Genomic DNA, 72,089 nt, shown 5'->3' on the forward strand with positions numbered 1-72,089 from the left:
GCCAAGTCTAGCAACTGAAGTTTGTTTTCCTCACACTCACCTGAAATGAGATCCACATAGTAGCACATGTGTTTGGAATTCATTTGCAGAGGATGGGGCACCCGGAGTGCCTAGCCTATCTGTCTGTATCTCTTCTCTACCTCTCTCTGCTTGCAAATAAATAAATTAATTAAAAAATGGGATATGTGTGTGGATGTGTATTTGTATGTTTAGGTGTGTGCGGTGCATGTGTGTATGCAAGTATGCATACACACAGTCAGTAGGGATAAAAAGACAATTTTGTGTGTTATTTCCAGGAATGCCATTTTCAGTCCTTCATAGGGCCTCTCACTGGGCTGAAACTCACTAATTATGCTAGTCTGGCTGGCCACTCAGTCCCAGGGACTCTCCTATCTCACCTTCCCAGTGGTAGGTTTACAAGCTTGCAGCACCACACCTGCTTCTTTTATATGGGTTCTGGGGATCAAACTCAGGTCCTTAGGGTTACAAGGAAAACACTACCCAATGAGCCTAGTCCCCAAGAATAGTTTTTGGGACCAGGTATTGCTATACATATCCTAGGTTGGCTTGGAACTCACGATCCTCCTGTCTGTGCTTCCTGAGTGCTGGGATGACATATGAGAATCACTGTGCCCATCTGCACAGAACCCCAGGCCCCTCCTCCAAAAAATATTTCTGGATCCTAGGCTACTTTCTATCACTGCCATTGCCCATGCCCCACATCAATCCTCCACATGTCTGCCTCCAAATTTAGAGACCTCAACAGCAAGATACATTGTGCCCATTTCTGCTTGGACTTAGCTCTGAGCTGGAATCACCTCCAGTTTGAAAGCAGCTGCTCAGAATCCAGGTTTCACCTACACCACACATGAAGCTATGCCTCCCATGTCTCTAGCCTGACTTCTTGCTTCTAGATGTTTCTTACAAAACATCCTGTGTCCAAGTACCACTTTCCTCCCCACACTGGGCAATCACCAAGTGCATTGTCTCCAGAGCCCACTGAGGGACTTTTCTCTAGAAATCACCATTCCAGCTCAAGCCTTAAACAGCGAGAGAGGAATGTCTGGGATCAGCGCCCTCATCCCATCAATAATACCTTCCCTTGCCAAGCCCTATCTAGTTTCTCCAGTAGGGGCTTCCCCCAATTCCCCACCTCCACCAAGCACCTGTGTGGTCTTCAAAGTCCTTCTTCTCCCCTTCCCTTTACTTCCCTCAGACTCCTGGGCCTGGTAGGAGCAGAAGCACCCAGCTACTTGTAATTAGTCCTTACTGGGTGCTTTGTCTCTACTATTCCTTTAAAAGTGGGCTGTCAGGGTGGCCAAGGCCAGGCCATTAGGATGCTGTAAAACCTTCGTAATATTTATAAATCCCTTCAGACATCATAAAGATAAGAACTCCCCTGTGGGTTTCAGTTTCTTCTCTTGTAATTATACATAATATACTTATACATACAATGAAAATACACATTCCACACTGGTTAGTAAAAATGATCATGTATGTTGGTGAGACATTCTACCCATTCTCAGAGCTGATTTCCATCTCAACACTACACACACACACACACACACACACACACACACACACACACACGTATTAATGTATATTCCAAAGAAAACCTTGCACTGTTGTAAGCATTAAATATTAGAAAATGGTAAGATATTCGTTCATGTGTATAAGTATTTTTTGTTCTCTAATGATGGTTGTCAGCATCCTTGCACAGCCTTCAAGCCAGGTTCCATCCCCCACCCCCCTCATACACACACTGAAATCCAGTTTCACAAACTGGCATATGTTTCTGGCATTTGCAGTAGCTAAAATAATCATTTACTCACACCTATTTCAATTTAATAAATGAAAACTTTCAGAAAAAGCACTGCTAATATACTGTGTATTTTAGTACTATCAATCTTGATCACATGAAATGCATTTTATCCACTATTCAGATTGTTCAATGGCAATCTGCTATACGATATATCTGAATAAAGTACATGTCTTTGACCCTGGCTAAAAGGTTGCAGTTGAGCGCTCAAAAAATATTCAGAGGCAGAGTGAGGATATGATTAAGAGATATAAAAACATTAACCTTTTGAAGAAGCACAGGCCTTACAGTAACCTGTTTTCAGTATACACTAAGGTTATCAAAGTGTCTGGAATCCACTGGAGAACTTGAAGACTGATACATAGCACTAAGGTTGTGCAGACCATGGTAGGATCTTGTCCATCACGTGAAAAGAAATAGCTGACATTGAGAAATTTACATATTTGAAAATAAATTTTTTTATAATTTATTTATTATTATTTTTGTAGTCAGTGAATACATTCAAGTTGACACCATTGTTAACCTCCCTCCTCCACTGGGACCCTCCTTGTTGGGGTATATGGGTTGTGTAGATTGCCTTTTGAAGGTTTGCAATTTTTACAGTGTTTAATTCCACCTATCCAGGAGCATGGGAGGTCTTTCCATTTTCTGAAGTCCTCATCAATTTCTTTTTTGAGTGTTTTTATGTTTTCATTGTATAGACCTTTTACTTCCTTAGTTAATGTTATTCCAAGGTATTTTTATTTTTTGTTGCTATTGAAAACAGGATAATGTCACATTTCTTTCTTTGTGTCTTTGTCATTTGATATAGAAAGGCTACTGATTTTTGTGCATTGATTTTGTATCCTGCTACTTTGCTGAAGAATGTTATCACCTTTAAGAGTTTTGGAATGGAGATTCTTGGGTCTCTTACATCTGCCAATATCACTAACTTGACATCTTCCTTTCCAAATTGCATCCCCTTTATTTCTTTCTCCTGTCTTATTGCTTGAGCTATGACTTCCAGTATTATATTAAAGAGCAAAGGTGAGAGTGGATACCCCTGTCCTGCTCGCAATCTCAATAGGAATTCCTTCAGTCTCTCTCCATTAAGTATTATTTGGGCTTTAGGAGCTTTGTGCATAGCCTTAATTGTGTTAAGATGTAGACCGATCATGCTGATTCTCTCCAATGTTTTGATCATGAAGTGATGTTATATTTTGTCAAAGGCCTTTTCTGCATCTATCAAAATGATCATGCGGTTTTTATGTTTAGCCTTGTTTATGTGGTGTATTACATTGACAGATTTCTGTATGTTGAACCACCCCTGCATTTCTGGGATGAAGCCCACTTGATCAAGGTGGATAATGGATTTGATGTGTTGTTGAATTCGGTTTGTGAGGATTTTGTTTAGGATCTAGGCTTCTAAGTTCAACAGGGAAATAGGCCTGTAGTTTTCTTTTCTTGGCATCTCTGCCTGGCTTTGGTATTTGGGCGATAGTAGCTTCATAGAAGGAGTTGGGGAGTTTTCCTTGATCTCCAACTGTGTGGCATAGTTTGAGAAAGATTGGTTTCAGTTCTTCCATGAAGGTTTGATAGAATTCAGCTGAGAAGCTATCTGGTTCTGGACTCTTCTCTGAGGGGGAGGATTTTTTTCATCCCTGTTTCAATTTCGATGGGTGTGATAGGTTTGTTTAGGAGATTAATCTGCTCTGAGTTTAGCTTTGGTAGATGGTATGTGTCTAGGAATTTATCCATTTCCTCTATATTTTCCAATTTTGTAGAGTACAGGTTTTTGAAGTAGGACCCAATGATTCTCCCAATTTCACTTATGTCTGTTGTGATCTCTCCTTTTTCATTTCTAATTTTGCTAATTTGAAGCACCTCTGTTTTGTTGCTCAAATTGGCAAGAGGGTTGTCAATCTTGTTTATTTTTTCAAAGAACCAACTTTTTGTTTCATCAATTTTCTGAATTGTGTTCTTAGTTTCCAATTCATTAATTTCTGCTTTTATTGTAATTATCTCTATACCTGGACCTTTATGGATTGGATTGTTCTTGCTTTTCCAGTGCCTTTAGGTGGATGGTTAGGTTATTGATTTGGGATTTCTTTCTCTTTCTTATGATTGCATTTAGTACTATCAATTTTCCCCTGAGGACCATCTTCATTGTATCCCATAAGTTTTGGTACAATGTGTTCTCATTGACATTCATTTCTAGAAATTTCTCTTTTTCATGTTTTATTTGTCCCACTACCCATTTATTGTTTAAAAGTGTGCTGTTCAATTTCCAGGAGCCAGTGGGATTTTTGGTGGGTGTTTTGTTTTTAATTTCTAGCAATACAGCATTGTGATCTGCTATCATGCAGGGGATTATGTCAATCTTCCTAAACATATGGAGGTAGGTTTTGTGATCCAGTAGATGATCTATTTTAGAGAAGGTTCTGTGTGCTGCTGAGAAGAATGTGTAGTCCATGGATTTGGGGTGGAATGTTCTATTGATGTTGGTTAGGTCTAAATTTTCTATGGTTTGGTTGAGTTCTCTCACTTTCCTGTTGAGTTTCTGTTTGAATGATCTATCTATTGCTGATAATTATGTATTAAAGTCTCCAACTATGATGGTGTTGGTTATTATTTCTGTTTTATTGTTGAGTAGGTTTTGTTTTATGAATTGTGTGCCCCTGTGTTTGGTGCATAAAGATTGTTGATTGTAATATTCTCTTGCTGAATAGTTCTCATGATCAGTAGGAAGTGGCCTTCTTTGTCTTTTCTGTTTAGTTTTGGCTTGAAGTCTATTTTATCCGATAGTAGTGGGGCTACACCTGCTTGTTTCTTATTCCCATTTTCTTGGAATATTATTTCCCAATCTTTCACCCTGAGGAGGTATCTATCTGTGGTGGTAAGGTGGGTTTCTTGAAGACAACTGATTGAAGGATCCAATTTTCTGATCCACCCTGTTAACTTGTGTCTCTTGATGGGTGAATTAAGGCCATTGATATTTAGGGTAATGACTGTGAAGTTCGATTTGATCCCTGCCATATTATGTTGGCTTATGTGGTTTTGTGTTTTCATGGTCTTTGAAATTTTTTGTGCCTTCTCCAAGTTTGGTTATTGTGATCTGCTTCTTGTAGGCAGTTGAAGTTGGTTATTTGAATCTTCCATATGGAGCATTCCATGAAGTACTCTCTGTAGGTTTGGCTTTGTGTTCGGATAGTTTTAAAGCTGAGTTTTATCATGGTAAGTTTTTCTTTCACTATCTGTTGTGAGAGACACAATTGCTGGGTATAGTAGTTTAGGTTGGAAACCATAAGTTTTTAGACTTTGCACCTTCCATTCCAGGCCATTTCTGGCTTGCACTGAGAAGTCTGAAGTGATTCTGATGGGGTTACCTTTAAATGTGATGTGTTGTTCTTTCCCTAGCTGCTTTTAGGACTTTCTCTTTGATGTCAATGTTTAGAGTCTTAATGACAATATGTTGTGGAGAATTTCTCTTTTGGTCCAATCTCTTTGGAGTTCTGTTAGCTTCTCCTATCTTGATGGGCCTTGCTTTTGAGAGAGTGGGAAAGTTTTCTATGATTATTTTGTTAAATAAGTTCTCCATGCATGTGGTCTGAATTTCTTCCCCTTCTGGTATTCCTATGATCCTAATGTTGAGACATTTGAGGGTATCCCACATTTCCCTCATGTTCTGTTCACAGAAAATTACTGAAACTTTTGCACTCTCGAACTGTTTCCTCTATTTTATCTTCCAGGTCTGAGTTTCTTTTTGTTTTTTTTTTTTTAATTTTTTATTTATTTATTTGAGAGTGACAGACACAGAGAGAAAGACAGTTAGAGGGGGAGAGAGAGAATGGGCGCACCAGGGCTTCCAGCCTCTGCAAATGAACTCCAGACGCATGCGCCCCCTTGTGCATCTGGCTAACGTGGGACCTGGGGAACCGAGCCTTGAACCGGGGTCCTTAGGCTTCACAGGCAAGCGCTTAACTGCTAAGCCATCTCTCCAGCCCCAGGTCTGAGTTTCTATCCTCCACATGGCTGACCCTGTTCTTGAGAGCCTTTAAGGAGTTTTGGGCTTGTTCAATTAGGTTTGCATTTTCTACTAATTTTCTATGTATAGTTTCCATCCCTCTGTCAAGTTCCCTTTTCACATCATTTTGTGATTTTCTTATGCTTCTTGGAATTCTTCCTTGCATTTCTTTATGTCTTAATTTAGTATATCCACCTGGGATTTTAGGTCCTCTTTTATTTTTTTTGCATTCCTTTATATCCTTTAATTGTGTTTGTACCCCTTCTATTTTCTTATTAGGTCTAGTCTAGTGATGGCAGCATCCATAAAATTATCAGTCCTTTGTTGCTTTTGTGCAAGTTCTACCAATAACTTGGTCAGGGTTTCATTGCTCATAACTTCATTTCATGTTACTGATCCTATTATGTCTTCTATGTTTTGATTAGAGACTTCCATGGTAGGACTGTGCTATCTTATTGGATTTACTTGCATTTGATTTTTTATGTTATTTCTTTTGCCTTGTGGTCTTCCCCTCATGGTGTGGGAGCAGGGAGAATGGGACTGTGGTGGAGATGGGTGGGGGCAGTGGTACAATTCATGTGGGCAGGTGTGGATCTCAAGGGCAGGTGGTGCAGGGTCTAAACAGAGAGTCCAGGGTCAAGACTCCCTTGTGGGCAGAGCAGTGTGGGGCTGAGTTGGTCTGAATTCACAGGGGGCTGGTGCTGGGCCCAGCAGAGTAGAGGTCTGAAGTCTAGCAGGTGTGTTGGGAGGTGGACCAAAGCGGAGGGTTCAGAGCTCATGAGAGGGCGGTATCTGATGGTGCACGGGTGGGGAAGGGGCCAAGAGGAGTGGGTGGAAAGAAGATGCCGGTCATGGCAGGTGGGTGGAAGTCTAGGGGGTGATGGGGCAAGGTGGAGAGAGCTACCGTGGTGGGCGGTGGTGGAACGCTGGGTTTGTTGCTTCTGGATAGAGTGGGGAGGGTCAAGACTTGCCTGGGGGCAGGGCAGAGTGGAGCAGACCAGGTCTGAATTCGCAGGGGGCAGGTGCAGGTCTGAGCAGGGCACACAAAAGCAGGTGGAGCAGAGCAGAGGTCAGAAGGCACATGGAGGCCAAGCAAGTCGATCTGAAGTCCCAGGTCAGGGGCAGGCCACCCAGAGTGGCCAGAAGTCCAGTATGGGCGGGGCAGAGTGGAGGGATTTCATTGTTGGCGCGTGCAGGGCTGGTGGAGGAGGACGGGAGTGGGAGGGGTGAGGGAGGTCTGAAGACGCTCAGAGCTTGGGGTGAAATCTGTGCCTCGCAGAGGGCGAGGGGCAGAGAGAGGGCGTGGATCCCAGCAATCGCCTGTGCCCGGGGGCACAGGTGGAACTGCTGGTCTGGGTCTCCTTTCCTGCAGTTACTGTGAGAGTAGCCTGAAGCTGGGACTCCTTTGGCTGGCCACTTTGTGCGATTGGGAGACAGGTGGGTTATGTGAGAGCCTGGGAATCAGCCAGTTCCCTTTTTTGCACTCTGCACCCTCCTACTGGTGAACTATTAGAGATAAATCACCCCTAAAGGTCACAGTGACCCCTCGATTCCCTGCCTCTCCTTCCCCAGTAGTTGTGGCGCAGTTAGGTGGACACCATCTTGACCGCGGTTTTTTTTTTTTTTTTTAAATCAGGGTCTCATTTGTTGTGTTTTCAGTTTGGGAATGAATTTCAGTTGATTTCTCTATAGTTTTATTAGAGATTTTCATTTTAGGACTGGGCATCTTTTTTATTTTTTTCTCAATTTTTATTAACATTTTCCAAGATTATAAAAAATATCCCATGGTAATACCCTCCCTTCCCCCGCCCCCACTTTCCCCTTTGAAATTCCATTCTCCATCATATCCCCTCCCGATCTCAATCAGTCTCTTTTTTTTTTTTTTTTTTGATGTCATGATCTTTTTCTCCTATTATGATGGTCTTGTGTGTGTAGTGTCAGGCACTGTGACGTCATGGGTATCCAGGCCATTTTGTGTCTGAAGGAGCACATTGTAAGGAGTCCTACCCTTCCTTTGGCTCTTACATTCTTTCTGCCACCTCTTCTACATTAGATCCTGAGCCTTGGAAGGTGTAATCAAGATGCTACTCAGTACTCCAGTCACTTCTTTCCAGCACTATGATACCTTCTGAGTCATCCCAAGGTTACTGCCATCTGAAAAGAGAAGATTCTCTACCCAAAGTGAGGGTAGCATTAATATAAGGGTATGAATATTAAGAGAAGTGCTTACTGGGCAGTTTGATAAGCATAGTATATACATTTTTCCAGACATCAGCCGATGTTACACCCCTACAGCTCATGACTACCCCTGTTTTAAGTTTTCCGTATCAGGGATGTATTTCCCCCCATGGAGCAGGCCTCCAGTCCAGTTGGAAGGCAGTTGGTTTCCACCATGACAGACATGCCACTATTGCACCCGTTGGCTCATTTGGCTTGGCTGGCCAATTATAAGGATTGCAGTGTCCACTGTTGAGTATCTTCATTGGTGGTATCTCTTTCTCCCATTGAACTACATGTAGAATGGCTTCTTCCAGCTTTCTGTCAGCTGGTCTACATGGAGGAGGTTATCAGCTCAGTTCCAGCAGGATTTCTCAGTGGCCTTGTAGCCCAAGTATGTGGAGTCTTCAGCAATAGGGTCTTACCTTCTATTCCAGGTGGGAAACCAAGGGCCTTGGCAATGGCCTATAATGTTTTGGTGGCATCAGGGACCTCCCTGGCCAACAACTCACTGGAAGGTATCCCATCCCTGTCACTGAAAATTTTCTCACAACTATATATGGTTCCTGATTGTTCCATTATCTGAAACTGGAGGATTCTATATGATTTATTTGCATTCTCTTAGATTTTTGATTCACCCTCCCTCCACCTTTCCGTTATTCAGTCTCTTCCCCTGACCTCACGTTAGGCCTATTCACCACCCTTAATCTATTCTTCTACTTATATATACAATACCAACCTATTAAGTACCCTCCTCCCATCCTTTCTATTTCCTTTATATCTCCTTTTTAACCTACTGGTCTCTGCTACTGAGTTTGTTCCTTCTCACACAGAAGCCCACTCATCTGTAGCTAGGATCCACATATGAGGGAGAACATGTGGTGCTTGGCTTTCTGGCCCTGTGTTACCTCACTTAGTATAATCCTTTCCAGATCCATCCATTTTCCTGCAAATTTCATAACTTCATTTTTCTTTACCACTGAGTATAACTCCATTTTATAAATGTGCCACAGCTTCATTATCCACTCATCAGTTGAGGGATATCTATGCTGGTTCCATTTCCCAGCTATTAGGAATTGAGCAGCAATAAACATGGTTGCGCATGTACTTCTAAGAAAATGGGATGAGTCCTTAGGATATATGTCTAGGAGTGCTATAGCTGAGTCATATGGTAGATCAATTTTTAGCTGTTTTAGGAACCTCCACACTGATTTTCACAATGGCTGGACCAGATTGCATTCCCACCAGCAGTGTAGAAGGGTTCCTCTTTTTCCACATCTCTGCCAGCATTTATGATCATTTGTTTTCATGATGGTAGCCAATCTGACAGGAGTGAGATGGAATCTCAATGTAATTTTAATCTGTATTTCCCTGATGACTAGGGATGCAGAACATTTTTTAGATGCTTATATTCCATCTGTATTTCTTCTTTTGAGAACTCTCTATTTAGTTCCATAGCCCATTTTTTAACTGGCATGTTTGATTTGTTATTTAACTTTTGAGTTCTTTGTATATCCTATATATTAATCCGCTATCACATATATAGATGGCAAAGATTTTTTTCCCATTCTGTAGGTTGCCTCTTTGCTTTTTTCACTGTGTCCTTTGCAGTACAAATCTTTGTAGTTTCATGAGGTCCCAATGGTTAATCTGTGGTTTTATTGCCTGAGCAATTGGAGTTGTATTCAGAAAGTCTTTTCCAAGACCAATATGTTGAATGGGTTTCCCTACTTTTTCCTCTAGCAATTTCAGAGGTTCAGGTCTGATGTTAAGGTCTTTAGTCCATTTGGATTTAATTCTTGTGCATGGAGAGAGAGAAGAATCTATTTTCATCCTTCTAAAGATACATAGCCAGTTTTCCCAGCACCATTTGCTGAAGAGGCTATCTTTTATCCAGTGAATATTTTTGGCATCTTTATTGAATATCAGGTGGCTATCACTACCTGGTCTTTTATCTGGGTCCTCTATTCTGTTCCATTGATCTACATGTCTGCTTTTTTTGCCAGTACCATGCTGTTTTTGTTACTATGGCTCTGTAGTATAGGTTAAAATCAGGTATGGTGATACCTCCCACATTATTTTTGTTGCTCAGTATTATTTTAGATATTTGAGGGTTTTTTGTGATTCCAAATTAATTTTTGGATTGTTTTTTCTATTTCCATGAAGAATGTCTTTGGAATTTTGCTGGGAATGGCATTAAATGTGTAGATTGCTTTTGGGAAGATTGCCATTTTCACCATATTGATTCTTCCAATGCAGGAACAAGGGATGTTTTTCCACTTCCTAGTGTCTTCTGCAATTTCTCACTTGAGTGTTTTATAGTTTTCATAGTAGAGTTCCTTTACTTCCTTGGTTATTTTTATTCCAAGGTACTTTATTTTCTTTGATGCAATTGTGAATGGGAGTTATTCTCTGATTTCAGACTCTGTGTGTTTGTTGTAAGCATACAGGAATGCTACTGATTTTTGTGTATTTACTTTGTATCCTGCTACATGGATGTAGGTGTTTATCAGCTCTAACAGTTTGCTGGTAGAATCTTTAGAGTCTTTTATATATAGAATCATGTCATCTGCAAATAATGATAACTTGATTTCTTCCTTTCCAATTTGTATCCCTTTTATGTGTGTCTCTTGCTTATTGCTATGGCTAAGACTTCCAGTATGATATTAAATAAAAGTGGGAATACTGGACACCCTTGTTTTGTTCCTGATTTTAGTGAAAAAGCTTCCAGTTTTTCCCCATTTAGTAATATGTTGGCTGTAGGCTTGTCATAAATGGCCTTTATTATCTTGAGATATGTTCCTTCTATTCCCAGTCTCAGATGGACTTTTATCATGAATCGTTGTTGGATTTTGTTGAATGCTTCCTCTGCATCTAATGAGATGAGCATCTGATTTTTGTCCTTCAGTCCATTTATACAATGTATTACATTTATAGATTTGTGTATGTTGAACCATCCCTGCATCTCTGGGATAAAGCCTACTTGGTCAGGGTGAATGATCTTTATGATATATTCTTGTATTCTGTTTTCCAATATTTTGTTGAGAATTTTTGCATCATGAGGGAGATTGGTCTGTAATTTTCTTTTTTTGTTGTTCTATCTTTTCCTGGTTTGGGTATCAGGGTGATGCTGGCTTCATAGAAGGAGTTTGGTAGAATTACTCCTTTTTCTATTTTATGGAAAAGCTTAAGAAGCAATGAAGGTCTGGTAAAATTCAGCAGTGAATCCATCTGGGCCTGGGCTTTTTTTAGTTGGGAGATTTTTTGATAACTGTTCCGATCTCCATGCTTGTTATAGGTCTATTTAAGTGATTAATCTCATTTTGATTTAATTTAGGTAGGTTGTATAAATCCAAGGAATCATCCATTTCTTTCAGATTTTCATACTTTGTGGAGTATATGCTTTTATAGTATGGCCTTATGACTTTTTGAATTTCTCTAGCATCTGTTGTGTTGTTACCTTTTTCATCTCTAATTTTATTAATTTTTATCTCTTCTGTCTTTCTTTTGGTCAGATTTATCAATTCTATTTATCCTTTCAAAGAACCAACTCTTTGTTTCATTGATTCTTTGGATTTGTTTTTTAGTTTCTATTTCATTAATTTCTGCCCTAATCTATATTATTTCTTCCCGTATAGTGATTTTGTGTTTGCCTTGTTCTTTTTCCAAGGCTTTAAGGTGAAGCATTAGGTAATTTACTTGCAACCTTTCTAATTTCTTAATATAAGCACTTAAAGCTATACATTTACCTCTGAGGACTGCCTTTATTGTGTCCCAGACAGTTTGGTATGTTGTGTTCTCATTATTGTTTGACTCTATAAATTTTTTGATTTCCCTCTTGATTTCTTCATTGACCCATTCATCATTTCATAATGTGTTGTTTAATTTCCATGATTTTTTGTATGCTCTATGGCCTTTCTTGCTATTGATTTGTATTGTTGTTAGATAGAATGCAAGGAAGTATTTCAATTTTCCTGTTCAGAGTATTTATCCAAAAGTAGGTATTATGACAACCAGATCCTCTATCTGTCCCTTAGGGTGTGTGGTGCCCCACCCACACCCTTAATCCTGACAACAAGGAGATTAATATTTCTGATCTGTTGAGGTTCCAAGTCAGCTTGTGACCAGGCGAGACCCTTCCCTGGTGTAATCCCAGTATTCTCTGCTCCTGCTTGGTGCCGCTGTCAGTTCACGTTGACGTGGCTGGGTCCCAGGACCGCTGCTCTGTTCACTGAAGCTGGACACTGATGGTGGGGGAGGGGAGGGAGCTGATGCTGCTCTATTTCTCTCCCTGTTCCACATGTTCTTCTACCTTGCGATCTGCTCCTCCTTTGTTCACTGCCACTCTCCCTTCACGTTTCTTGAGTTCGCGGAGAGCTCTGGTGGGAGTGGAAGCTCCCCTCACCTGGCTTTTCCTGTGGCTCAAGCTGAGTCTGGCGGCTTCCTGGTCTGCCACTGCCACCGCCGTGTTCGGCTGAACTGCCGGAGCCTCTTCTGTCAGCCCGTGCAGGCTCTGGATGCTGTGGATCTCTACTACTTCTCCGCTACCATCTCAATTTCCTATACACCTCATTTTTTAGTAAAAGTGTGTATTTTACTGAGATTTTTCTGTCTCTTTACCCCCTAGGCTTCTTTGGTGTGGTACCTATGCCACCATCTTAACCAGAAGTCCAGGACTGGGCATCTTTGATGGAATTCCTGAGTTTTCTGACTTTCTTTAGTTTTCTTGCATTGTTGTCTACCCATTTTAGGGAGACTATGTTATTGAAGAGAATGCAGATTTCTGTACTTTGTCCTGGGCACCTTCTGACTCAGGTGATCAGGGATATTGGTACCCAGTGGCCAGTCAGAATAACAGAGCAAAAGGCCTGATTCCACAGCTCACTCAGGAAGCAGGCCTTGCCAAGCAAGGGACAATGGGACCTACCAGGAATAACGGATTGTGAAGAGCTGGGAGGATCTTGGAGACAGGCATCTGGCCTACTCAGTCCACACTGCCATGCTCGCCTGCACACAGTCCAGGCAGAGAACTCAGACCAGGTCACTGGGAGGATCTGAGAAATAGGGATCTGGTCTACTCACTCTACACTGCTGCATCTGCTTACACACAGCCTGCACAGGGAGCCCAGACCACAGTGCTTGGAGGATCTGGGAGACAGGGGTCTGGCTTACCCACTGCACACCATATCACCAGTCTGCACACTGTCTTAACAGAGAACCCAGATCAGGCTACTGGAAGGAGCCAGAAAACAGGGTTCTAGCCTACTCACTCTACAGTGCCCACCCCCCATCCTCTCCCTCCCCCCTCCCCCGCACACAGTCTGCACAGGGAGCCCAGACCAGGGTCTGAGAGGAGCTAAACTGCATCTTTTCCCCCACGTGTTATGTCATTTTATTAAGACCCAATAGAAATTCCCTTCAGAGGATCAAGAAAAAACATTGTTCAACTAATGGAATTTACATTTTAACTCACATGCATTAGTGTAGATCCCATAGCCACCCTTGCATTATCGTCACCTCTGAATATTTTTAAATGCCCTATTTGTTTAAGTGCACAACTCTTATTTGTTCTCTAATGATATTTTTCACTTCCTTGCACAGCCTTCAAGTCAGATTCCATTCCCCAGAACCCTCTGTAAGCCAGTTTCACAAAGTGGCATATGCCTCTGGAGTTTGCTTTAGCAAAAATAAATATTTCCACACACACCTCTAAAGCTAGCAAATAAAACATTTACAAAAAAACCCACTAATTTATTGTGTGTTTTGCTCCCATAAGTCTTGATGTCATAAAATGTATATGATCCATTCTTCAGATTGTTTTATGAAACCTGCTATAGAATACTGCTGAATAGAGCAAATGTGTTTTGGCCTGACTAAAAAGCTTGCATTTAAGTGCTCAAGCAATATTCAGAGGTACTGTGATGGTGTGATTAAGAGATAGAAGAATAATACCCTTTGAAATTAGGTGAGGCCTCAACTTAACCCGTTTTCAGTATAAATTAAGGTTCAAAGTATCTTTAGTCTCTCGGAGCAATTGAAGAATGACAACTAAAGCTAAGATTGTGCAGACCATGTAAGGTCCTTGTACATTAAGTGAGAAGCCATTGAGGAACTGACAGAGTTGAAAATAAATTTGTTAATACAATGATATTACATAACATGTTTGTATTTCACTGGACTGCAGATCATGTAAACTCTTATATTTATAAAATCTCTCATGAAATAAAGTCTTGGCATTTAATATTTGAAAGTTCATAAACATAAGAAGCACTAAACATATTTGTACATAATTTTAAATAGTGTAATTTCTTCTGAGTATCAGTTGCTGTACAGATGTCATTAATCTCTCAAGGATTCAACTATTGGTGACTGGCTTCTCAATGTTGTAGTATTGAAGAAGCTTGATTAAAAACTGGTCACTAGTAGATCTTAATTGCTTGCCCATTTCAAAATGCTAGATTACTTTCATCCCTTCTTTTCTTTTCTCTTCTTTTTATTTATTTATTTACTGACAAAGAAAGAGGGAGAGAGAGTGAGAGAATGGATAAGCCAGGGCCTCCAGCCAATGCAAACGAACTCCAGATGCATGTTCCGCCTTGTGCATCTGGCTAACATGAGTCGTGGGGAATCAAACCTGGGACCTTTGGCTTTGCAGGCAAATGCCTAAACTGCTAAACCATCTCTCCAGCTCTCATCCCTTATTTTCTGGTCTTTACATCATACTATTTGCCATTGTGATGATATGCATCGAGAGATATCACATCCAAGGTACCATGCCAAAATCTTTGAAATTCCATTTGGACATTTTCATCTAAAACTCTTAGCTTTCTATTCAAAACTATAAAATAGAACTCTCCTCAATAAAATTGTTTTGCAAATCTTATTAGGATTATTGTACTTTCTGATATCTTTTCTGCAGCCATATAAATTTAAGGACTTTTTTTTTTCTCATCTGTGTAGAATATCTTTTGAAATTTCATATGAATCTTTAGGTAGCTGCTGAAAATAATTTATCTAAAATACACATTTTACTATAATTGAAATATGATTAATTCAATAATTAACAATTACCCTCTCTGTGCATCCACTCCACTCACACTATATATTCTACACATACACACTCAAGAGAGTTTGTGGAAGAAATACACAGTCAATAAAACAAGAACTATATCCATGGAGAAAAGTGATTGACAACCATATCCATGGCACCTGTAAGCCTTAAATCCACTTAGCTGATTTGTCAGAGTTAGAATTTAAGAAGAAAGCCACAGTCTTACCAGGTCATGGCTGAGAATCATCTCAAGGGGGAATGTAGACAGACTACAGCATGAGGTAAAGTCTTTGCAGCTATATTTAAGGCAGAGAGGACAGAATCCAGAGTTTATAAAGAACCACACAATTAAACACCAAAAACTAAGACATCAGAAAATGGGCTAACAAAATGAACAGACTGCACAAAAAGAAACAGAAATGGTCACCATGTGTTTTAAAAAAGTGTTCAACATCCCTAGCCATCAGGGAAATGCCAATAAAACACTTTCAGATACAATCTCTTCATAGTGATATGGCTAGTACCTATAAAACTAACAACAAATGTTGCTGAAAGTGTGGGCAAAGAAGAACTCTTACTCCCAGCAAGAGGGAATGCAAACAAGCCCAGCCATCATGGAAGTCAGTACAGAGGTTTCTCAAAACGCTACCATATTAACCAGTGGCACACTCATGGGTATATCCCAAGGACTTTGTTCTCTACCACCAAGATATGCATATTCCATGTTTATTGCTGCTCTGTCCACAGCAGTTTGGCAAAGTAACCAGCCTAGAGGATATTCTGCAGATGATAGTGGATAATGAAAATGTGATACTTACACACAGTGGAATTTTACTCAGCAATATAGAAAAATCAAATTATAAAATTGTAAGAAAATTACTGGATTTGGGAAGCATTATCATAAGGAAGTAGACCCAAACTCAGAAAACCCAATCCTCAAGATCTCTCTCATCTGTAGGTCCTAACTTATCCATAGCTATACATATAAAGATGGATAAAACATAAAAAGCTAGAATGGTGAGCAAAACTGGGTAATGAGAGACATCAAGGAAAGGAAGTGTGAAGACCAAAAGGCAACAAGTGACATGTAAGCTGAAATGGGAAGAGCATATAGAAGGAATGTGGGTGGAAAAGAAATAATTAAATAAGTAAAGTGAATTGCTTTTGAAACAATTGAACAAGCATTTTATTTTAACATCAATAATTACAAACAAAACTGAGCAAGACCAGAATCCTGAGACATGACAAAAATATCAAAACTAATCAGTTGGATATAAGGTAAGGATATGTGACAAAAAAAAATTTTAAAATGAGATAGTTAATGATATTACATAAGATAAATTAATAAATTGAGGATTAAAAGCAGGAACCCAGCCTAAGAGATATTTAAGAACCTAAACACTCACTAGCAAAGAATTTTTTCTTGGCACATTATTGTGACAATTTCATGACAGTAAAACAAAGAAATAATAAAAGATTCAAGATAAAATAGTAACTCACACAGTTTGTGGTGGTTGAATGTAAAATGTCCCCCATCATTCCAAGTGCTTGTTATTCAGCTTTTTACCTAGTTTACAGCTCGTGGAGGCTTTTGGAGGTACAGCCTTGCTGAAGACAGTGTATCACTGACAGATGGCCCGAAGGATTGGTAGTTCAATCTACTAGGTTTAGAGCTAACTTCCTCTTGCTCTCTCTGTCTCTTGACAAGTGATGTGACCTGGCTGACATCCTCCGCTATGATGAAGCTTTTCCCAAAAACTGTAACTCTAAAATAATAAACAATTTCCTACCATAACTTACTTCTGATTAGGTCTTTTCCCCATGAATGAAAATGTCCTTGCTACACAAAATGAATATCAGGAGCTGTTCAAGGCTGCAACAAATCTGAGCATGAAGTACTTTGTTTTTGGAACTGTTTTATTACCCAGGGTGAAAGGAATAGAAAGTTTGAACTACAGATGCTTTTCAGTACCGTAAGCAGAGTATAAAGGACAATTATGGTGAAAATATAAAAGGCCTGGATGAGAGAGAAACATGGACTGTGAAGGCTTGGCTTAGGAGGTTTAGGGGGGTGTAAAAGTACCTTGTTGGGAATATGCTAGAGCTGGTTGCATTCTGCACACATATCAAGATGTTGAGCAAAGCTGAATTTCAAAGTGATGAACTGATGTGTCTGGAAAAAATATAGAGGAAAGAGAATTGTAAAATTTAAAGTAATACAGAAAGAAATATAAACAAATTTAAAGTTTCAGTCACAGATGCTAGTTTTAGGACAACTAACGTGTAATTGTGAAATCAGTTACCACCATTTTAGATTGACCAACTGCTCTGCATTGGGACAATGGAAAAATTTGGCTGAGAGTGAAACATAACACATCAGAGGCTCAAGTTAGTAAGGATGCAAATTCTTCTAAAGGGATTGAAAGATGTTGAAGAAATGTCTTGCTCCTTAATGTCAAGTTTAATCCCCTCTGGTTTTTCAAATTTGGTAGTGAAGTCCACTTGATACTGCTCATGAAAACATGATAAATGAAGGAAATAGGATAAAGATGTTGTACCATACTTCCAGGAGTTGCTGAAATATGACAATGTGAAGCTGAGTATAGTCCCTACCTAAAGGTTCTGTGAGCACACTTTGGGGGCTGTGAAAGGAAACTTTGTGTTTCAGTTGAGATTCCAGTACTTTGGAGCTCCAGGACTGTGGAAGGGCTTCTGAGGAGAGCTGTTTGCTCAGGCTCAGGTGGATCTGCGTATAAAGCAGGGAGCACAGTGAAGGTCAGAACTGGGTGTTCTGTATCTCACAGGACTCTATGTTGCTTTCCAGATATCTGACAGGGAGCTGCAGGGTTTAATATATGCCCCGGTGTTTTCTTATACTGCATTAGTGCACTCCTTCCTTGCTTTTTCTACTAAATAAGGCCTAATCTAACCAAGCTGATATGCATAGCATCTTAGCCCTTCTTCAGCACATCTCAACCTAGTAAACTTAATAAAGTAGCCCATGGAAAGCATAACTTAGCAGTGGATTTTTTTTAAATGGAAAATATCCTATTACAAATAAGTAACTTAACAATTAATCTCAAAGTCTTAGAAGAATAAGACCACACAGAATCTGTTGTCCATGGAATGATAGGAAGGGTCAGCATCAAAGCAGAAATTAAGGAAACATAATTAAAGGCACAGTATAATAAGTTACTAAAAGATAGATGTGTTTTCTTGAAGATGTACCAGAACCACATTCCTTAAAGTAATGAACAGAAAGGGGAAAACTCCAGAATAATAAAATTAGAGTTCACATGCAAAAAATTAAAATAGATGCCACTGAAATCCAGAATGATATTTTGGACTAATGTGAAAGTGATATTCCTAAAATGTGGAAAATTTAGGAGAAATACATTATTTCCTCAACAAATTTGGAATAACACATGATAACATTAAAACAATATGTTACAAATACAACCATATATGTATATGCACTTATTTATAAATATTATAGGCCACTCTGCATAGTTAGATAATGGTGATTCCTTTGTGCCCATGTAAAGCAAGATGTACAAAGTACAGAGTCGCTATAGGACATTGTGCACTCTCTCTTTCTCTCTCTCTATTTATCTCTCTGTCTGCCTCAGTTTCTTTCAAATAAATAAATAAGTAAAATATTTAAAAACTCAATTGTGAAAAATGAAATTATATCTTCAAGTTTGAAATGTAAGAATGTGTATCATCTTCAGTCTTATCTTCAGTCTTATTAAACACAGTGCACAAGACATAGTGATTTTGTCAGCTTGGGTGGATTTGTAAACATATGTGGCATTACGAGGACCGGATAATAGTGTGTCAATAATGTCTCTTTTCTTAAGCCGGGTGTGGTGGCGCACGCCTTTAATCCCAGCACTTGGGAGGCAGAGGTAGGAGGATCACCATGAGTTCGAGGCCACCCTGAGACTCCATAGTGAATTCCACGTCAGCCTGGGCTAGAGTGAGACCCTACCTCGAAAAACCAAAATAATAATAATAATAATAAAATAATAATAATAATGTCTCTTTTCTTGAAAGGAAAAATTAAGAGGTGGGATATTCACCCTGGATATAGGTGTTCCTATGAGTTGTACTCCTGGTCTAAATAAAGAGGGAAATTCAGCTGAATGCCAGAATTCACCTCTCTCTTATTACCCCAGATGTGTGAAAGCAATCTCGCATTTCCTGCCACTATGCCTTTTCAACCATGATGGTCATTACTCTCTCAACTGTAAACTAAAATTAACTTTTGTAACCTTGTTTCATGTCAGGAATTTGATCATAGCAATACCAAAATATCTGATTTACTTATCTGGAGCTATATGTCAGGAGAAAAAAGTAGGGGTTCGTGTAGGTTTCATTAGGAAAGGTTATGAAGCCTTTTAAAGGTGGAGCCACAGTGGAGAAAGTTTGTCACTCAATGGGAGCCCCCAGGTTTATAGTGTAGTGATTCCCCGAGTCCTGCATGCCAATGTGACTCAGCTCCCACTCATGCCTGGCGTAGCTTCCCCACCATGACGTAAGGGAAATGAAGCTCTTTCTACCCATAAATTGCTTCTGGTATGGTATTTGTTAACAGCATTCAAAAACTATTACATGTACCAAAACCATATATTGGAAATAACTATCCTCATAACAAATGATGATGGGAAAAATGGATATTTATAGATAGAGGAAAAATCAACCAAGAACCATATTTCTCACCATATGAAAAAAAATAAATTGAAAATTAATTAAAGAGCTCAATATAAGATATAAAACTTTGAACTTGAGGTATATGTAGGACAGATTCTTCAATATAGAGTAGGACATCCCTGAAAGGGCTTCAATGGCTCAAGTAAAAACTGCAAGAAATGGACAAATAGGAATGTATGACATTGAAAAGCAACTGGGCAGAAAGCAAAGAGTTAGCAGAGCAAACAGGCATTCTCAGAAGGGAGACAATTCACTGGAAAGATAATTATTTTGTGAACCTAGTTAATATTTGAAAGTTGAGCCCCAATCTTGTCACCTATCATTGAATCAATAAATAGATGTATGAGAGGAATATTTAAAATAAGAAAAAATGTCCAAATGTATGGAAAAAATTCAAAAATTTTTGCCTCTAGGAAAATGCAAATCAAAACCAAACTCGCTCAAGTTAGGGAGACTATAATTATGAAAATAAACCACAACTCTGATGAAGAATTGTCATTAAAAACGGTCCATAGAGTTTCCAATGGGACTGGAGCCCGGTGCTGCAACTGTGGGAATGGGCACGAAGTAATTCAGATCTGAAAGTAGACGCAGCAGATGACTTGTTGGTGTCTCTTTTGGGAAAACACCTAAGTTATCGACATCAGCATATCACACAAACATCGGTTTATCACATTTTGACCCAGAATACTCAAGATATGGAATCAGACTGCATACCCATTTTCACGTGAATGAGTAGTGAAAATTACATACCTGCCTACCTACCTATATACATACACATGAACATGTACAGTGGAACTTTATTTAGACTTAAAAGAATCATAGTAAACATTAGGAATGTAGATGACTCAGTGGTTTGTCATGTTAAGGAAAATGAATTAGATTCAGAACATACTGTATTTTCTCTCATAGTTATATTTTAAATTTTATTTTTGTACTAATGGTAATAGAATAATAAAAATTTGGGGAAAAGAACTAGTGTAAAAGGAGCTTGGAGAGGGAAGCTAACATGGAAATGGGTGATAAAGAACAAGAACAGAAATATATTCACTTTCACATTCAAAATATAAATAAGTCTATGTTCCCCTGATTTGTTTGTTTCTTTCTTTTTTTGGTCTTTTTGTGATTTTTTTTTCAGTGCTGAGGACTGAACTCAGGGCCTGTGCTTGCTAGGCAGGTGCTCATCCACTGAGCTAATACCCAGCCACTAAATAAATATATGGGGCATGCCACACAGGGGGGATATTTGTGCTAAAGTAGGGATAAAGTGAGAACAGGGTGAGGAATAAACAGTTGATGGAAGAGCAATATGCTCAAATTACATGTCATATGAATTTATATTTCACATAGAAATATATCATGTTGCATGTTAGAAATGAAAAGAATGAAATAATGACAGTAAATCCTAATGAAAACAGGCTCAACACTCTGCACAGAAATTTCATTTTCCATCTTCACGGATGAATTTTCTTCCCCTTCTATGGCTGATTCTCCCTATTTTCTCTGTGTCTTCCTCTTAGAATCCTCCAGGAGCATTCTTCACAGAACCAGTAAGTAAAGATTTGAAAATATTAATCGGATTTGAAATAAGTAAGTCAGGACCAGCGAGCCTTATTTCAAGCCCCAAGATATTTCAGCTTACATAAAATGAATTATCCTAAATTTGGGCAACTTTCTATGCATGCCATGTTAATAAAAGCAGGCTTTTCATCCTAGACTCATTTATTGATTATCCAACTGGCAACACATAATGTGAAAGCAACAACAAAAATAATTCCTGGGCTGGAGAGATGGCTTAGCAGTTAAGCGCTTGCCTGTGAAGCCTAAGGACCCCGGTTCGAGGCTCGGTTCCCCAGGTCCCACGTTAGCCAGATGCACAAGGGGGCGCACGCGTCTGGAGTTCGTTTGCAGTGGCTGGAAGCCCTGGCGCGCCCATTCTCTCTCTCTCCCTCTATCTGTCTTTCTCCCTGTGTCTGTCACTCTCAAATAAATAAATAAATAATGAACAACAAAAAAAATTTAAAAAAATACTTCCTTACTTAGATGGTGTGAGTGCAGTTTATCCATAAAACATAAGATTAAATTTCACCTGAAATCCTATATTAAGATAAGAGTATAACATGGAGGAAAGCAAGGTAAAAGATGAGAAGCGGGGTCTTCACAGGGTATTGGTCTGTGAGAGCTGAGGAACAGGGATGAAGGTCATGTGTTAGAGCAAAAGTATGAAGCTAAGTGTCTGCATTGATATTGAGCGACTGACTGGGAGGTGCTGAGCTTGTCATGATTATTTTCTTTCTTGCTTACTCAGACAATGGAGTTGTGAAATATCACAAGCATAAAACTGCTGTGGAGAAGTACATGGACCATACAGTAAATGCTCTGATGCTGATGGCAGTGAGGTATGTGAGGATTCTCTCTGCTTGAACAATGGACTAAACGTGTCTTCATGAGCTATGATGGGGAGGAAGCCTTTCTGACCTTTCCATCTCACATCTTGGTTTGGAAACTCTGATGGAATCCATTTACATGATTTCAGATACTATTCATCCAAATGGCTTGTTGGCATTAGTCTGGGACCGAATATGTTCAGGAGATTATTCCAGTGCCACTCCTGCCTGGAAATGCATGACCTCATAGCATCTGAAACAACAGATGATCCTCACATTTTTTTTTTAACTTATGTTTTTGACCTTGAGGTAGACCCCGGATACAGAGCCCCAGGGCTGTGTTCTGTACATCTCAAGGGAGGGTGACACAAACTGGAAAGAAATAACTTAAGGATTTAAATATTCTCTCTAGTCATCAACAGCTGTAAGGGTAGATCCACAGATAAGCAGGCATATGTGATGTGTGTGTCTACTACATTCTGCACATTACGTCTGAGCTCAGACTGAGAGTTCCCAGAAATGGGGAAGATGAACAGTTTTATTTTGTCTTATTTCTTGTGTTGCTTTCTGTTCTTCTCTGCCATTTGACAGAAACAAAGCTGCTTTTGGAGAATAAAGTAAACCACAGAACATGATGGAGATATGTGGAAGGATTGTAGTTTTGAAATTGTGACATCATGGAAGCCTAGGAGAGAAAAATATTTAAGGAGAAATCTTTACCAGTAAGTGTCAGATTGATTTCTTAATTTTCTATTTGAATGTCATGAATCATATATAAGATATCTGTAGATGGGTACACTAACACTTGGTGGATCCCTTGCTCTTTTCTTCCCAAGCATACAACTTGTGAATGAACCAAAATTTATTTTGTCTTTTACTGAGCAGTATTTTCCCACAGCCAAATGTATCTGATTTTTTTTAAACTCCAATGTACAAATCTAGAATCTGTCAGACACCATGCTTTCTACTTTGCTCCATATTTGATCCTCCTTCTCTTGATCATAAACACCACTGATATTTGTTCAGTATTAACTGGTAGACACAAAGTGTTCCTTTAGGAATTTGCTCATCTTTCATCCATGAGCACATAATTCCTAAAGTATGTAAAGTGAAAACAATTTATTTATTTATTTTTATTTTTGTTTATTTGAGAGCACCAGACAGAGACAGAAAGAAGGGAGGGGGGGGAGGAGGGAGAGAATGGGCACGCCAGGGCCTCCAGCCAGTGCAAAAGAACTCCAGATGTGTGTGCCCTCTTGTGCATCTGGCTAACTTTGGGGTCCTGGGGAATTGAGCCTCGATCCGGGGTCCTTAGGCTTCACACTAAGCTATGTCTCCAGCCTGAGAACAATGTTCTTTCTCTGCCTCACCCTGGACAAACATTTCAAAGAGATGCTAATTCTCAAATAATGTGTATACAAGATTCCATGATATTTCCTTACTTTTGAAATTGGGTAAAGGAAGAAAGCTGCCAACTATAGATTTTTTTTTATACTGCATTTTATTTGGACATAAGAATTGCAAGGATTTGAAATATAATCAGTCAGGTATTTGTACAATTTTCCAACTAATACATCAATGAAGCACACAGTTAAGAAAAAAGTGTAGAATATTTGTATTCCTGGTAGAATAGAATGTGTCACTCATTGTTATGATTACTTACATCCTGTTGCAGTTATGTTTGCATTGCTTCTAGAAATCACCCTACCAAAGGCAACTTGTGAGAACAAAAGGTTTATTTTGGCTTACAGACTCAAAGGGAAGCTTCATGATGATAAGGATAAGGATGGCATCACCTCCTGGCCAACATCAGGTGGACAATAGCAACAGGAGAGTGTGCCAAACACTGGCAAGGGGAAACTGGCTATAACACCCATAAGCCTGCCCCCCACAATACACTGCCTCCAGGAGGCATTAATTCCCAAATCTTCATCAGCTAGGAACCTAGCATTCAAACCACCAATAATTATGGGGAACACCTGAATCAAACCATCACCCTTGCCTTCTGAGATCCTAAACTGGCAAGTGTTACAAATGGTAGCTGCTTTCTTTTAATAGCAGCAATGACATGTACAAACGCGTTTTCTTTATTCCTCTTCTCATTTTTTTTAGATTACATGGAAAGTTTGTACGGATACATCATGTGTTGGTAACGTCATTCCCCTCTCCCCATGCCTACGCCAGGGGGCCCTGCTTAGTGGGATTGCTGGCGTTCACGATGGAGTTGTGAGGAATAAGCTGTGACTGCAGCAGTGTCATTGTGGAGGAGGCAGTGATGTTGGATATTCGCTTGGACCCTGTGGCTCTTACATTTTTTCTGCCCCCTCTTCCACAAAATTCCCTGAGCCTTGGTGAGTGTGCTGTAAGTCTACTTTAGTGTTGAGCTCTCAGGAGCTTCTGGATTTCTGCCTAAGTGAATTCTGAGTATCCTTGGTGTCTCTCTCCATCACCCTGGCTCAGGTTGTCAGGCTCGCCATAGAAATGGTATTGTTGGTCATCATGCCAGTTTCTCTGTTTTCACATGTGCTTGGGGTTGTTCACCTGCTGACATGGAGTCAGTGATGCTTGCCCTGTTGATAGATTTTATTGACCTTTCTTCTTGCTGCTTTCTGGAAAAGAAAAACAGATCCTCCAATGGAGAGTAAGATCAGGATAGGTTAAAGTGTACAGGAATTGTTAATTTAGAGATAGTCTGTTGGCTATAGAATCACTTTTGGCCATAGCCTAGTGGGTGGTTCTCAGTGGAGTTCATAACCTTGGTCTCCATTCTGACTTGGTTTCTAGTTGAAGTTGTGGTTTTCTAGCCACTGAGTTGATTGCCTAGCTGATCAGAAAGCCAATGGTTACTTTCCTAGGGTGTGTGTCACTACTGCATAGGTGTGTACATATTGACATGATGGTTGCTCGCATATAGCAGGGTTTCCTGTTTACTCATACCATTGTTGGCTGCTTTTGCCCAACATCTCGTGTGGTATTTTCAGCACTATTTTGGTGATCCATCTAGTATTTCCTTCCAGATTCAGCTAGATCCCTTCATATATTGCACAGATGGCAGGCGGTTTCTTTTCCCCTTTGGTGAGCAATCAAGTGCTTTAACAGAAGCTTTTCTTGGTTTGGGGACCTCATAGGTGTCTTAGGTCAACAGCTTAACATAGGTTTTAACCAGTTTCTGCTTATATCCTGAAAGTTCTTCCACTTATGGTACACCTGCGATCTGTATATCTGGTCATTTTAGAGTATCCCACAGTTCCTCATATTCTGTTCAGATGATTATTTTTTGAAATTATCAAGTTTTTTTGTATTCCTGAACTGTGTCTTCTATCTTGTCTTCCTGTCTGAGGTTCTGTCCTCCACAAGAATACCTCTATTAGTGAATGATTCTAGCAGGCTTTTATAAGCTCTACTTGGTTTTTATCTTCTGTTGCCCTTTTGTTTGTTGCGTCCTTCCCTTGGTGGAGTTCCAATTTCAGGACATCGTTTGATTTTCTTGATGCTTCCTGAAATTCATTCTTGCATTTAATCACTTCTTCATCAAGCTTAATCAGCTGGCTATTGGGATCTTAAAGTTTTGGATTTACCTTCCGTTCATTTATCTCCCTTTTCAGGTCTTTCTGACTTTCCTCAAGTAAGTTAAACATAGTGATGAGAGCTGTGTGCTGTAAGAGATGATTCTGCTCAATTTCATTTATGTGATTATTGTTCTTTTGATGATTTGCTTTCAGTTCAGCGATTTCCTTGGTCAGGACAAATAAACTTATTGAGCTTTCATTTTTGAATTAAATTCCTATTGTCTCCTCTATGTTTTTATTGGAGAGTACCATTGTGGGACTAGGCAGCTTTGGTGGAAATCTTTCAGTGTGCTGTCTCATTTCTTTTTTGCTTTGTGTCTACATCATAGGTATTTTTTTATTAAAGAAGAAGAAAGTATTTGCTCTTGAATGATCTTCAGTGAGTGTTCTGTTTTGGGTTCGACCTAAATTAGAGCATTACGCATTGTATCCACAAATATACAGGTTGTGGAAGTGTCAAGTGTGCCTGTTTCTCTGGGCTGTGGCTGATAGGAGAGCTGTGGTTAGTTTGGCATCTCTTCATCAAATGATCACAGCCATGACTTGCCTATGGGGCTTTGGGGCCTTAGCACTTTCTCCTGTTCCCCTACTATGCCCAGCTTAGGATGTTGTAGAGAACTCACTAGTACCCTCTGGCCAGTGGTTACCAGATATTCCTGTTCTCCCTATCTGGGGAAGGAGCACTGTGTCAAGGGGATGCTGGTAGGCAGATGCTAACAGTGTGGGGAAGATTAGGGGCAGACGGGGTGGGGGGGGTCACTGGGCTCCAGGTACCAGGCTGGAGTTTGAGCCTGCAGAGTTGGCATCAATTGGATGCACAGGCCCCAGGTACACAGAGCAACTCAACATCCAAAAGTGCATAGACCACAGTCACACCAAGCCCCTCACTAGCCTAAAGTGAAAAGACCCTAGACATGCAAGTGCCTTGAATGCATAGGCCCCAGAGTCACTGGTCGCCTATCCAGCCCCAAATGCACAGGCTGCAGATATGTTGAGTTCCTCACCAGCCCAGAGCTCATAGGCCCAAAATATTCTCACTAATTAGGATTTTCTTGAATATTACTCAATGTCCCAAGTTTTAAATTTTTAGGCCCAGACACGTGGTGCCACCCACAAGCCCAGAGCTCACAGGAACCAAACACACCAGTGCATGAGGATTTTCTTTATACAACACAACATCTCTATGTTAGATTTTTCAGGTAGAGAATTCTACTGAGCTTCATTTTCTCTTACAGTAGTAGCATATTTGTTTCTATCTTCTTATTTCAATAATTTATGAAATGTATTTGCAAAATTTTACCAGTATGTGATCTACACACATTTAATCTTAATGGTTGATGTCAGTTATTCTTCATATCAAGTGTGCACGATTCAGGCTTTGAGTTGTACAACTTTTAGCTTTCATCTCCAAGCGGATGTCACAGAATTTCTCATTAATAACGCTATAGGTAGCCATAAAGTCTAATCGTAAGTAATATAGGAGCCTCTGTAGTACAGTTTTCCTATGTAAGAGAAAGATGCTCAACTCTGAAACACTATGTGCAAATGAAAATTTAGAGAAAAAATTAGGTCATATGTTTCTGGATCCACTGGTAGATAACAATCATGAGGAAACAGAAACAGACACAGAGGAGTCGTAGGAAACTTGGCGAGACTGTATAGCAGGTTTTCTGTGAAAGGACGCCTGCTTGATCAGATATTGTTTAAACAATGGGGAGAATTGAGACTGACAAGATACCTCTATTGGCTTTATGAACATAGTATCCTGAACACAGGGACTGCCATAAAAGCAGAACCACTTCCAGTCATTCTAACTCATTAGGGATAAGGAAGAGCCAGAAGATGCACAATGTACCTGAAGATTTCAACAGTGTTGTGACTCTTCCTGACTCAAGTTCATCACTGGTTTCCAAACTCACTCCTTTCTTCCCTAGAGGTATATTGGAATCTGTATTCCAGTATATACTTTATTACATTAGGTAAGTTTACATATCAACTATTTGCCACTGTCCATGAAGTAATTATGAAAAACACAGCATTTCTCCCGTGTTCAATCATATTTCATGTCAGTATGGAAGAGTGACGTTGGGCAGGACAGGAGGCTTAGCACTTAAAGGGTTTGCCTGCAAAGCCAAAGAACTTAGGTATGGTTCCCAAGGTCCTATGTAAGCCAGATGTACAAGGTGGTGCAAGCATCTATACTTCATTTTCAGTGGCTGGAGGCCCTAACACTCCCATTGTCTCTTTCTCTTCCTCTCTCTCAAATACACAAATAAAAATTACATAAAACAAACGAGTGATGCTGTGGGAAACGAATAAAAATCACATCACTGAACTAATAGCATTTAAGTGAAGACACTTTGATTTCCTGAAGATAAAAACCTGGATGGGCACAGTGATTGTGCCCAAGTTGACAGGGAAAATGGCAGACACCACTGGGAAAGATGCTAAGAACCTCTTAACTTAGTATCTCTGTGCGTATATAATTATTTTCATATTGTATAGGGCATAATAACACATCATTTATTTTGATGGATAGAAACAAAGGCAGATTGGGCATTAAAACATCTTATCTGTAGCAAGAAGCAAATTGCTACAGACTAATCTTGGAGCTTAGGAACAAGGTTCTCAATTTTGAAAAAAAAATATTATGGGGGATAAGCAGGAAATCCTTTAATATTTAATTAATTTCTTTTGTATTTTCATCATGATACATGTAAATAATGTATTTTGAGATTATTCTCACCAATCACCCACTAACACACTTCTTTTGCCCATTCTTTCACACCTTAGGTTCATGAATTTTTTATACATATTTAATTAAGTTGGGGTCACTTGCATGTTTGTAGGTGGAAGCTATTCATCATGAAATGGGAAACTTGTCAGTGGTTACATTACTGATGAATATGATTTCTCTTCTCCAGAATAGTAGCGGCCATTTTCATAGTACTCCACTCTCCCAGCTACCAGGAGTTGTTATTATTGCCCATACTAAGTGACTACTCTATGCTTAGACTCAAAAAGGACATCAAAGATAGACCTTTGAAGGTCGAAGGAACCTCCCAGAAAATAGGAGAAAGTCTTCTTACAAAGCAAAGTGAATCCTCAATTAAGACTAAACATATTGTATAAGGTAAAATGTCAAAAGGCACAGCTTGTTACAAGTTTACTAAAAACGTAAACAAACCTTGTTTTGTTGGTGATACGAAAAGCAAGATAATTGTGAATAGGAAAATAATTGATTTAGGCCTATTTGCATATAATTCATCAAATGTTTGAAAGGCTGATTGCAAAATACAAATTATTGAGTTCTTCATAGAAATTATAATAGTCCCAGTTAAATGTGGAATTGTAAACTCCAAAATGACTTTTTTGAACATAACCCGTTATAATTCTAGATATTAAATGTTCATAAAAGAACAACTTAGAATAAGTGATTATATAAGTCATTTCAATAAGTGAAATGTTTTAATCATGAAGTCAAAATACATCTACAGAAGTACTCTAATGAGCTGCAATATATACATGGAAGACTTAAAATAAGAGAATAATATAGGAAATCAAAATGATACTTTTTCAGGGTACCCAACAGTTTAAGGGACCATAAAGTTTTCAACACTTGAAATACCATCAAATCCCCAGTTTTCTCTGCTTACTTGGTAATGTAGAAGTCCACTTGTGATACAAATATAAAGAGAAATGCAAAGCAAATGCAGAGAACAATGTCAGAAGAGTTACATTCATAACCACTAACAACACAGTAGTTTTGCATTGATAAACAATGATTGCCGGTAACATACGTCATCCTATCCTGCTTCTATTACCTGTTTGGATCTCACACATGATTATACACACAGTTTCCACATGACTTTTTCCTGCCTATGTCCCCTGTGGCCAGAATTTCACAAGGGGGTCTGCAGAGTCAGACATGCTAGTTTGGGCACAAGTAATAAGTTTTCATGTCTCCTCCCACCCACACTGCCTGACGACTGATTCCAATGAGAGTCAGATTTTCCCATCTCCATGTCATTCTTCCTACCTGCATCGTCACTTCTAGAATTCCACATGTGAGTCTGGGTGCAGAGACCGTCTCTGTGCCCTCCCTATTGCTTGTGCCACCTGCTGCTAGGAAGCTACATGCTATAGGATGCTCTACCACTGCATCCTGAAAACATTACTAAGGATGGTATTGTGGCACCAAATGAGAAATACTCATAAGAATTCCAGACAGTGAATTCAAGTTTATAAATATACACAGTGAATATAAAAAGGCATAAATAAATGCCCAAATGAAATCAAAGAGAAATCAACCAACAATAGAATGAATTCTAAGAGGACATAAATGAGTGCTGAGTGAATTCCAAGACAAAAGAAGCAAACAATAATTAAATAGAAATTTCAAAACAGGATATTATAATGGAATTCTATAAATGGATAACGTGCTGATGAAAAACCAAACTGAATTTTTTGGGAAACTAAAAGCCCAATAAGTCAAATACAAAGCTCTGTGGGAATCCTCTCCAATAAATCGTCTCCAATTTGTCTTTTGAAGGACAGATTATCAAGAGTTAAAGACAGGGTAAAAAAATTAATGCTTCTGTCAAAATTAATAAGTTTGAAATGTATGAAGGAAACAAGTGATAGTTGTAACACTACAGAAGGAAAAAATACAAATTACAGGGCTTGAAAAAAATAAACCCTTTACTAAGGTTATCAAATTTATTGGAAAAAATGTAGAAGAAAATTTCCCATATGTAGTAAAAAAAAATTGCTGTTCAGATACAAGGGGCCTAGAAAACAACAAGCAGTCAGAACCCAAAAAAGAAACTACTAAGGTCATGCTGTAGTAAAAACTGTAAATATACAGAACTAGGACAGGTTACTGAGAGCTCATGGCAGAAGCATTCAGGAACATACAAAAGCAAGCACATCAGGATAGATGATGTTTCAACAGACCCTAAAATCAAGAAAGGCATGCAAGATGAGCTTCAAATATTCAATAATCACAATATGCACAACCAAAAGGTTATATCCCCAAACGATATGCCATAGTGGAGAAAAACTCGCTACAATAAAAGAAGGCTCAAGGAAACGTTGCACACTGAGGTGGCCCTGCTGAGGATACAAGGAGTACTTCAGATTGTGCAGAACAGAAAGCACGTTCTAAACACTACAGGCAAATAACCAACAGTAATACAATAATTAAGCAAATTAAAAATAAGAAAACATCACTTCAGCCATGAGAAGTGAACAGAAGGGGATGAGAACAGAGGAGAGGACAAAGGAGACATGTGGTTTGAAAGTAGAAAAGCTAAGTTTGTGGTATGAGGCTTAGCTGGGGGAGGTTAAAAGAGAAGGGGAGGAAGGGAACCAGAGTTTGTTTTAAAACACCATAATGAAGCAAATCTTTGCAAATCAATAAGAAATAAATTTACATGTCAACAATAACTCAGGACATGTGTGGTCTTCATTCTCCAATTAAAGTCTCAGTACAAAATTGGGTCAGAAAAGAGAAATCTTTCTTGGCCTCCAAACAACAACAACAACAAAAAGCCTTACCATTAAAGACATGCTATATTTGAGGGAAGAGATGGAACTTCCTTTCTAACTATGGCATTTCAGGTTGGTTATCAAGTCAAGCCTTAGAATCATCTGTCAGTGGTTATCTGGATTAGTTTATCCCTGGGCAGCTTTTCTTGACTAGGTAATTCAGGTGGGAATATCCCATTTAACCGTGGGCTGGACCATCCCAGAGCAGAGACTCTGAGGTGTGTAACAGGGAGAGCTGGCTGCACAACCCAGTCTTCGCTAGGCTCTGCTGCCTGTCAGACGACTCTACGGCTTGACTCGATAACCAACATGAAACACCGATGTCAGCTGCTTTACCAGGCCCAGTTGTCATGCCTGCCCTGCCAAAAGCTTGCTCAATGATTTTGACTACTAGGTAAGATTATCCGGAAGTGTAATCTGAAATGAATCCTTCCTCCTTTAGCTTTATTTTTTTTATTTTTATTTTATTTTTATTTTATTTTTTGCCAGGCTCCTCCCCGGCAGGCAGGTAGTGCTGAGGAGGGACCAGGCCAGCTGGTTCCCCCCAAGGGGTTGAGGAGAAGGGCGGACCTCGGACGACTCAAAAACCTCTCCTAGTCACCGGAGAAAAACCACACTGAGTCGGGAGTCTTGTGGAAGCAGGAACTCACAGGAACTCTCTTTATTGTTGTGAGCAGTTGCCTATATCATGTTGGGGATTAAGGCGGGGATTTTAGGATGGGGGAAGAGGTAAGGGCCAATAGTAAACTGTGACTATTGAAATGATAATTCCAACTCCTGTGTGGAAGTAGCAGGCCAGAAGCCATTAGGCGTCTTGCTGAGTCTGAGGCAGATCACCACACTTTAGCTAGGCTCAGGAAGTTCCACTAGGCCTCACGCCCGGGCCTCTCAAGGCCCAACAATTTTTGTTGGCCATTTTGTCCCAGCAAGGATAAGTTACCGAATACAAGAAACAAACAGAATGGCAAAACCAATGGGCCACTCTTCTAACTCCTGATCAAATATAATTCACACTACAGCTAGAAGAGATACCCATGGCTTCACAGGCATTATAAGGTCCTAATTTTGCCAGAGAAAAAAAGGTAGGATTGGCTGCATATTCAACATTAATCAGGGCATGGCCTTAGTCACAGTATGGTATTACTAAATTATTACAAAATAGAAGTCTGAAAAGGGATTTCTGCATAAACATGAGGTCCTGAGTTGAAATCCACAGCCTGCATATAAACTTTTGGCATGGTGATGTGCATCTATAATCCGAAGACTAGGTGAGTTTGAAACAGTACAATCCGTAAAGATTGCTTGCTTGCTACTCTCACCAAATTAGTGAGATCTAAGCCATGAAAAGATGATGTGTAACTTATTTGAGTAAAACAACTGACATTGATTTATGGCGTATACACTCAAACAAGCATGTGTCTTTTTACACACACACACACACACACACAATGTGGTCTCCCAAAAACATGAAGATGAATATTACCCCTATATACACACCAAAATACCATAAAGTAGATTACTGTTTCATTTCTTTTTCATTGCTTGCAATTGGGAATACCAAGTTCTAGATATTTATAGACATTTATTGTGCAGTACAGGTCTATTTTCAAGTTCATGAAAGACATAGTCTCTCCCCATTTTTTTTTTTTTTTACCAGATCTTCATGTGCTGAAGATGAAACCAGCTCTTTAGGTTTACTTACTGCAGCATAAATACATTTATGTATGATCTGATATTACAAAATTTAAAAATACTTACTTGATCACTTTGTCATGTGGTTTCATAACCTCACATAACGGTGAATGATTACATGAGAACTTCAGGAGAAAGCATCATTTATCACGTGTATTACATGTCTACTCTATTCAGGTTATCCTGTTTGAAGCCTCATCCATAATGATCACTGTGTTTCTTTTCAGTTTGCCAGTCAAAAAAATATCAATATATTAGAACACTGATTTTTGCCACTGACAAGATCAGCAGGAATCCCAGTGTTTTCCCCAGCATCTCAGTGGGATGTTATTTCCATGATTCCAAGTGTGATGATTCACTTAAAGTTATCCCTTATCTAACTTGGATATATATATTTATAGCTGTAGATGACATTCATGTTATGTAAAACTTACAGGACCAACATGGGCAGCAAGTAGCAAAGTTGGGACATTTCTGAAGCTCGTTGAATTAGCACGGGTGAGACTTTGTGATGTGAAGCATATAAATCCTGCCCCTTTATTACCATTCTCATGTGCTTAGGGATATTTAAGGATGGGACTTGTTTTATGCACGTATTGTCACTTATAGTTCAAAGAGATAATAATCAGTGCTTTGGTGGGACATCAAGACTGTTTTTAAAATTTGATAGGAGAAACTGTGGGGACATAGAAAGGGATTCCCTACAACCCTTTAACTGCTTATTAATTTTCCAGAAGCTTATTGGTAGTGAAATATGACTATTAATGGGGTGAAAATCAGCATTCTCACCATTCTTCCAAAGTGGTGTTTAACACAATTCAGATCATATACTGAGTTTTTGTTGTTGTCCTTGTTTATTATTTCCAATTCCCTTCCTTGGGTTGATTTCTATGTTCTGCATCCTTTAGATCCACTATGGCCCATTTCATTCTATTCTAAGTGACCATTATCAGTATCCTGATCTATATCAGATCGCCCCCAAGGACACAAGGCTGCCTTTTGCCATGGTCTCCTTAATGTTTCATTTCAATTGGACCTGGGTGGGGCTGGTCATCTCTGATGATGATCATGGTATTCAATTTCTCTCACACTTGAGAGAAAACATGCGAGGAAGTGAAGTCTGTTTAGCTTTTTTGAATGTAACTCCATTAAACACGGGGTTATACATGAAAAAGTCTGAAATATATCATAACCAAATTGTGACATCATTGGCAAATGTTGTAATCATTTATGGTGAAATGAATTCTACACTGGAAGTGAGCTTTAGACGATGGGCTTATTTAGACATCCGGAGGATCTGGGTTACCACCTCACCGTGGGATGTCATCACAAATAGAAGAAACTTCGTTCTTGACTCATTCTGTGGGACTTTCACTTTTTCTAACCATCATCATGAGATTCCAAATTTAAAAAAAATTATTCAGACAATGAACACTTCCACATATCCAATAGACATTTCTCTGATGAGATCAGAATGGATGAACTTTCATTGTTCAGACATTGATTCTAAATGTAGAATGCAGAGTGTTTACAGAACACCTCATTAGAATGGTATGCAGATCAAGGATTTGGCATGGCCATGAATGATGAGCATTACAATTTATACAATGCTGTATATGCTTGGGCATATGCCCTCCATGGAATATTAATTCAGCAGGTAAGTGTTAAGCCAGTGATACTTCAATGCCTAGTTGACTGCTCAAAGGTATGTAGTGTCATCAATATTACCTTCTAAGTGGTTCCACACATGTTCAAACACTGGTGCTGAGGCATACATTTCCAAATTATGAATACTTATATATTGTTTCATTTCATAGGGAATAAATCTCAATATGAGGTTATTAGTTACTTTTGCGGGGGACAATATCTGACAAAAGCAACTTAGTGGAGAATGGTTTCACTCTGGCTCACAGTTAAAGAGTACAGTCCATCATGTTGGTAGTGGTATGGACACATGGGTATGAAAATAACTATGTCCATGGTATACACAGTCTGTAAGCAGAGAGTGATGAATATATGTTTTCTGCTAAATTTTGCTGATTATAGACCCTTGTCCCACTTGGCACAATTTTTCCTAGTTTAGCTACCTAAGATAGAAATTCATTAAAGACACGTGCATAGATTTGTGTCCATGTTACTTTTAACTCCAGTCAAGTAGATGACCATGACAAACCATCACTGTGTGTATACATGAAAAGAAGACAGTGAAATTAATGACCCAGTTTTGAGTAACCTATGTTTCATGTGACAGATGTTCTTGATACCATGCTCAACTGATTTAAGTATTTGAAACGTAATTGCAGGTTTTTTTTCAATCATGAAATGCTTGAGTACCAAGATGCGATCTTGGTTTTCCCATGCCAGAGTATCCTGGATTAGTGTAATTGACAGGTTATATGATTTGATAAAGTATTCTGTATCATGAATATAATGTTGTTTTGGTTTTCATAAATGTAATGTGTTTAAAGGATTATTTCATTAACCTGACCTAATGCTTGGTGATCGTTTTAGCAGTTTCCCCAAAAAGAAGCTTATAAAAACTTATAAAAATATAGTAATATTTAATTTATCTGTAGAATTTCATTTATTCCACACTATTGGGTACATGCAATGAAGTCTCCTTATGAGGTATGAGTTGCAAAAAAAGTGGAGTATTACCCACATCACACATTATGTATATATGTGCATACATACTTAATTACAAAATGATATATCTCTTATTTTTACTACACTCTGAAGAACATTCAATTCATAAGCCCTCTTGGAGACCTAGTGACAATTAATGAGAAAACAAAAATTGATGCAGACTATGTTATTCTCCACATGGGGCAATTTGGACAAGGTTGTAGAATAAAGGACAGTTTTCCCCATATGTAACTCTTGGTCAGCAATTGTATTTGTTTGATGAAACAATACAGTGGGTCCAGGGAGTAAGCAGGTATGTTTTATCTAACTGTAATGTTTTATTCTCAATGTATTTTTATTTACTTTATTTACTACGTAAATAGCAAAAATCATGTGGGGCAATGTGGTCATTTGGTCAAGGACAACATGTTGTTTAAGATTTGTTTTTCAAGGTCCTTGGTTTTCTTTCTATCTTTTGAAAGATATTTGGAAATAACAAAATATTTTATCAACAACTCCATATGTATGAAAACATACAGAGTATTAAATGGAGCATCACACTGCATTTATATTGCAGGTTGAGAAAATAAGTTTATTAATGCCACATTGTTTTGATATATACTTATAAATGATGTAGATGAAATTCCGACCTGTTACAAGCACATTCTGGTTTTCCTCAGTTTCCCTCATCTGTGTTCAGTGAGACTTGCAGGCCTGGTTTCAGGAAGTTCCCACAGGAAGGAAAGGCAGCCTGCTGTTTTGATTGTTTCCCCTGCCCAGTAAATGAGATTTCTAACAAAACAAGTAAGCTGATGGTTTAGGAAATAATTCTCCAGTTTGAAATTTTTCCACACATACTGGGAATTAGTATCTACTGACGATATACAAAATAATTCAGAAATAAAAGTTAATTTTAAGAATTTAGGTTATAGCATATCACAAACATTAATAAACTGTCTTAAGAAACATATGTATTCTGATTAAAATATCACAAGTGTTGTTTCAAATATTAAAATATTTAAGGAGCTAATGGGAAATGGTCAGAGATCAAAAATAAGAAAACAAACCGAGTGTGGTGGTGCTCGCCTTTAATCCCAGAACTTGGGAGGCAGAGGTAGGAGGATCACGATGAGTTCAAGGCTACCCTGAGACTACAGAATGAATTCCAGGTCAGCCTGAGCTAGAGTGAGACCCTACCTAAAAAAAAAAAAAAAGAAAAAAAAGAAAAGAAAGAAAAGAAAAGAAAAGAAAAGAAAAGAAAAGAAAAGAAAAGAAAAGAAAAGAAAAGAAAAGAAAAGAAAAGAAAAGAAAAAAGTATGTATTTCTGGGCTGTCAAGCCTACAAGGTTCATCATGGAATAGATGAATAGGTATTATTTTATGTGGCCCTCTATTTTCAGGTGAAAAGAGAAGACAGAATATGAAGGTGGAAAGTTAGAGTAGAAGCTAAAGGCTGCAATAAATATGATCAGAGGGATTGAAATAATGACATAAATAATAATGCATCAATATTTTTATCTATTGGAGCCTGAAACTTACTCTGATACCCAGAGCCCTTTTCCAGAGTACCAGAAATCAAAGGAGGCATGTTAGTAAATGAAGTAAAAGAAAAGAAATAAGCCTGACATTAATCTGATCTTTGATGTGTACCCACTGGATAATGTCATAAAAGAGGATTAAAGTGATATTGTAGGAAAATAAAAACTGGGGCTGGAGAAGATAGCTTAGCGGTTAAGGCATTTGCCTGCAAAGCCAAAGGACCCACGTTTTATTCCCCAGGACCCACGTAAACCAGATGCACAAGGAGGTGCATGCATTTGGAGTTTTCTTTTTTTGCAGTGGCTGGAGGCCCTGGTGTGCCCTCTCTCTCTCTCTCTCTCTCTCTCAAACACATAGATAAATAAAATAGTAAGAAAACTATATAAAAGAAGAAAATAAAAGGTGTTTTATCCAGGTAATACCATAATATAATTACAGTATTCAAATTTATTAAATACAAACTTTATTAGTAATGAATAAGTTCAATATTAACTAAGAAGTTTTTATTTCCATTTTTATATGTAGCCACGTTTTATGTAGAAAATATAGTGGAATTTATGGCCTTATAATATAGAATAATTATGCCATGCCTAGACAATATATAAAATTTATGTGCATAAATTTAGACAACATGATTAAGAGATTAGAGTTATAAACTCAAAAAAACCTTCATTTATGGAAATACTGAATATGAGATACCACATAATTTTTTGTATCCTATTTTATGATTCAATATAATCACAACCAAAATTGTAAAACACCATTATGCTCGATATAAATTATAAGTGGGATGAGTTATTCCCCACTTCACACATTATGTGTCATCTTCATTCTTTTCAAAAATGGCAAATTATCTTGTTCATAATTCTTTACCAATAACTTCTTGACCAAATTCTGCTAGAATAGATTCTTGAGGTAGAATTTGGAGAGATAGAGAAATGGTATGCCCTCTCCAATGAAATGGAGTTAAGCAGTAGTGATATTAGTTTTAATTATATTTGGGGGTTTCCAATTTTACTACTGCTTCTTAAAAATGAATTTTGGGGCTGGAGAGATGGCTTAGCGGTTAAGCGCTTGCCTGTGAAGCCTAAGGACCCTGGTTCGAGGCTCAGTTCCCCAGGTCCCACGTTAGCCAGATGCACAAGGGGGTGCACGCGTCTGGAGTTCGTTTGCAGAGGCTGGAAGCCCTGGCGTGCCCATTCTCTCTCTCTCTCCCTCTATCTGTCTTTCTCTCTGTGTCTGTCACTTTCATATAAATAAAAAAAAAATTTTTTTTAAATGAATTTTGAAACAAGTATATGTACCTACAGCCATCTAGGGAAAAATTCACAGGGCATCACCCTCGATATAGATAGATAGACTTCATAAGAAACAGAACCATAGTGTGAGGGAACAATCAGAGCTTATTGTTTTAAGTTATGAATGTCACAAAAAGTTTTTTTTTAAGACCAAATTGGTCTGGTGGGGTGGCTGAACAGTTAAGGTGCTAGTCTGCAAAGGTAAAGTACCCAGGTGTGATTCATTAGGGCCCACATAAGCCAGGTGTGCAAGGTGGCACATGCTTCTGGAGTTCATTTTCAGTGGCTCAAAGCCCTAGCAACCCATTCTCTCTCTCCCTCCCTCTCTCTCTCTTCCTATATATATGGACAGACTCATGTACCTCTGTCATGTTGGACTGCATTGTTTACAGAAATTTGATGTATAAATTTTCTTGAGGCAAGTCCAACAGACTGAATTTATTTTTTTTATGAGAGATAGTGAGAGTGAACACTCAAGAGAATTGGGGGACCAAGGCTTCCAGCCACTGCAAATTCCAGAACTTTGTGAAACCTTATGTGCATGTGCGACAAAATTATTTTATGGTTAAAAAAATCAGGCTAAAATATAAGGCCAACTGTATGAATATAATACAGATATTTTTAGGCTAAGTACATGACTCGGTGTTTAAGGTGCATGCTTCTCCAACCTAATTACTCCAGGTAAATTCCCCATTACCCATGTGAAGCCAGATGCACAAAGTGGCACATGTATCTGATGTTTTTTTGCAGTGGCTAGAGATACAAGCACACCCGTTCTTGCACTTTCTCTGTCTCCCTATGCTTGCAAGAAATGAATATAAATATTTGTGTAAATACCTGTAATTATGTCACCATATTATGATGGTCTCTATTAATTGGGAATCATGGCTATAGAGCAATCTCCCTTAATTGTCAGTAGGAACAAGGAATACAAATATGGTTCACCTCTAAAATACGTGTTTGTCGTGTGCTGTGACTAAGTAGGAAAGACTGCCACTATCCTGGTGATACTTTGCTCTGTCAGTCACATATGGATCCATGTGTAAAGCACCCAACCGATCAGTACGCCAACATAGAGCAACTCACTGTCTCCAAAAGACTGTGACATTTGTATCTTATGAAGACCCCTTGGGGATGGCTCTGGCTTGCTTGGCCCTGTGCTTCTCTGCACTCACTGCTCTTGTTTTGGGGGTTTTTGTGAAGCATCAAGACACACCGATTGTGAAGGCCAATAATCGAGCAAACAGCTACATCCTGCTCATCTCCCTCGAGTTTTGTTTTCTCTGTTCATTGCTCTTCATTGGACATCCCAACACAGCCAAGTGCATCCTGCAGCAGATCACATTTTCAGTTCTGTTCACTGTGGCTGTGTCCACTATCTTGGCCAAAACACTTACTGTCGTTCTGGCCTTCAAGGTCACTGCTCCAGGAAGAAAGATGAGGCAGTTGCTGGTATCAGGAGCACCTAACTGCATCATTCCCATCTGTACCTTGATCCAACTTGTTCTCTGTGGAATCTGGCTGGGAACATCCCCTCCCTTTGTGGACACTGATGCACACTCGGAACATGGCCACATCATCATTGTGTGTGATAAAGGCTCAGTCACTGCTTTTTACTGTGTCCTGGGAAACCTCAGATCTCTGGCTGTAGGGAGCGTCACTGTGGCTTTCCTGGCCAGAAACCTGCCTGACACATTCAATGAAGCCAAGTTCCTGACCTTCAGCATGCTGGTGTTCTGCAGTGTGTGGCTCACCTTCCTCCCTGTCTACCATAGCACCGAGGGGAAGGCCATGGTGGTAGTGGAGGTCTTCTCTATCTTGTTCTCCAGTGTGGGATTGCTAGGTTGCATTTTTTTTCCAAAGTGCTACATCATTTTATTAAGACTCAGTAGAAATTGTCTTCAGATCATCAAGAAAAAACATATTATTCAACCAATGGATTTTTACATTTTAACTCATATGTATTTATTATTTAATGTACATTCCTGAAGAAACCCTTGCCCTATTGTTACCGCTAAATATCAGGAAGTGGCAAGGTATCCTTCATGTTACAAGTCTTTTCTTGCTCTCTAACAATGTTTATCACCTTCCTTTCACAGCTTCAAGCCTGGCTGCATTCCTTTGTAGTGCCAAGAATAATCATTTTCTCACAACTCTCTCAAATTAGTAAATACAAACATTGGCTAATAATATACTTGTAATATACTGTGTATTTTGTTCCTATCAGTTTTGATACCCAAAAAATGCATCTCATACATTCTTCAGATTGCATTATACAAACCTACTATAGATTGCTGGCTAGAGAAAATGTCTTTGAGACTGTCTAAAAAGGTTGAATTTTAGTGCTAAAGACATATTCAGAGATACAGTGAGGGTATGTTTATGAGCTTGAAGGATATTACCCTTTGAAGGAAGCAGAGGGCTTACATTAACCTGTTTTCAGTATATGTTGGTATTATCAAAGTGTGTGGGATCTACTGGCAAACTTGAAGAATGATGATAACAGGAGGTAAGACTGTGCAGAAGGGGGAAGGTCTTTGTCCATTATGTGAGAAGAAATGGATGCTTTTGAGAAAGTGACACAGTTGAAAATAAACTTGTTGCTACAATGATAATACATTTGTAATTTACTGGATTATATGTCATGAAAACTTGGGTGTTTATAAAACCTCTTGTGAAATAAACTCGAGTTGGTTCTTATTTAAAAGTTTATGAAAATATGAATTACTAAAGTTATTTATCCACTATTATAAGTACTGTAACTTCTGCTGCATATCAGCTGCTGTACAGATGTCATTTGACTCTCAAGGATTCAACTTTGGGGACTGGCTTCTTAATGTTGTAGTATGGAAGAAGTGTGATTAAGAATTAATTCATTGGCTGGAAGGATGGCTTGGCAGCTAAGGCATTTGCCTGCAAAGCCAAAAGGACTAGGTTCAATTCCCCAGGACTCACATAAACCAGATGCACAAGGTAGCACATGTGTCTGGAGTTCATTTGCAGTGGCTGGAGGCCCTGGTGTGCTCGCTCTCTCTCTCTCTCTCTCTCTCTCTCTCTCTCTCTCTCTCTCTCTGACTGTCTGCCTCTTTCCCTCTCTTGCTCTCTCAAATAAATAAATAAATAAATAAATTTTTTTTAAAAAAATTGATTCATTGGTTTTCCTTTTCTATATATATATATATTTATTTATTTATTTATTTATTTATTTATATGAAATTTGACAGAGAGAAAGAAGAGAGAGAGAGAAAATTGGCATGCCACGACCTCCAGCCACTTCAAACAAACTCCAGATGCATGCACCCCCTTGTGCATCTGACACATTGTGGGTCCTGGGGAATCAAACCAGTATCCTTATGCTTTGCGTGCAAACGCCTTAATGCAAAGCCATCTCTCCAGGCCTGCTTATGCTTTACTTGATGCTAGATTACTTTTTTTTTTTTTTTGGTTTTTCAAGGTAGGGTCTCACTCTGGCTCAGGCTGACTTGGAATTAACTATGTAGTCTCAAGGTGGCCTCAAACTCACAGAAATCCTCCTACCTCTGCTTCCCAATAGCTTGGATTAAAGGTGTGAACCACCATGCCCAGCTAGATTACTGTCATCCCTTGTGTTCTGTCTTTACACATACTACTCCCGATTATAATGACATTCATTGTGAGAAATCACATCCAAGGAACCATGCCAAAATCTTTGAAATTCCATTTGGTTATTTTGATCTAAAGCGCTTAGCTTCCTACCTAAAGTAACATAATAAAACTCAAATATGAGGGAACAGATTTCCATGCACAGGAGCAAAGCGTTCAGCACCTGAGACCTTGAAAGAGAATTGTTTAAATCACCCGTCATTTGATTTGCTGCTGAAGGGAATAGCCATAGAGTGCCTGTAGAAGTTTTGTAATAGTGACAGTGTTCTTCATGGTCCATATGAAAGAGAGCCAGCTGTGAGGAATAATCCAAGAGGAACAGGGGATTCTTGGTATTAATGTCAGTTTCCTGGTAAAAGTAAGATAATGATTAATCTTATCACCTTGTTTTTGGTTTTTTTCCCCCTCAATGTTCATATGTTCATTGTCTTTTCTGAAAGAATGTATTAGCATCTTGTTCCCATGAAACATGAACTGATATCAAGCCTGAATGATTTTTGGGACAGTAAAATTTTGAATGTAATATTTAGAGAAGTATAAATCATAGTGACCACAGGAATATATTGTCAGCAGTTTTAATTTTGATTGTTTTCAGCTTGTGTGACATCAAGGATTCTATCCCACTCTTGCAAAAATAATTAAAAATGATTCAAAAATGTATCCATTCCTTGTTTAGAAAACTGTGCCTATATTTATGGTAGGCTGCTTCTCCTTTATGAGTAAGATTTGGGACTACATCCACCAAACTATGATGGAATAGTAAAAAGGAGACATTAATAGATAATATGTGAAAGTAAATAGTGCACACATGCTTCCATTTAACAGGTAGGCAATATTATTTGTATTCTTTCAAAATAGCTAAACTTCACACAATTCAATTCTATCTTGTCAGTGACTGAGTGCACACTTCAGAGACCTTAACTACATTCATCCCTCTCAAGAAGTGTTTCTTCTTCCCCAAGTGACTCTCTGCTCACTTAAAGCAATTAAACTACATTATCATTCCACCAAAACATGGATATCATTATTCTAGTCCACCAAATCAAGACCATAATTTTAGGGTGTCAATATTCAGTTTATATGATTTGAATTTATTGGACCGTGGTTCTTATTTGATTAGGCAAATATGAAAATGACTGTGATTTTATTTAAGGCAGCTACTTACAACTTGTAGTATAAATTTAGTATAGTATATTTATTTGTAATGGACCAGGAAGTAGATCATTTCAGCTTAATGATCATATGATCTCTGAAGCTGCAATAACAGTCCACTTCTATAGTTTGAAAATTGCCATAATTGATACATAGTGGATAGATGTGACACTTTTTGGACAAATCTCTACTGGGCATATGAACATTTAGATTTAAATAGCATTCTCATGTTATGAATTATATGAATTTTAGATTGTTTTCACATATGAAAATGTTTAGAGTCTTACAATACTTATTGGAGGCTTTAGTTCAGTGACCTGTTATTTATTGTATGAATAACTAAAATTAGAAGCTATAGCATTAAAAATGCCTTTAAAAAAGAAAGAGGGCATGAGACAATGGGTGCACAAGAGGCTCTAGTCACTGTAAAGGAATTCCAGATGATTGTGCCTCTTTATCCATCTGGCTTTACATTCATACTGGGGAATTGAACCTGAGTCATCAGGCTTTTCAAGAAAGTGCCTTGGATTGGACCATAGAACAATTTTTCCAGCCTATAATGAAACATTTTAGAGATGCCAGGAAAGATATATTAAAGTTCATTGCAATCCATCTGAAGTGAATTCCAACTGGTCATAGATTTCAGCCAAACAGAGAACAAAACATTTTAAAAAAGTAATCAAAAATGTTACTTCACTTTTTTTCAGTTTTTCAATGCATAGTAGTGTGGATGGAGAACACTAACTCATTTTTCTTTTTATAATTTCATCATTGTAGGTGAGCCCAGTGTCTTCTGCACTGACAGTAACTGGTTGCTGAAAGGAAAAGTGAAATATATCTATTAAGAATTAGTTCTTGGGCTGGAGAGATGGCTTAGCGGTTAAGTGCTTGCCTGTGAAGCCTAAGGATCCCGGTTCAAGGCTCGGTTCCCCAGGTCCCATGTTAGCCAGATGCACAAGGGGGTGCACGCGTCTGGAGTTCATTTTCAGTGGCTGGAAGCCCTGGCGTGCCCATTCTCTCTCTCTCCCTCCATCTGTCTTTCTCTCTATGTCTGTCACTCTCAAATAAATAAATAAAAAATGAACAAAAAAAATTTAAAAAAAAAAAAAAAAAAGAATTAGTTCTTGCTTGGAAAAAAGTGCATAACATGCTTTGTGTGAAGGATGTTTGCTAATGCACAGATCAAGTTTAATCTGCTTCACCTGGAACATTACATATCCATATCAATCCACTGCTGACCCTTGATTCCAGTGCTCCTGAGATCTGACATGAACCAAACTCATTTGTGCCTAGAACCTATTAAACCCCATGTATTCTCCACATTGCTAGTAGGTATACAGAAAAATTTACAATTAAACATGACATTACAATTTCATCTAAATATTACTCACCTGTGGGCAACTTTGGCTGCCACATTAGATGTGTGGTTGGGTTGTCCCGTTATAGAATGCCTTTAAGTATATATAGTTCTATAGCACATTCAAAATTTTTTAAAATATTTTTTTGTTCATTTTTTTATTTATTTATCTGACAGTGACAGACACAGAGAGAAAGACAGGTAGAGGGAGAGAGAGAGAATGGGCGTGCCAGGGCTTCCAGCCTCTGCTAACGAACTCCAGACGCGTGCGCCCCCTTGTGCATCTGGCTAACGTGGGACCTGGGGAACCGAGCCTCGAACCGGGGTCCTTAGGCTTCACAGGCAAGCGCTTAACCGCTAAGCCATCTCTCCAGCCCAGCACATTAAAATTTTGATTTCCATGCAAGCCTAAGCCACTCAGATCTTTTAGAGCTTCTACTACCTCATGAAAGTCAAATCTCACATAGCACTTAGGAAAGACACTCTCATACCATATCAGTTGTGAGGTTCCTGATAAATTCATTTCTATCTTAAATTTCCTACTGTTGCAGTTACCTTCTCATTGCTGAGATGAATATCCAAGCAGTAGCAGCTTAAATGAGCAAAGGGTTTATTTTAGGCTTGCAGACTCCATGGGAAGCTTCATCATAGCAGAGAAGGCTGGATAACTTCATCATGCATCTGAGAGAGAGAGAGAGAGAGAGAGAGAGATCACCAGAGTTCAAGCTGGCTCAGAGCACACCTTAGGGCTGGAGACTTCAAGCTCTGATCCCATTGACACACATCCTTCAGCAGGACTCTGCCTGCCATAAACTTAATATGAAGCTTAAACTTATTCAAAAATACCTGAGGCTATGGAAACAATATAATTAAAGCACCACACCTATGAACCCAATTCTAAACAGACTAGAAAAGCGAGGCTCACATCTGTCTCTTAGCCACTTTCTTCAGTGATGTCTGCCCTTCCTCTGTTATCTTCTGGTACCCAGTGTTCATGTGGAGCTCAGTTAACAATAACCAAATGTGTCAAATGGCTTGTATGAGCTCATCCATTAGGAACATCAGTAACCCATATTGCACATGGTTGTGAAAGCCTTTGTCTCATGAGGGAAGCACAGGTATAGTGCTTGGTTTCTCCATTTCCATCATACTAAGCTTAATCCAATTGGGCACAAGGCCTCAAGATCTGGGTGATGAAAAGCTTCTACATTTCTTTCTTTTCTTTTCTTTTTCTTTTTTGTAGAGTTTCACTGTAGTCCAAGCTGACCTGGAATTCACTGTGTAGTCTCATTGTGATCTTGAACTCATAATGATCCTCCTAATCCTCCTTCCTCTGCCTCCCTAGTGCTGGGATCAATGGCATGCACCACCACACCCAGGGGCTTCTTCATTTGCTGTTTAACAGGATTTCAATTCCAGAATTCAGTGGTGCAATAACCCTGAACAACATAGTTTTATATATTTGCCATTTAAGCCTTCTATGTTCATACTGAATTATATTTTTGCCTTCTCTTGCAATAAAAGTCAAAATTATTAAGTTCTTTTCATTCCTCCTACTTTTCTCTGTGACTTCTCATGGTTTCCTTCTTCCAATGTGTTCTACTTTGTATCCAACATTGGCCTCTTTAACATTAAGCTAACTTACACTCTTTCCATTATGCCCCATCAGCTGTAGAAACTGGCAATATCATCTTACTTTTTTCTACTTTCCTGCCAACCCAGGAGACAATGCAGAGGATAATGCACACATGAAGCTGTTAGCTTTGACTCTTCGCTTATGTGGAGCCAATGACAGAATGCACTCTACCCTCAGACCCATCACCCTTACTCATGAGCTGCTTCCCTCAGACTTGTCCACACAAATGTAAACACAGAAAGAGAGTATGTCATTCAATACCATATGGGTATGACATTGAAAACCATATGAAGATATATTGCCATTAATACTTCATTACCAAATTATTCAACCTCAGTTTCTTTCTTAGCTCTTGAAACAGATTCCTTATAAAAGATTGTTTTTTAAATAGTTTATAATTTTTATTGTTTCTGCAAGTAATAGGACAAATTTACTGTTTAATTATTGAACTTGAAATGAAAGCTTTATCTTTGGAGAAAGAAAGAAAGACTGTATGCACAAATATGTGTGTAAGTGTGTGTGTGTGTCTGTGTGTAAGAGATAGAGGGAGAGAGATAGGGAATGAGACAGAGTCGTAATAGTATGGGTGCATTAAATACCTTGGAATAACACTAACCAAGGATGTGAAAGTCCTGTAGAATGAAGAGAAAAAAACTCAAGAAAGAAATCAAAAAGGACTTGAGAACATGAAAAGACCTCCCATGCTCCTAGATAGGTAGAATTAATATTGTGAAAATTACAATTCTACCAAAAACAATATACAGATTTAATGCAATCCCAATAAAAATATCAGCATCATTCTTCACAGAGATTGAAAAAATGATCTCAGCCGGGCATGGTGGTGCACGCCTTTAGTCCCATTACTTGGGAGGCAGAGGTAGGAGGATCGCCATGAGTTTGAGGCCACCTTGGGACTACGTAGTTAATTCCAGTGCAGCCTGGACTAGAGACTACCTCAAAAAACCAATACAAAAAAATGATCTCAAAATTCATATGGAATGGCAGCAGGTCTCGGATGTCCAAGCATATCTTCAAGGAAAAAAAGGACACCTGTGTAGGTTTCACCATACCTGATCTAAAGCTATATAACAAACCCACAGCAACAAAAACAGCATGTTACTGGCATAAGAACAGAAACATAAACCAATGGAAAAGAATTGAAGACTCAGACCCTAGGTCAAGTAACTACAGCTACTTGATATTTGGCAAAGGTGCCAATAATTTAGACTGGAGAAAAGACAGCATCTTCAACAAATGATATTAGACAAATTGGATGGCCATTTGTAGAAAAATGAAACTAGACCAACTCATCTCTCTGTACACAAAAATCAAGTTCAACTGGTTAAAAGACCTCAATATAAGACCCAAAATACTGTTCTTACTTGAATGAAAAATAGGAAGTACTCTTCACAATATAGGATTGGGGAAAGACTTCCTGAACAAAACCCCAGTAGCCCAGGAAATTAAACAATCACTCAAGCATTGGCATGTCCTGATGCTAAAAAGCTTTTGCACAGACAGAGCCAATACGTTACCCACTTAATGGGTATACCACTGTCAGCTATACCACTGAATCCTAACAGCTAGAATCTACAAAGAACTCAAAATCCTAAACATTAAGACAAGTCAAACAACCCACTCCAATGTGGGATAGAGAACTGAATAGGGAATTCTCAGAGGATGAATTACAAATGGCTAGCACACTATTAATAAATTGTTCAACATTCCTATTCATTAGGGAAATGCAAATTAAACCAACCATGATATTTCACCTTACTTCAGTAATTGCATTCATTAAAAATTCTCACAACAACAAATGTTGGAGAAGATGTATGTAAAAAATGTACATGTACAACCACTATGGAAACCAATTTGGAGATTCTTGAAAAGGATGAACATAGAGGTACTAACAGATCCAGTGTTCCCTTACTTGTCATTCATCCTAATTATACTGGTGGCCCACTCCACAGGAGGGAATAAATGCCTGGTACTTAAAACTAAGATGGGGAGGTCATGAGCCCTTGATGTATAACACTTATTGGTGTCTGGCAAAAAAGAAGCATATATTATACTCACCAAACTGCCAATAAGCACTTCTCTTAATGGTCATAGCCATATATCAATGCTACTCTCACTTCTTGTTAGAGAAGTTTCTCTTCTTAGATGGTGGTGACCTCTAGGATGACTCAAAAGTCACCACAGTGCTGAGAATTAGTTACAGAGTAATGTATCACACCTGCCAAGACTCAGTGTACAGTTTTGAAAAGGTGGCAGAAAGAAAGTAAGAGCCAAAGAAAGACTAGGCTTGCTTGCAACCAATTTTTTAGACACAAAATTGCCTAGTTGTCCATGACCTCACAATGCCTGGCACTCCCTACACAAGACCCTCATAATAGCAGGAAATATGATGACATCAAAATAAAAGAGGCTAATTGAGAGGGGGAGGAAATATGGTAAAGAGTGGATTTGTGAAGGAAAAAGTGGAGAAGAGAGAATAATCATGGTGTATTGTCTATAATTATGGAAATAATAAAAATGGAATTAAAAATGAAAAAAGAAACCAAATGAACAAGATTAATTGAAGGAGGGGTCACATCCCATATGCAGGTAAAAACAGCAAATAAATATACGTTACATTACAAAAAAATGTTTTCACACAGTGCTGACAGGTCATTCTCAACTCAAGCTTAGCAATGTTCCATCTACTTGAGGGAAATTTTCACTGTGCACCATGTAAAGGTAAGGCACAAGATAACTCCGCCATAGGTTTCATGGGTATATTGAAATCCTGTAGAGTTCTCGAGTTGCCGCACTGTCTGTAATTTGACATTACCTTATTCAATGGCAAATTTTCCACAAGGTCTTGTAATAAAGGTGAAAATAGGGCAGTTTTCTCCATATCCTCCCCTTGGTCAGCAGTTGAATTTCTCTGATGAGACAATGGAGTGGGCCAAAGGGCAGAGTTGTACCTAGCTGTAATGATTCACTCTAGACCTAAATATCAAAGATCATGTGGAGTCATGTAGGCCCCTTGTGATTTGGTCAAGAGCAACATGTTGTTTAAGATTCTCCTTCTAGTGTCCTAGATTTTCTTTCTATCTTTTGAAAAATGTTAGGAAACAACAAAATGTCTCATCAAATTCTCCATATGTATCCCATAGGTTACTGACAGAGAAGAAATGCTCAGAGATGTCATTGTGTTTTTTGGCTTTACTAATATGTAAATTTGCAAATACTTGCAATATAAGAATAATATTTAGTGAATATATATGAAATAATTCAGAAAGCAAAGTTAATTTTAAGAGTTTATACATTAGCATATAAAGAACATTAAAAACCTGTTTGAAGAAACCAAAATAATCTGATGAAAATGTCACAAGTGTGGTTTCAAATATATGTTTAAGCCTTTAAGGAGATAATGGGAAATGTTCAGAGGTCAGAAATAGGAATTAAAAGAAATATGTATTTCTGTGTTGTCAAGTGACTAGGTTGAGTACTGGATGGATAAATAGGTACAACTGTATGTGGTCCTGTCTTCTATAGGTGAGAAGGGAAGACAACTTATGGATGTGAGATGTTAGAGTAGAACTTAAAGGGCTGCAATAAATACAATCAAATGGATTTAAATAATGATATAAATGTTAATACCTCAATATTTTTATCTATTAGAGACTGCTGCATACTCTCATACTCAGAGCACTTTTTGAATGTACTAGAAATCAAAGTGGCTAGGGAGGGGTGTTGATACATGAAGTAAAAAAAGTAATAAGAATGGCATTAATATTTTTAGATGTGATTAGATAATGTCAGAAAAGAGAATTAAAGATTATTAGAAAGGAATTAAAAACTGTTTTATTGAGATAATAACAGAAAAATACAGTTTAAATTATTTAGTTACATACAAACTTTACTGGTGATAGATATGTTCAATATTAACATGGAAGATTTTTTTTTTCACTTATATATGTTGGTCATGTTATATGTAGCAAAGAAAATGGAACTCGTACCCATATAATATAGATTATGTCATGCCTACACTATTCATAAAATTGTATGCACATAAATTTAGTAAACATGATTAATAAAAGTAAGATTAGAGTTAAAAATGGAAAAAAATCTTCTTCCTTGGTGGAAATACTGAATATGAGAAACCATATAATTCTTTTTAATCCTATTTTATGATTCAATTGAATCACAATCAAAACTGTAGAACACCATGATATAAAATACAATTTATGAGTGGGATAAATTTCACACAAATTCACTATTATGTGTTATGTTCATTCTTCTCAAAGTTGACAAATTATCTTGTTCATAATCCTTTCTCAGTAACTTCTTGACCAAATTCTGCTAAAGTATAGGTCAAGGATTATTAAGGTAGAATTTGAAGCTGGGCATAGTGGCACACGCCTCTAATCCCAGCATTTGGGAGGCAGAGATAGGAGGATCACCGTGAGTTCGAGGCCACCCTGAGACTACATAGTGAATTCCAGGTCAGCCTAGGCTAGAGTGAGACCCTACCTCAAAAAAAAGGGGGGGCGGTAGAATTTGGGGAAATATCTAAATGGCATATCCTCTCTAAATCAGCACATTAATATCTACTCTAAAAAATGGAATTAAGCAATAGTGATATTAGTGTGAATTATATCTAGGGGTCTCCTATTTCATTTGTGGGTCTTAAAAAATAAGTTTTGAGACCATTACAAGTACATATTGCCATCTAGGGGAAGTCATAGGGTATCACCTTTACACAGACAGACTTCATAAGACCTAGAACTATAGTGGGAGGGAACAATCATATTTTACTTTCTAAATTTATTGATGTCTTCTTCATCAGGGAGAAAATGGCAACCTAGAGATGGACTCCAAGTCAGTGTATCTGCAACAGGAGAGTTACATCAGAGAAAAATCAGTTCTCCAGGCTTCCCAAGCCAAAGAGGACCATTTGGTCTGCATGACCTGTATTTCTCCTAGCAGATGATATAACAGTGAGTGTCATAGAACTCCTACAGAGCCATAACTGATATCTAAAAATATAATTCATAGTTAATTTTGGCTGCCTACCTGATCTGAAGCACCTAGTAAGAGAATATAACCACAAAATATTATAATATAAACAAAGATTTGAACTAATAGGGTCCCCTGTCTGATGCTGGAATACACCACTAAGCTCTTGCATTAACTCATGACTCTCCTGTCTCTGCCAGATCCTAATTAGTCAGCCAATATTTGCCTTTAAATTTAAAAATCCCAAAAATTTCCTCACACTTTATATTTACCTGATGTTTATTTGTATTAGTTCATTATCTCCTTGATGTGCCTATTAAAATATAATTGTTTATTCTGTGCCTTTATAAGTAAATATTATAGAGAACTTTAAAGTTAATGTAACATGGCTGAAGAGATATCTCAGTGGTTAAAGCACTTGCTGCAAAGTCTAAAGTCCCAAGTTAAATTCCCTAGTACCCACTTGAAGCCAGGTGTACAAGGTGGCACATGCAGCTGGGGTTTGTTTGGAGTGACTAGATGCCCTAGCATGACCATTATCTCTCTTTTTCTCTTCTTCTTTCTCTCTCTTTCTCTGAAACAAATAACTAAATAATAATAAATAAATATATTTTAAAGTTAATGTAATTTAAATATGTGAACCTGCACAAGCAGACTTAAGTCTTAAATATCCATTGGATAAAGCTATTTTTTAAAAAAGAAGTATATCTCTAGGGACAGATCTCAGAGCGTATCCCTAATGTGCATTTAGGACAAATCTGGAGCCCAGCCCTAAGATATTAAAACAATTTAGAGCTCTAGCTGTTTGTGCTTGCTGATGTTAGTGGTGCTGGTTGTTTGATGGTGTCTCTTTGCTTAGATTAATAGAGAAAAAACAGACTTCCCTGCCATTGATAGTATTCCATTCAAATTTGTAACACAAGGCGACCCACATAATCTTAGGGAATTGGGCCCATACCCACCAGCCAAAAGATATAAATTCACAACAGAATGTAAAAGACTATGCCCTTGGCTGGTTATGCAGATGCAGGCATCTCTTTGTTAATTAATTTTAAAAAGGTTTTCTGTGGAATTTGTCTATATCATACACAAGGTCTCTGACACAAGTACAGGGAGTTCTTTATTTATTTATTAGAGAAAAACAGACACACAGAGAGATAATGGGCATGCCACAGTCTCCAGCCACTTCAGATGAACGCCAGATGCATGTGTCATCTTGTGCATCTGGTTTGCACAGGACCTGGGGAATCAAACCTGTGTTCTTTGGCTTCACAGTCAAGGCCCTTAACTTCTAGTGCATCTCTCCAGTCCATTTTTGTTTGTTTGTTTGTTTGTTTGTTTGTTTATTTGACAAACTAGAAAAAGATCGAGTTCAGGGCTTTGAGCTTGAAGACTTAACAACAATAAAATTAATCCAAGATAAAGTACATAAGCTCTAAACCACCAAGAAGCAGGTCCAGGCTTTGGGAGAGACTCCCCTGGACCCCATGCTGGTGGAAAATAAACTGATTCTCCATTAAGTCTCTGGTGCTTGTTCTGTGAGCCTTACTTTCCCATATTAATATCAAGGTTAAAATTCAGGAATATATAGTGTTAAGCTTTGACTACTGTAAAACTGAGTTTTTAACAAAATATAAAAAGTTAAGTTTTGGGCTGGAGAGATGGCTTAGCGGTTAAGCGCTTGCCTGTGAAGCCTAATGACCCTGGTTCGAGGCTCGGTTCCCCAGGTCCCACGTTAGCCAGATGCACAAGGGGGCGCACGCGTCTGGAGTTCGTTTGCAGAGGCTGGAAGCCCTGGCGCACCCATTCTCTCTCTCTCCCTCTATCTGTCTTTCTCTCTGTGTCTGTCGCTCTCAAATAAATAAACAAAAAAAAAAAAAAATTAAAAAAAAAAGTTAAGTTTTCACTTGTGCTATCTATTTATGTATACTCTAAGTGTGACATAAGAATCAAAACCTATAAAGTGGATATAAATAACCTTCTGGACCTGTTCAATTTTGCCAGTTTACCTCATAGGGTTCTATAACAAACTCCATCTACTGGGGTCCCCTTTTGATTGTTCTCAAAGGCCTAAAAATCAAGAGATGAAGAGAACCTCCCCAGTTTTTCCTCTGTTCCTCTTCAGCTTAAGGAAGACAAACACAAACTCAGTACCTATCTTCCAAATAACTTGGGATCCCTCTCTTTCTCTCTCTCTCTTTTTCTCTCTCTCTCTCCACTTTTAAAACACAGAAGTCATTGGAAGTCATTGTAATACAAGCCCAATTAATTTCCTTTGTCCCTGATAACTTTTAAAGGAAAAAATATTGCCTCCTGGCTACATGTCTGGCCCTAAATAAGAACACAAAATATATAATATGTATGGATATACTAAAATGGCTGTAAAGAGGTTCTGATTGGGATATATTTAAAAGTTAAACAAGGGATAATATATGCATATTATTATAGGTTGTTAAAATCCGAAGGTCAGGGCTGGAGAGGTGGCTTAGTGGTTAAGTGCTTGCTTATATATTAAGTATATCTGTGTACTTCTACAACTTGTTTCAAGGGCTTCTACTCCAAACAATTTCAGAAATGCCCATGGAACTCTGCAACTGCCTCCCAGTCCATGCACATCCCCATGCTCTCCTTCAGGGACAATGTGACTCCTTCCAGAGGTCCTGAACCAAACTCTTCTTCCCACATTCCTTACACATAAATGACTCTGGAATGCAGCAACTTGCACAAATTCAACATCCTATCACTGAATACCAAGAAGTCTGCCCCCACTGCCTGCTAGGCTATCTCATAAAAAAGGAGTTCAAACTAATTGTCTGATAGGACCAGGAGGGACCCTATTTTAGACCTCACCCACTGCAAGTACCTGTCCCTTTCCTCCAAGTACCTGACTATTCATTCATTCTACCTCCTCTACCCTGTCCCTTTGGAAACCCACTATAGCTGGAAGAAGTTGTATAATAACTTCTAATTATGTCCTCTTCCAATTCCCTTCCCTGACAGCCTATAATACCACCTTGACTACAACTCTGAATTCAAGGCCTTATTTACACCCAAGGAGACCTACCTGGACTTCACCTCTGGACTCACCATATCTATCACCCTCAGGGTGTTATTTCCTTAGGTCTATACCTATGGTGGACCTGAGGCTGAACATATTATGTAAGCCTTCAAATCCTTTCATTTATTTTAATACTTCCCCCAGCCAACTGCATACTAAGTATCAGGTCTTTTAAGTCACTTGCTTTTAAAGTATTGTCCCTTTTAATGTATCCCACTCCCAACTCCGGACTGGCTAACAGAAAAGCCACACCAAGAACACCAGGCTGCTTAATATCTATCAGCTTAACTGGGACTTCTGCTCACTCATGACTTTGAGAACAGACCCTGCCTTTTTTATCTTCAATGTCTGTAAGGAAGGGTTAATGTGCCATTGATCTAAGACCACTGACCTCAGTGGACCATAAAACTTTCCCAGACCATATCATGATAAGGAATATCTGTTACAAAGTAAGCTCATAACTCCAAGATTCAGCCTCAAAAGTATAACATTTAAAAGTAGCATCAATGTCATCTAGGTGAGATGCTCTCCCTCCAATAAAAATACTCTGTGCTTTTTCTTTCCCTCTTATATTTCTCACAGTGCTCTAGTCAATCCCAAATTCTAACAAAAGCAATATCAAAAAGGAGTGAATAAAATAGAAAAAAATAGTTAAATATGTTAAAGCATCCCTATTTGTAAATGATGTGGTCCTATCCATAAGAGATATTGAGGACTCCATTATGTCACTTGAAGAATTGATAAACATTTTTAGCAAAGTGGTAAGATAAAAAATCACCATATAAAAATAAATAGCACTTCTACACATAAATGGCAAATATGCCAAGACTGTCATAGAAAATCTCATACACAATACCCTTCAGAAACAACAAAACACCTTGGAATCAACCTGACTTATGAAGTGAAAAACCTGTACAATAAAAGCTTAAGTACTTTGGACAAAGAAATCAATAACAGGACTCAAGAGATGGCTTAGTTGTTAAGGCATTTGCCTGTGAATCCTAATGACCTATGGTCGTCTCTTCAGATTCCATGTAAGCCAGACACACAAAGGTAAGGCAAGCACAAGGTCACATATGACCACTACGTGGCACAAGCATCTACAGTTCTATTTCAGTGGCTGAGGCCCTGGCACACCAATTCTTTCTCTAGTGCCCTCTCTCTTGCTCTCTAAAAAAAAAAAAAAAAAAAAATCGAAATACATTTTAACAAAGACATTTATCCTACCCATAACTGTGGTCTAACTCCAGAATGCATGTCCCATATACCTCAACAAGAAAGGTCCAGGGGGAAAGGAAGGACATGGTTGAGCCTAACAATGGCACCAAATTGACTGTATTAACTGAATACAAATCTAATTAATAACAAAAAAGAAAAAGAGGAATACATTTTAATAAAGAAAGATAACCAAGCTCATGGATTGGGAGAATTAATATTGTAAAAATGGTTATGCTACCAAAAGTAATCTATCAATCCATACAATCTCAAAATCCATACCAACAAACACCAGACTACTCAATATCTGTCAACCTAACTTGGACTTCTGTTCATTGAGAACTTTGAGTACAGATGCCACTCTACTTTTTCTTGCCTTCAGGGTCTTGAATGAAAGGGTAATGAACCACTGATCTCAGACCACTGACCTGAATGGACCATAAAACTTTCCTGGCCTATAGCATGATAAGGGACATCTGTTACAAAGAAATCTCATGACTTAAAGATCCAGCCTCAAAAGTTATCCAGGCCACCTGGACAAGAAAGGCCATATCTCTCCCCCATTCCTCTCTCCCAAAGATTCTGGCACTTTAAAAATCTCTAGTCTCCCATATTTAAAGGCAGGACCAGTTTCATCCCCAAAGAGATTCTTTCCCTCCAATAAAAATAGAAAGGTGAGCAAAACAAAACCTTTAAACACTGTTGGTAAGTGTATAAACTGGTGCTTATTACTTACATAATGTAAATTATGTAAATCAGTGTGAAGTTTTCTCAAAAGGTTAAGTACTGAACTGGCATATGACCCCACTATACCACTCTTGGGTACACACTCAAAGGACTCTGTGCCTGGAACAGCTCTCTTCTGCTCTACTCAAAATACCTGAAAAAAGGAATCAGCCTAGATGTCCAACACCTAATGAATGCGTAATAAAAATATGGTACATTTACACGATGAAATAAAATTAAACAGAAAAGAAAAATTAAATTGGCAGGAACATAAATGGAACTGGAAAATATAATACCAAGTGAAACAACCCACACGCAAGAAGATAAACACTTAACTTCTGTCCCACATGCAAATATTAGACTAGAATTTTAAGTTAGACTGAGTCTTTGTAGAGGACAGAGACCAGGAAGTATGAAAGCAAGAAAGATGTCATGAAAGGTGATGTGGAGAAAGAGAGAAGTCTAAAGTGGGGCAAGGTATAATAAAATACATATAGTGTGAAAATAGAGTGGGGAATACCAAAGGAAGAAAGATTTAAATGGGAGTTGGGTGGGGCTAACCAATACTAAGGATGTATGAAAAAGTTATACGGAATCCTACAAGTTTTCCAACTAAAATGTTATCTGTAAAATAAGGAAGTGGGGACAACTTAAACAATGATATTCTGTATGGATGGATAACACTACTCTCCAAAAAGTCATATGCTTTTATATTAAAATTCCAGTGCAAGATATGAGATACCTCCTAACTATTTGTTGATGAAGGAACCTCTATAAGTTTCCAAAATAATACAGGTTACTTCCACGTAAGATGGATGCATAAAAGTTACACCAAACCAGCCTAGGGAGGGATTTAAGCAAAACCACAGCAAAATACACTTTCTTCCATAAAGTGAAGGTGTATGGGCTTTTATTGGCCACAGCAGAGAAGCAGGAGAGACCAAGATCTACCAAAAAGGAGGAAACAGGCCACAATCCAGCCAAGGGGTTTGCTGCCCCAGTCTGCTTGCCTACCAGGTCCTGCACTGAGCTGCAGAAACAAAGACCAAACCAGGGGGTGGATTTTCCAACCTCATCAGCCTCCTTGCAAAGTCATGAAACTTGAAGAACAGACAGCAGAGACCAGCTGAAGGTGATACAGGTGGGACCAGCTGAGAAGTTCCAGAACAACTCCAGGCTTCCTGCACTCTCCCATCCCTCAATCATCAGAACCACAAAAGTTCAGAACATGTATTCAGCCCCTGCTGACAGGTATCCAGCACAGCTGAGCAGAGCAGCAGATCCACAGCACAACACAGAGGGATAGAGGTGGGCACTCAGCATTGGTGAGATATGATGTCACTTAACTAAGTGTTCTACTGTGGATGGTTCTAATGTGGATGTCACTTAACTAAGGGTTCCACTTTGGAGGTTACTTACATAATAGTCCCAGTATCGGTGTCACTTAAATAAGGGATCTATAGTGGATGTCCCTTAACAAATGGTTCTACTGTGGTTGTTACATAATTAAAGGTTCTATAGTTTTGCCATTTACAAAGGGTTCTACTGTGGAGGTCTATTTTTTTTATTTATTTATTTGAGAGCGACAGACACAGAGAGAAAGACAGATAGAGGGAGGGAGAGAGAATGGGCAAGCCAGAGCTTCCAGCCTCTGCAAACGAACTCCAGACGCGTGCGACCCCTTGGGCATCTGGCTAACATGGGACCTGGGGAACCGAGCCTCGAACTAGGGTCCTTAGGCTTCACACACAAGCGCTTAACCGCTAAGCCATCTCTCCAGCCCCCGTGGAGGTCTGTTAACTAAGGGTTCTACAGTGTATGCCACTTAAACATGAGTTCTAATGTGGATGTCACTTAAATAAGGGTTCTACTGTAGAGGTGACTTAACTAATTGTTCTAATGCAGATGTCACTTAAATAAGGGTCCTACAGTGAATGTCCCTTAACTAATGGTTCTACAGTGGTTGTTACATAATTTAGGGTTCTACTGTGGATATTTCACTTTGATAAGGGTTCTTCAGAGGATCTCAGTTAACTAAGGGTTCTATGTTGGATGTCAACATGGTTGTCACTTAACTAAGAGTTCTACTGTATATGTCACTTAACTAAGGGATTTACACTGGTTGTCACATAATTAAGTGTTCTACTGTGAATGTCACTTAACTAAGGCTTCTACAGTGGAAATCACTTAACTAAGTGCTCTACTGTGGACGTCACTTAATTAAGGGTTCTACTGTGGATATATCGTTTACCTAAGACTTCCACCATGAATATGTCACTTAACTAAGTATTCTAATGTAGATATGTCACTTAGCTAAGGGCTCTACTGGGGATGTCATCCACTGTGAGGAGACATGGCCTCAGTCCTCTCTAGAACCACTGTCATGTCATTCGCTGTGAGGAGACATGGACTGGGCTATCTCTAGTATGACTGGGATACAAAGCACTGTGAGAAGATAGGGTCAGGCCTGTCAATAGAACCACTGTGATGCCATCCATTGTGAATAGACAAGGCCTAGGCTAACAGAAGATCTACTGTGATGCTATGCACTGTTAGAAGACACATCCTGGGCTGTCATTAGAATCACTGTGATGCCTTACACTTTGAGTAGACAGGGACAGGCCTGTCAATAGATCCACTGTGATACCATCCCCTGTGAGGAGACAAGGCCTAGACTCACAGTAGAACCACTGCGATGCCATCCACTGGAAGGAGACATGGCCTTGGCCCTCACTAGAGCCACTGTTATGCCACCACTGTGAGGAGATACAGTCTGTTCTCTCAAAGAACCTCTGTGATGTCATGCACTGTGAGGATACAGAGTGGGACTTGTCACTAGAGCCACTGTGATGCCAATTTTGGTACGGAGACACAACCTGGGTTCTCATTAGAAACACTGTAATGCATTTCTCTGTGAGGAGACAGGGCTGGGCCTGTCACTAGAACCTCTGTGATGCCATGCACAGTATGGATACAGGGCCAGAACTGTCAATAGAATCATTGTGCTGCCATCCACTGTGAAGACACATGTCCTGGGCTCTCAATACAGCCACTGTAATATCACACTCTGAGGAGACATTGCCTGGGTTCTCACTAGATCAACTGGCATGCTATCAATGTGAGGAGACACTGACTGGGCTCCCACTGATACCACAGTAAAGCAGTGCTCTGTGAGGAGACAGGGTCTGGCCTCTAACTAGAACTGCTGTGTTGTCATCCACTGTGAGGAGACATGGCTAGTCTCTCACTAGAACTACTGTGATACCATTCACTGTGAGGAGACAGGGTTTGGGCTCACACTAGAGCCACTGTGAGGCCATCCACTGTGAGGAAACATGGCCTGGGCTCTCACTAGAACCAATGTGATGTCACGCAGTCTGAGGAGACATTGCCTGGGTTCTAACTATATCCACTGGCATGCCATCACTGTGAGAAGACACACTTACTGGGCTTTTACTGATACCACTGTAAACAGTGCTCTGTGAGGAGACGGGGTCTGGCTTCTCACTAGAACTACCATGATGGCATGCACTGTGAGGAGACAATGCCAGGCCTGTCATTGTAAGCACTGTGATGCCATCCACTGTAAGGAGAAAGGGCTGGAACTGTTACTATAAGCACTGTGATGCCATCCATTGAAAGGAGATATGGCCGGGCCTGTCACTAGAACCATTGTGATACCATCCACTGTGAAGATACATGTACTGGGCTCACAATAGGGCCATTGTGATATCATGCACTCTGAAGTGACATCACCTGAGTTCTCAATAGATCCATTTTCATGCCATCACTGTGAGGGAACACTGACTGGGCTCTCACTGATATCACTGTAAAGCAGTGTACTCTGAAGAGGCAGGGCCCAGCCTCTCCTAGAACTACTGTGATGTCATCCATTCTGTGGAGACATGAACTAGACTCTCACTAGAACTACTATGATGCCATTCACAGTGAGGAAACAGGGCCTGGGTTCTCCCTAAAACCACTGTGATGTGATCCACTTTGAGGAGATACTGTCTGGGCTCTTTTTGCTGCCACTGTGATGTCACCCACTCTGAGGAGACTTGGCCTTGGTCCTCACTAGAACCACTGTCATGGCATTAACTGTGAATATACATGTACTTGGTTATCTCTAGTAGCACTATGATGCAATGCAGTGTGAGGAGACAGGGTCAGGCCTGTCAATACAACCACTGTGATGCCATCCACTGTGAGGAGATAAGGCACAGGCTCATAGTAGAACTACTGTGAAGCTATCCACTGTTAGGAGACACAGCCTGGGCTCTCACTGTAACAACTGTGATGCTATCCTCTTTGAGGAGACATGGCATGGGCTCTCTCAAGACCCACAGTGATGAAATGCACTGTGAGGTGACAGGGCCAGGACTGTTCCTAGAAACATTGTGATGCCATTCACTGTGAGGAGACATACCTGGTCTCTCAATAGAGCCAGTGTGATGACATGTGCTGTGAGGAGACATGGCCTGGGCTCTCAAAAGAACAACTTTTATCCCATGCATTGTGAAGAGACAGGGCCAAGTCTGTCACTAGAACTACTGTGATGTGAGGAGACACAGACTTGGCTCTCAGTAGAAACACTACTATGCCATGCACTGTGAGGAGACATGGCCAGGCCTGTCAGTGGAACCACTGTGATGCCATGCACTGTAAGGAAAAATCGCTGGATCTGCCACTAGAACCATTGTGATGCTGTTCACTGTGAGGAGACATGGCCTGGTATCTCACTAGAGCCACTGTGATGCCATCCAGTGTGACAAGACTTGGACTGGGCTCTCAAGAGAGGCACTGTGGGGCTGGAGAGATGGTTTAGTGGTTAAGCACTTGCCTGTGAAGCCTAAGGACCCTGGTTCGAGGCTCGATTCCCCAGGACCCACGTTAGCCAGATGCACAAGGGGGCACACGCATCTGGAGTTCGTTTGCAGTGGCTGGAAGCCCTGGCGCACCCATTCCCTTTCTATCTGTCTCTTTCTCTCCCTCTCTCTCTGTCACTCTCAAATAAAGAAATAAAAATGACAAAAAAAATATTTTAAAAAATTAAAAAAAGAGAGGCACTGTGAAGTCATCTACTGTGAGGAAACATGGTCTTGATACTCACTAGACCTACTGTCATGCCATTCACTGCAAGAAGTCATGGAGTGGGTTATCTGTACTACCACTGTGATGCAATGCAGTGTGAGGAGATAGGGTCGGGCCTGTCAATAGCACCACTGTGATGCCACCCACTGTGAGGAGACATGGACTGGGCTATCTCTAGTGTCACTGGGATACAATGCACTGTGAGGAGATAGGGTCAGACCTGTCAATAGAACCACTGTGATACCATCCATTGTGAATAGACAAGGCCTAGGCTCACAGTAGATCCACTGTGATGCCATGCACTTTGGGGAGACATGGCCTGGGCTCTCACTAAACCCACTGCTATGCCATGCACTGTGAGGAGACAGGGTTGGCCTCTCATTAGAGCCAATGTGATCTCATTAACTATGAGGAGACATGGCCTCTGTCCTCAATAGAACCACTGTCATGCCGTTCACTGTGAGGAGACATGGACTGGGTTATCTCTAGTAGCACTGTGATGCGATGTAGTGTGAGGAGAAAGAGTTGGGCATGTCATAAAACTTGTGATGCCATCTTCTGTGTAGAGACAAGGCCTAGGCTCACAGTAGATCCACTGTGATTCTATCCACTGTTAGGAGACATGGACTTGTGTCTCACTACAACCATTATGATGTCACCCAATTTGAGGAGACATGGTCTGAGCTCTCAGTAGAGGCATGGTGATGTCATGGCCTGGGCCTTACACTTTTAGTACACAGGGCCAGGCTTGTCAATAGATCACTGTGATACAACCCCCTGTGAGGAGACAAGACCTAGGCTCACAGTAGAACCACTGTGATGCTATCCAGTGTGAGAAGACACTGTCTGGGCTCTCACTAGAGGAGATATGGCCTGTGCTCACAAAAGAACTACTGGGATGCCATGCACTGTGAGGATACAGAGCCAGGCCTGTCACTAGAACCACTGTGATGCCATTTTCTGTGAGGAGACACAACCTGGGCTCTCACTAGAAACACTGGGATGCCATACTCTGTGAGGAGACAGGGCTGGGCCTGTGTCTAAAACCTCTGTGATGCCGTGTGCAATAAGGAGACAGGGCCAGAACTGTCAATAGTACCATTGTGATGCCATCCACTGTGACGACTCATGTCCTGGGCTCTCAATACAACCATTGTGATGTCATGCACTCTGATTCTCTGCATAGATTCTCACTAGATCCACTGGCATGTCATCACTTTGAGGAGACACTGACTGGAATCTCACTAATACCACTGTAAAGCTGTGCACTGTGAGGAGACAGGGCTGAGCCTCTCACTAGAACTACTGTGATGTCATCCACTGTGATGAAACATGGCCTAGTTTCTCACTAGCAATACTGTGATGCCATTCACTGTGAGTAGATACAACATGTGTTCTCACTAAATCCACTGTGATGCAATTCACGTTGAGGAGATACAGCCCAAGCTCTTACTACAACCACTGTGATTTCATCCACTGTAAGGATACATGGCCTGGGCTCTAACTAGAACCACTGTGATGCATTGCACTGTGAGGAGATATTGCAAGGCCTGTTACTTGAAGCAGTGTGAAATCCACCATGAGAAGACATGGCCTGGACTCTCAATTGAGCCATTGTCATGTCATGCACTCTTCATAGACATCGCCTGGGTTCTTAGTAGATCCACTGTCAAGCCATCACTGTGAGGAGACACTGACTGGGATCTCATTAATACCACTGTGAAGCAAGGCACTGTCAGGAGACAGTACCTGGACTCTCACTAAAACTTCTGCGATGTCATCCACCGTGAGGAGACATGGCTTAGGCTCACAGTAGAACTACAGTGATGCTATCCACTATTACGAGTCATGGCCTGCTCTCTCACTACAGCCACTGCGATGCCACCCACTTTGAGGAGAAACAGTCTGGGCTCTCAGTAGAGGCATTGTGATGCCATACACTGTGAGAGAGACATGGCCTAGGCTCTCAAAATAACCACTTTGATGACTTACAGTGTGAGTAGAGAGGGCCGAGCCTGTCAATAGAACAATTATGATACCAAACCCTGTGAGGAGACAAAGCCTAGGCTCACAGTTGAACAACTGTGATGCTATCCATTGTTAGGAGACACAGTGTGGGCTCTCACTAGAACCACTGTGATGCCATGCACTGTGTGAAGATAGGGCCAGCCCTGTCACTAGAACCTTGTGATGCCATTTACTGTGAGGAGACACAGCCTGGGATTTCACTAGAAACACTGTGATGTCATGCACTGTGAGGAGACAGGTCTGGGCTTGTCACTCGATCCTCTATGATACCATGCACTGTAAGGAGACAGGGCTAGTCCTGTCACTAGAACCACTGTGATGCCATTCACTGTGTAGAGACACTAGCAATGCTCTCACTAGAAACACTGTGATGCCATCCACTGTGAGGAGACATGGCCTGGGGTCTGAAAAGAGCCATTGTGATGTCCTGCACTGTGAGGAGACATTGCATGCATCCTCACTACATCCACTGTCATGCTATCACTGTAAGGAGACACTGATTGCTCTCCCACTAATACCACTGTGAAGCAATGCACTGTCAGGAGACAGGACCTGGACTCTCACTAGAACTTCTGTGATACATTCCACTGTGAGGAGACACTGCCTGGGCTCTCAAAAGAACCACTGTGAGGCCATACATTGTGAGAAGACAGCGCTGAGCCTGTCACTATAAGCACTGTAATGCCATCCACTGTGAGGAGACATTGGCTTTATTCTCACTAGAACCACAGTGATATCATGTACCATGTGGAAACACATCCTGGGTTCTCACTAGAACCACTGTGATATGTTCCACTTTGAGGAGGCACAGCCTCGGCTCTTACTGCAACCACTATGATATCATTCATTGTAAGGAGACATGGCCTTAGCTCTCACTAGAACCAGAATGGTGCCATGCTGTGTGAGGAGAAAGGGCTGGCCCTGTCCCAATAACCATAGTGATGGTATCCACTGTGAAGATACACAGCCTTGGCTCTCAAGAGAGCTATTGTTATGTCATGCACTCTGAGGAGATATCGTCTGTGTCCTCATTAGATGCACTCTCATGCTATCACTGTGAGGAAACTGAGTAGGCCCTCACTAACCACAGTGAAGCAATGCCCTGTGGGGAGACAGGGCCTGTTCTTTCATTATAACTAGTGTTATGTCATCCACTGTGAGGAGATACAGCCCATACTCTCACCATGATCATTTCAATTTAAGGACACACAGCCTAGACTCTCAAGAGAACCACTGTGATGCTATCCATTGTGTGGAGACAGGGGTTGGTTCTCACTAGATCAATTGTCATAGCATTCACTGTGAGAAGACATGGAGTGGTCTCTCACTAGATCCACTGTGATGCCATCAACTGTGAAGAGACACGGCCTACTCTCTCACAAAAACAACTGTGATGCCCTCTAATTTGAGGAGATATAGTCTGGGTTCTTACTACAACTCCTGTGATGCTATCCACTGTGAGGAGCCATGGTCTAGACGCCCACTAGTTCCACTGTGATGCCATTCACTGTGAGGAGACACAGCCTGGGGTCTAGCAATAACTACTGTGCTGCCATTCACTGAATGGAGACACAGCCTGGGTCCTCCCTAGAACCACTGTGATGCTATTCATTGTAAGGAGACATGGCCGGAGTTATCACTAGAACCACTGTGATGCCATGTGCAGTGGGGATACAGGGCAGTGCCTGTCACTAGAATCACTTTGATGTAATCCACTGTGAGGACAAATATCCTGGGTTCTCATGTGCCTGGGAACACAGGGCCTGGGGTCTCTCTAGAACTACTATGATGTCATCTATTGTGAGGAGACATGGCCTAGTCTCCCATTAGAACTACTGTGATGCCATTCACTGTGGGGAAACATGGCCAGGGTTCTCAATAAAACCATTTTGATGAGATCCACTTTGAGGAGATACAGCCTATGCTCTCACCACAACCACTCTGATGACATCTACTGTGAGGAGACATGGCTCTCAAGAGAGGCACTGTGATGTCATCCACTGTGAAATGACATGGTCTCGGTCTTCACTAGAACCACTGTCATGCCATTCACTGTGAAGAGACTTGTACTGGGTTATCTCTAGCACCACTGCAGTGCAGTGCAGTGCAGTGTGAGGAGACTGGGTCAGGCTTGTCAATAGAACCACTGTGATGCCATCTGCTGTGAGGATACAAGGCCTACGCTCACATTAGAACCACTGTGATGCTGCTAACTGTTAGGCAATATGTACTGGTCTCTCACTAGAACCACTGTGATGCCATCCACTTTGAGAAGACATGGTCTTGGCTCTCAGTAGAAGCAATGTGATGCCCTTCACTGTGCAGAGACATGGCCTGGGATCTCACTAGAACCACTATGATCCCATGAACTGTGAAGAGACAAGGATGGGCCTGTCACTACAATGACTGTATTGCTATTCCCTGTGAGGAGATGGCACCTGGGGTCTCACTAGAACCACTGTGATGCCATGCACTCTGTGGAGACAGGTCCAGGACTGTCATTAGAACCATTGTGATGCCATATACTGTGAGAAGACACAGTCTGGGCCCTCACTAGAAACAGTGTGATGCCAATCTCTGTGGAGGAGACAGGGCTGGGCTTGTCACTAGAATCATTGTGATGCCATCCACTGTGAGGACACATGTCCTGGGCTCTCAGTAGAGCCATTGTGATGTCAAGCACTCTGAGGAGACATCACCTGGGTTCTCACCAGATTCACTGTCATACCATTTCTGTGAGGAGACACTGACTGGGCTCTCACTAATACCACTGTAAGACAGTGCACTGTGAGGAAACAAGGCTTGTCCTCTCACTAGAACTACAGTGATGTCATCCATTGTGAGGAGACATGGTCTAGTTTCTCACTATAACTACTGTGATACCATTCACTGTGAGGAAACATGGCCTGGTTTCTCACTAAAACCATTATGATGCTATCCTCTTTGTGGAGATATAAGTGGGGCTCTCGCTGCAACCACTGTGATGTCATCTACTGTGAGGAGACATGGCCTCAGTCATCACTAGAACCACTGTCATGCCATTCACTGTGAGGAGAAATGTACTGGCATATCTCTTGTACTGGTGTGATGCAATGCAGTATGAGGAGAGGAGGCCAGGTCTGCCGATAGAACCACTATGATGCCATCCACTGTGAGGAGACAAGGACTAGGCTCACAGGAGAACCACTGTGATGCTATCCACTGCTAGGAGACTCAGTCTGGGCAATCACTAGAACAAATGTGAGGCCATGCTCTTTGAGGAGACAGGGCCATGCCTGTCACTAGAACCACTGTCATGCCATCCCCTGTGAGGAGACATGGCCTATGTTCTCACTAGAACCACCTGATGCCATATACTGTGGGTATACATAACCTTGGTTCTCCCTAGAACCACTATGAAACTACCCACTTTGAGTAGAAACAGCTGGGTCCTCACTAGTACCACTGTGATGCCATCCATTGTATGGAGCACATCTTGGGTTCTCACTAGAACCACTGTGATGCTGTGTACTGTGAGGAGACAAGGCTGGACCTGTGAACCACTGTGAAGTAATGCACTGTGATGTGACATTGCCAAGTCCCTCAGTAGAATCTCTGTGATGCTATTCACTGTGAGGAGACATGGCATAGACTCTCACTAGAACCAGTGTGATGCTATGCACTGTGAGGAGACACACCCTATGCCCTCACTAGTACCACTGTGATGTGATCTCGTGTGAGTAAATACATTTTTGGCTTTCACTAGAATAACTGTTATGGCATCTATTGTGAGGAGGCATGGCCTAGGCATTCAAGAGAGCCCCTCTGATGCCATGTACTGTGAGGAGACAGGGCCTGGCCTCTCACTATAACCAATGTGATAGAAAGTGTTATAAGGAGACAGGGACTGTGCTCCAGGTAGAACCACTGTGATGCCATCCATTGTGAGGAGACACAGCCTGGGTGCTCACTTGAACCACTATGATCCCATGCACTGTGAGGAGACAGAGCCAGGAAGGTCACTACAAGCACTATGATGCCATTCTGTGTAAGAAGACATGGCCTGGGCTGTCACTAGAACCATGGTGATGCCGTGCACTGTGAGGAGACACACTCTGGGCTCTCACTAGAATAACTGTGGTGCCATAGACTGACAGAAGACAGCATCGAGCCTGTCCCTATAACAACCATGATGCCATTCACTGTAAGGAGACAAGGCCTGGGATCTCACTAGAGCCACTGTGATGCCATCCACTGTGAGGAGACATGAACGGGTCTGTCATTAGAACCATTTTGATGTAATCCACTGTGAGGACACATGGCCTGGGGTCTCAATAGAGCCATTGTGATGTCATGCAATATGAGGAGAAATCACCTGGCTTCTCATTACATCCACGATCATGCCATCCCTGTGAGGAGACACTGACTGGGCTCTCACTAATACCACAGTAAAGCAGTGCAGCATGAGCAGGCTATGCTTGGTCTCTCACTAGAACTACTATGATGTCATCCACTTTGAGGAGACATGGCCTGGGTTCTCACTAAAACTACTGTGATGTGATCCACTTTGAAGAGATACAGCCCAGTCTCTCACTGCTAACACTGTGATGTCATCCACTGTGTGGAGACAGGGTCGGGTCTGTCTCTAGAACCATTGTGATGCCATCTACTGTGAGTATACATGGCCTGGGCTCTCAATAAAGCCAATTTATGGGAAGTAGAAAGTAATTCTTATTTGACACAAAAGACTAAGTACAATTTTAGTTATACGGGCATGTCAGACAATCTTCCTGTTTGCTTCTCTATTAATAAGGACATGTCTGGCTGTGTTCCTTTGGCTGAACATCAATTAATTGCTGACTCCCCTACTCCTCCTACTAATACCCAAGGGGATGATGGACAAGAACAACTAGATGTATGATTCCTTAAGTTATATCTCCCAAAAAAGTATAATGCTTCTGCTTATGAGATAGAGCCTGCAGCCTTGCCCAAAATATTACCTGCTTGTCAAAACAGCACAGATTTAGATTCCGTTTGGGAAAAAATACCGCCTCAGGGTACCCAAAATGGTTTTCATGTGGTTTTCCTACTAAAACTGTTAAATATTCTCTTTTTAATTCCTCTCTGTCCTTGTTGGATTGGTCAGTCAGTAGCCCAGACCATGACTATACACAGACTTTAAAACAAGCAAAATATATATGAGGAGACAATACTATGCCTACTGTTAGGGCAAATGCTTGGTATGGTCCAGGTTGGGTTGCACCCTCATCTCGTCCTCAAACACTGGGAAGAAAAAGGACTTCCCAGTACAATTGGATCTTTTTAGACAGTTTGCAGCCACCCATAAAGTTACTATAAGTAGACCCCGGTGGACAGTTATACAAACCTCTGTCCCTGTGACTGCTTGTGTCGCTGCCCCTTTCCCCATTATTCATCCTGGGATAAAGGGCCACTTTTATTTGCAACAAAGTTCTCATGGGATATTTCATGTTTCTTGTTCTAATTGTATTCTCTCTAACTGTATCACTGAACCTAATGAGGATGTTTTCTTGATTTTACATCAACCTCCATATGTTATGCTGTCAGAAAACATTACTGGAAGTTGCTTTTCTTTTTTTTTATGCCTTGATTTCTTTTTTTTTTTAAATTTTTATTAACATTTTCCATGATTATAAAATATATCCCATGGTAATTCCCTCCCTCCCCACCCCCAAACTTTCCCATTTGAAATTCCGTTCTCCATCATATTACCTCCCCGTTACAATCATTGTAATTACATATATACAATATCAACCTATTAAGTATCCTCCTCCCTTCCTTTTTCCACCCTTTATGTCTCCTTTTCAACTTACTGGCCTCTGCTACTAAGTACTTTCATTCTCACGCAGAAGCCCAGTCATCTGTACCTAGGATCCACATATGAGAGAGAACATGTGGCGCTTGGCTTGCTGGGCCTGGGTTACCTCACTTAGTATAATACTTTCCAGGTCCATCCATTTTTCTGCAAATTTCATAACTTCATTTTTCTTTACCGCTGAGTAGAACTCCATTGTATAAATGTGCCACATCTTCATTATCCACTCATCTGTTGAGGGACATCTAGGCTGGTTCCATTTCCCAGCTATTATAAATTGAGCAGCAATAAACATGGTTGAGCATGTACTTCTAAGAAAATGAGATGAGTCCTTTGGATATATGCCTAGGAGTGAGTGCTATAGCTGGGTCATATGGTAGATCAATCTCTAGCTGTTTTAGGAACCTCCACACTGATTTCCACAATGGCTGGACCAGATTGCATTCTCACCAGCAGTGCAGAAGGGTTCCTTTTTTTCCACATCGCCGCCAACATTTATGATCATTTGTTTTCATGATGGTGGCCATTCTGACAGGAGTGAGATGGAATCTCAGTGTAGTTTTAATCTGCATTTCCATGATGACTAATGACGTAGAACATTTTTTTAGATGCTTATATGCCATTCGTATTTCTTCCTTTGAGAACTCTCTATTTAGCTCCATAGCCCATTTTTTGATTGGCTTGTTTGATTCCTTATTATTTAACTTTTTGAGTTCTTTGTATATCCTAGATATTAATCCTCTATCAGATATATAGCTGGCGAAGATTTTTTCCCATTGTGTAGGTTGCCTCTTTGCTTTTTTCACTGTGTCCTTTGCAGTGCAAAATCTTTGTAATTTCATTAGGTCCCAGTGGTTAATCTGTGGTTTTATTGCCTGAGCAATTGGGGCTGTATTCAGAAAGTCTTTGCCAAGACCAATATGTTGAAGGGATTCCCCTACTTTTTCCTCTAGCAGTTTCAAAGTTTCCGGTCTGATGTTAAGGTCTTTAATCCATTTGGGCTTAATTCTTGTGCATGGCGAGAGAGAAGAATCTATTTTCATCCTTCTGCAGATATATATCCAGTTTTCAAAACACCATTTGCTGAAGAGGCTGTCTCTTCTCCAATGAGTATTTTTGGCATTTTTATCGAATATCAGGTGGCTATAGCTACTTGGGCTTACATCTGGGTCCTCTATTCTGTTCCACTGATCTACATGTCTGTTTTTGTGCCAGTACCATGCTGTTTTTGTTACTATGGCTCTGTAGTATAGGTTAAAATCAGGTATGGTGATACCACCAGCCTCTTTTTTGTTGCACAGTATTATTTTAGATATTCGAGGTTTTTTGTGATTCCAAATGAATTTTTGGATTGTTTTTTCTATTTCCATGAAGAAAGCCTTTGGAATTTTGATAGGGATTGCATTAAATGTGTAGATTGCTTTTGGTAAGATTGCCATTTTCACGATATTGATTCTTCCAAGCAAGGAACAAGGGATGTTTCTCCACTTTCTAGTGTCTTCTGCAATTTCTCGCTTGAGTGTTTTAAAATTCTCATTGTATAGGTTCTTTACTTCCTTGGTTAGGTTTATTCCAAGGTATTTTATTTTTTTTGATGCAATTGTGAATGGGAGTGATTCTCTGATTTCATCCTCTGTGTGTTTGTTGTTAGCATATATGAAGGCTACTGATTTCTGTGTATTTACTTTGTATCCTGCTACATTGCTGTAGGTTTTGATCAGCTCTAACAGCTTGCTAGTAGAGTCTTTAGGGTCCTTTATGTATAGAATCGTGTCATCTGCAAATAATGATAACTTGATTTCTTCCTTTCCAATTTGTATCCCTTTTATGTGTGTCTCTTGCCTTATTGCTATGGCTAAGACTTCCAAAACTATATTAAATAAAAGTGGGGACAGTGGACACCCTTGTCTTGTTCCTGATTTTAGTGGAAAAGTTTCCAGTTTTTCCCCATTTAGTAATATGTTGGCTGTAGGCTTGTCATAAATAGCCTTTATTATATTGAGATATGTTCCTTCTATTCCCAGTCTCTGTAAGACTTTTATCATTAAGGGATGTTGGATTTTGTCAAATGCTTTCTCTGCGTCTAATGAGATGATCATGTGATTTTTGTCCTTCAACCCGTTTATGTAATGTATTACATTTATAGATTTGTGTATGTTGAACCATCCCTGCATCTCTGGGATAAAGCCTACTTGGTCAGGGTGAATGATCTTTTTGATATACTCTTGTATTCTGTTTGCCAATATTTTGTTGAGAATTTTTGCATCTATGTTCATTAGGGAGTGGTCTGTAATTTTCTTTTTTTGTTCTATCTTTGCCTGGTTTTGGTAACAGGGTGATGCTGGCCTCATAGAAGGAGTTTGGTAGAATTCCTTCTTTTTCTATTTCCTGGAAAAGCTGAAGAAGCAATGGTGTTAGCTCTTCCTTAAAAGTCTGGTAAAACTCAGCAGTGAATCCATCCAGGCCTGGGCTTTTTTTAGTTCATGAGATTATTGATAACTGTTCGGATCTCCATGTATGTTATAGGTCTATTTAAGTGATTAATCTCATTTTGATTTAATTTAGGTAGGTCATATAGATCAAGGAAATCATCCATTTCTTTCAGATTTTCATACTTTGTTGAGTATATGCTTTTATAGTATGTCCCTATGATTTTTTGAATTTCTCTGGAATCTGTTGTGATGTTACCTTGTTCATCTCTGATTTTATTAATTTGTGTCTCTTCTCTCTTTCTTTTGGTCAGATTTGCTAAGGGTTTATCAATATTGTTTATCCTTTCAAAGAACCAACTCTTTGTTTCATTAATTCTTTGGATTGTTCTTTTTGTTTCTATTTCATTAATTTCTGCCCTAATCTTCATTGTTTCTTCCCATCTACTG

General features: G+C 39.8%; 1 protein-coding gene across 1 annotated transcript; it reads left to right on the top strand.

The window, feature by feature from the left end:
• The first annotated feature begins 19,622 nt into the window (after window positions 1-19,622).
• LOC105945062 (vomeronasal type-2 receptor 116-like) lies at window positions 19,623-40,451 on the top strand. The gene is given in 9 exon segments (XM_045141389.1): window positions 19,623-19,627; window positions 20,217-20,370; window positions 21,324-21,393; window positions 22,112-22,202; window positions 24,303-24,339; window positions 34,518-34,658; window positions 36,307-36,430; window positions 39,491-39,541; window positions 39,544-40,451. Coding segments are annotated over 9 exon segments (1,581 nt in total).
• Window positions 40,452-72,089: the final 31,638 nt, after the last annotated feature.

This window comes from Jaculus jaculus, unplaced genomic scaffold, assembly GCF_020740685.1.
Source record: "Jaculus jaculus isolate mJacJac1 unplaced genomic scaffold, mJacJac1.mat.Y.cur u25, whole genome shotgun sequence".
Taxonomy (NCBI): domain Eukaryota; kingdom Metazoa; phylum Chordata; class Mammalia; order Rodentia; family Dipodidae; genus Jaculus; species Jaculus jaculus.